At 29.9% G+C, this 72,089-nt stretch overlaps 6 protein-coding genes and 1 pseudogene across 9 annotated transcripts; 4 read left to right on the top strand and 3 right to left on the bottom strand.

Annotated features, from left to right (window-relative positions):
- Positions 1-2,624: 2,624 nt before the first annotated feature.
- LOC106753507 lies at positions 2,625-5,749 on the bottom strand (annotated as a pseudogene).
- Positions 5,750-12,629: 6,880 nt separating this feature from the next.
- Positions 12,630-26,561, top strand: LOC106770986 (serine/threonine-protein kinase BLUS1). 2 transcript variants are annotated; one of them, XM_014656862.2, is made up of 22 exons: positions 12,630-12,973; positions 16,297-16,377; positions 18,691-19,289; positions 19,630-19,884; positions 20,155-20,279; positions 20,367-20,411; positions 20,534-20,615; positions 20,717-20,785; positions 20,875-21,045; positions 21,129-21,194; positions 21,333-21,401; positions 21,512-21,658; positions 21,771-21,844; positions 22,413-22,610; positions 23,062-23,153; positions 23,302-23,378; positions 23,864-23,986; positions 24,076-24,118; positions 24,196-24,242; positions 25,196-25,254; positions 25,338-25,389; positions 25,976-26,561. In XM_014656862.2, the coding sequence occupies exons 3-22, from the start codon at positions 19,122-19,124 to the stop codon at positions 26,018-26,020; spliced, it is 2,007 nt and encodes a 668-aa protein (XP_014512348.1). In that variant the 5' UTR covers positions 12,630-12,973; positions 16,297-16,377; positions 18,691-19,121; the 3' UTR covers positions 26,021-26,561. The 2 variants fall into 2 exon arrangements, with proteins under 2 accessions (XP_014512348.1, XP_014512340.1); XM_014656854.2 differs by lacking the exon at positions 16,297-16,377.
- A 15,733-nt stretch (positions 26,562-42,294) lies between these two features.
- On the top strand, positions 42,295-47,024 carry LOC106764407 (cinnamoyl-CoA reductase-like SNL6). The gene is made up of 5 exons (XM_014648697.2): positions 42,295-42,767; positions 44,965-45,131; positions 45,740-45,934; positions 46,062-46,215; positions 46,568-47,024. The coding sequence occupies exons 1-5, from the start codon at positions 42,518-42,520 to the stop codon at positions 46,870-46,872; spliced, it is 1,071 nt and encodes a 356-aa protein (XP_014504183.1). The 5' UTR covers positions 42,295-42,517; the 3' UTR covers positions 46,873-47,024.
- A 1,880-nt stretch (positions 47,025-48,904) lies between these two features.
- On the bottom strand, positions 48,905-50,720 carry LOC106763695 (eukaryotic translation initiation factor 3 subunit G). The gene is made up of 2 exons (XM_014647862.2): positions 50,276-50,720; positions 48,905-49,624 (listed from the first exon to the last, which is right to left on the bottom strand). The coding sequence occupies exons 1-2, from the start codon at positions 50,613-50,615 to the stop codon at positions 49,089-49,091; spliced, it is 876 nt and encodes a 291-aa protein (XP_014503348.1). The 5' UTR covers positions 50,616-50,720; the 3' UTR covers positions 48,905-49,088.
- Positions 50,721-52,420: 1,700 nt separating this feature from the next.
- Positions 52,421-59,131, top strand: LOC106768981. The gene is made up of 2 exons (XM_014654409.2): positions 52,421-52,678; positions 57,922-59,131. The coding sequence occupies exon 2, from the start codon at positions 57,945-57,947 to the stop codon at positions 58,440-58,442; it is 498 nt and encodes a 165-aa protein (XP_014509895.1). The 5' UTR covers positions 52,421-52,678; positions 57,922-57,944; the 3' UTR covers positions 58,443-59,131.
- Positions 59,132-62,455: 3,324 nt separating this feature from the next.
- On the top strand, positions 62,456-64,962 carry LOC106764605 (universal stress protein A-like protein). The gene is made up of 4 exons (XM_014648889.2): positions 62,456-62,702; positions 63,749-63,870; positions 64,383-64,501; positions 64,619-64,962. The coding sequence occupies exons 1-4, from the start codon at positions 62,525-62,527 to the stop codon at positions 64,725-64,727; spliced, it is 528 nt and encodes a 175-aa protein (XP_014504375.1). The 5' UTR covers positions 62,456-62,524; the 3' UTR covers positions 64,728-64,962.
- A 248-nt stretch (positions 64,963-65,210) lies between these two features.
- LOC106774123 lies at positions 65,211-70,045 on the bottom strand. Of its 3 annotated transcripts, XM_022781396.1 has the most exons (3): positions 69,847-69,886; positions 69,608-69,697; positions 65,211-69,293 (listed from the first exon to the last, which is right to left on the bottom strand). In XM_022781396.1, the coding sequence occupies exon 3, from the start codon at positions 69,250-69,252 to the stop codon at positions 65,458-65,460; it is 3,795 nt and encodes a 1,264-aa protein (XP_022637117.1). In that variant the 5' UTR covers positions 69,253-69,293; positions 69,608-69,697; positions 69,847-69,886; the 3' UTR covers positions 65,211-65,457. The 3 variants fall into 3 exon arrangements, with proteins under 3 accessions (XP_022637117.1, XP_014516470.2, XP_022637120.1); XM_014660984.2 differs by having other exon boundaries at positions 69,608-70,045; XM_022781399.1 differs by lacking the exons at positions 69,608-69,697; positions 69,847-69,886 and adding an exon at positions 69,374-69,423.
- Between the last annotated feature and the right edge of the window lie 2,044 nt (positions 70,046-72,089).

The following is a 72,089-nucleotide window of genomic DNA, read 5'->3' as shown; positions in this document are numbered from 1 at the left end:
CATAATTTCTTTTTAAGTTTAAATTTTGAAATATAAAGCATTTTTTCAGAAATTTAATTCCGAAATGTTTTATAAACCCGAAAGAAACATTGACTCTCATCCATTTTATTTAGACGGGAATAGTTTTTTAGTTTTAAAAATTAAAAAAGAAGAAAACTATCGTAGTTAAAAAATAAAAAATAAAATATAAATAGATGGTGAGACTTTGAAAAACTTCACTTTGACTTATTTACTGGGCCTATTGGCCTTTTTGAAGAAAGAAAACTTTAGGATCAGAATAAAAAAACAAAATATTTTTCTTAGACTTTTTTCTTTCTCAACTTCGTGATTTCTTCTTACACCAATAATAATAAAAACAAGTTTTTAAAATTATGATATTTTCTAAAAATGTATTCGATAAAGAAAAAAAAAGAAAAAATAATTATTTCCAAAAAATAGAAAATAACTAGAAACAAAATATATTTGTTTATTCTCAGCTTCATATATGAACATTTTTTTTATATTATTTTATTTGAAAGGATTATTCAATGATGATTTTCATGGTTTGAAATAAAAACTTTTACATTGATATTTATAATTGTCATGTTTACAGTGAATCCTTTCATTAAAGAACTTTTGAGCCAATTACTTTTTAAAATGCAAAGATATTGGCTTCAATATGATTTTTTTTTAATTTAAAATATTAAATTTGGTTTCATAAAAATGTAGGATCATGTATGTATTTACGTACGTATGAATGTAAACATGTATGTGTGTATGTAGGATTATAGAAAATTTTTTTAATTTTTTTTTTAATTAGGTGCTTTTGTGAATGCTAGTAGCTTAGTTGTTTGTGATGAATTGAATATGCTAGTTTAGTTTATCTTATAGATTTAGCATTGTAGTATAGAATAGGTTTGGCTTTATTGTTGCTGGTTTTGATTGAATGTGAGAGTAAGGTTGGTTTTAGCTTAGGTAGATCATACTAGTTTTAGTTTTAGATTCTATTTGTTTTAGGTAGTTAAAATTTCTAATTTCCTGTTCTTTTATTTTACTTTATTTTTTTTCTTTCAAACAGATTTTAATTCAGTTTTTAATTTTTTTCTTTTTTTCATTTTTTTTAAATGTTCCCACCTTGTTTCATAGTAATAGTTAGTAAATAATACAGGACCTTAACTCTACATTCTTAAAACTTAATTTTGTCGAGTCTATGGATTGATATCTTGGTCAACCTTATACTACATTAGTGAGAACCAATTTTGTTCTGCTTTAGGCGGCTAAAAAACAGTTTAACATATATGTATTTACGTACGTACGTATGTAAATATGTATGTGTGTATGTATGTACGTACGTTTGTATGTATGTAGGTATATATGTACGTATGTATACACGCATGTAAGTATGTATGTAGGTAAATATGTACGTATGTATACACGTACGTACGTATATATGTATGTACACAGATACGTATATATGTACGTATGTATGTGTGTATGTGTGTATAAATGTATGTATGTATGTACGTATGTATGTCTGTATATATGTATATGTGTGTGTGTATGTGTGTATGCATGTATGTATGTGTGTATGTATGTTTGTATGTATGTATGTATGTAATGTATGTATGAGTTAATTATATCGTTATAAATCATGAGTTAATTATATAAAAATAGAATGCGAGAAGAATTAGCACCTGTTAGCAGATGAACATCTAATTTAGAAGAAGGAAGAGGAAGATAAACAAGAATTGATGCACGTCTAATTTTGAACTTTTGCTTCACCTTAGTATCCAACTCTCAGATTTTCAATTAGAACAATCTTTCTCCAATCTTTGCCTTCTGGCTTCTGGCAACTCTGCTTAAGCAATGGACAACTCCAAATTTCAAGAGAAGAGATGGATTTGTGCAGACTCTCCTCAGTTAAGCATTGAAGGTTAAGGAAACTACGAAGCGTGAGAGATGAGAGGTTATAGAGAAACTTGTAGTCTAGCTTTTTGAGATTTCGGCAATTACTGATTGTCAAAGAAGTAAGAGAAGGTGGCTACAAAACTTCATCAGGAAAAGACTCCACGTCAAGATATTCAACATATAAGCTTTGAAGACATGTGTTGAAATCCAAGGTCTCTCGGAGGGAGGCGATAAGTTTTAAACTTGAAAGAGACATATATTTTACCTTTGATGGCAAACCTCTATCCAGGAACTTCTCCACTTTTGAATAACCAATTATATGCAGTTCAGTCAGAGATGGAAATGCTGCAGATATCCTTCATTGGGAAATGATTCAAATTGAGGACATTCACCGATTGACATTACCTTGAGGTGATTATGAGCGTGCTCTTATGAAATTCTTTGTAGGTTTTGGCATCCTTTCAAGCGAAGAAAACATAGCATTGGAAAGAAATTTAGTTGGAAGATAGTAAGAGAGTCAAAATTAATTCTCATTTCTTCAAAGAAATCATAATGGTCATGGGAATATTCACAAGGGCATGAACGAGCTCTCAAGAGTCCAAGTGTTGATGTGTCTTCGCGGTGTTTGCTAATGATGAGTTTACGACATGAGTCAATAATGATGACAAACCTTTCAGCTTGGGGCATCGAACAATAACAAGACGTCAAAGAAATGGAAAAGGAAAAGTTTTACAATATCATTCCTTCATGTCGTAGAATTTCAATATTTCCAAGGACTTGGATGAAGAAGAGTTGCTCCCATAAAATTCAGCATCGATGTTCACTATTCCACCGAGTTGTGTAATCTCGAGGGTCTTCAAAGATGACAATAGTCCAAGGACAAGCAAACATGGGCAATATTTATGATTCATTAACTGTAAGAATTTGATAACAAATTATCGAATACCCAACTTGAGAATTGTGTACCACAATAGCTACTGATTGAAAGATGCTCCAACTAATTAAAAGGTTGTAGATTCTCGAACACTTTCTTCTCTTTCTTTGGATCAACGGGATGTGATTCCAGTTCCATATTAACTTTAGCTCCACAAGGTGTTTATTTTTCAAATTTTCTTCTAATGCATCCAAAGGATTCACAATATTTTGTAGCTCATTAATTGATAACCTTCCATGAAGATTGAGTCCTCCTAGTTGCTTACTACTGATGACCTTAGTATCTCTACTAACATAAAACATACTCAGTACATGAAGATTCTTCAACTCTCCAAAATGTATTGGCATCTTTGTCACTTGTGTATCTTCAAATTCCAAGCAACCCAATTTTGTGAGTTTATGCAAACTTGAAGGCAATTCCTTCAAATATTGACAACAATTCAACTTCAATGTCAACAAGTTATACAACAAACCTACCAACTCAGGTAGTTTTTGTATACTAGTACGAGAAAGGTCCAATGAATGGAAATGTTTAAGATCACCAACAAAATTAGGGACCGCTTTGAGGTTCATATATCTCCATTTAAAGATAAAACACGTAAAAAATTTAACTTGGAGAACAATTCATGTATAATCTCGAATTGACAAGGAAAACCGGGATATATAGTGTTATTTGTAATGTAAACAAATGAACGTAGTCTTTTAGCATCAGTTAAACTCCTAAAACGATAAAAAAAATCTTACATTATGAAAGAAAATGTAAGATGCAAATGAAAAATGACAGGTTGTTTTGGTATACAATTTCTTTTATCAAAATTCAACCTGAAATAGAAGTCTTCACAGACATATTTTGTCAAATCATTCAGAAGGTCATGTATGACGAATTTTCTTATGAAGCTTGATTGAAGAAAGAAAGACCTCGTTAATAAATCATCGAAATATTGTTCACCTATTTCTTCTAAATTCTTATTCTATTCAGAATGATGGAGAAAACCTTCAGCCATCCACAACAAAATTAATTCCTTCTTGTCAAACTCAAAATCTTTTGGAAAGATCTTCTTTTAAATTAATTTTACTCCAAGAATTTTTTTTCATTTATATTACTTTTAACTAAAAGAAAAAATGTGTAATTTTTCAAGGGTTAAATATGTTTTTAGTCCCTTAAGTATCACACGATTTTGGCTTTAGTCCCTATTCAAAAGTTTTGTTCCTTTCAGTCCTTTTAGTTTTGAAACTATTATAAATAGTTCTTAAAATTGGACGCGTTAAATTTTGTTTGATGTGGAAAATGGCGAGCCATGTCACTTTTTTTTTCTGAAACGGGTCAATCCAATCAATATATCACGGTTACCCAAAGGTTGTCGTTACTGTTGAGAACCTACTCCACGGCGCCTACCGCTTGGGAAAAGTCTCGCCGATGATTGAACCTCCCTCTCCAAAGCTCTCTACTTGCGGCTTTTGCACGGCTGGAGGTCTAATTTCTCGAGAGTCTCTGTTGATTATAGAAGAGTCTCCTTCACACGTTACCGAAGCCTCCCACGCCAACGACTAAGAGTTTATTGAAGTTGTTGGCTGTTGCTCTAATTTCTGCAATTGAGAAGTGGCAGTAGAGGTGGGTGGGTAGCGATGATGAGCCACTGCCCAAAGAAGATCCATATTTTTTTATTGGAACCCTTGTTGACAGAGACGTTTTTTCTACGTTTGATGAGGAACAAAACGATGATAAGGAAGAGGAAAACTACATTGGAAACTGCACCAGCAACTTCAGCAATTAGGGGTCTCTTGGTGCCGCTATTTTTCTTCTTTGATATTAGGGGTTTGTGGAAGAGGGTCTGGGTTCGGTTCAGTGAGACTGCCTATTGTGTCGTTGATTTTAAAAACTTCAATTGCATTGAGTTGTGCATCCTGAATGGAGCTTTTTCTAGTAGGATGCATTTCCAGTGAGGCATGACCGAGAGTGAGTGGAGGCATAACCGAGATCGAGTGGTCGGTGAAGCGGTAGGTGTATTGAGTCTTGGTAACCGAGCAGAGGCATGACCGAGACTGAGCGGTACATGACTGAGACTAGGCGGTGGTAGTTAGGATTTTTGAGTTCTGATAGTATCTTCTCTTCTTTTCCCTGCTCGATCATCCCAATAACATTTCTTATCTCACATTCATATACATCATTCATTTTGTCAGGACGAGTCCAGTCACATTTTGTTCCCAACCCCACAGTTTTTGTTTTAAGCTTCTTGAAATTGTTATGATATTCTGATTGAATCTTGAGTTTAGAATTTTGTTCAGGTTTTGAATTGCGTATCCTTTTTAAATGCATCCATGATTGAAACTCCATAGAATCTATCTCGACTTTTGTTATTTGTAGCCAGTGGCATTGAATGAATTCTTACATAACTTAATATGCTTACAAAAATCTTGAAGATTTCAAAAATTGGATTTCTTTGACTTCCCTGGGACACTAGTAGTACTGATTCATCAAGTGTATCCGACAAAGGAAAAACAAACAACAATATAGTATGGAGGTCTGAATAAAAAGAGAAACATAAACCAAGGTAGGAGCTGCATCTGGGTGGCGACAATTTAAATAGATGAATAACTTTGAAAGGACTAGATCAGGTCAGTGTTATAACTTTGAAACATCCTTTGCTTTTGTTTTCTTTTTCTACTCGCTACTTGGGAACCTTTTTGTCTTTCTACTTGCGTCTTCTCTTCTTCTTCCAATAGCATATGCAGAGAAGGTGTCGCCGACGGAGGAGAGGAAGAACAGAGGAGCGGAGGAGTGGAGGAGTGGAGGAACGAAGGAGCGGAGCTGGGGGTGGAGATGAAGGAGGTGAAGGTGGAGGTGACGATGGAGTCGCAGGAGGATAAAAAGAAAAAGAAAAGCAACGTGGCAGAGAGTAAAGAGGGAAGCTGGCATCAGACGTGTCATCGTCGCTTGTCATATCAAACAAAAGTTAACGTCGTCAAATTTTAAGGACTATTTGTAATAGTTTCAAAACTAAGAGGACGGAAAGGAACAAAACTTTCAAATAAGGACTAAACCCAAAATCGTGTAATACTTAAGGGACTAAAAACATATTTAACCCATTTTTCAATTTTATCTATATAATTACTTTTTTATTTGTCACATTTATCAAATCTTTAACAAATTTTTCTTTTAAACAACACCACAATTCTCTTTTTATCCTCTCAAATCTTTTTATTTATTCTCATAAATCTATTTTTCAATAATCATTTATTTTTAAAACTTGAGACTTAAATATATCTAAGTTTTAGACAAAAATAAATTTGAATTTACATTTAAATTTAACCACTAATATATATATATATATATATATATATATATATATATATATATATATATATATATAATAAAGATATTTTGATATATCTATAAATAAAATCATTTTAAATTCAACTTGATAATTATTAAGTTAATATTTTATCATGATGTTATTACTTGATGTTTATTTTTCCCAGTGTTAAATTATTATTTTTATTGAAAAGTAGGGTTTGTATCATTTAGCTTTAAGGTCATGAGGCTATTGACCCATTTGCTCATTAGATGGGTAAATAAGACATTTTGTCTGTCTTTAAATTTGTCACTCTTTGATTTTTATGGTTGTTTTGTTTGGTATTGATTGATTTTAAATTAGCTTCTCATTAAATATAAATTTTAAATTTTGATTAATTAGAAATTAATTTATTGGTCACTAACATAATATTTTTATACTAATTTACCGTAACTTTTTTGGACTACAGAGGTTTCACTAATCAGAATAGATTACAAGTCAGATATACAAACTATTCTTAGTTAAATCTTTTCAATCCACCTTGTATTAAGAACTCATAAATAGAAAGAAAAAACTCTCACAAAGTGTATAATTTAAGAAACCTTTATACTGTGAACGATTTACAAGATATTTCTCACAACAAAAAAAACACTTGTAATTACTATGGACAGTAGTTAGAGTGTTTGTCATTGACATATTCAACTTTATCTCTATATAACTTTTTGAATTTGCTTGCTACATCTATATTAACTAATTAACACTTGATTATGTATAATATGCATGTAGAGCTTCAAGTTGTATCTTGAACTTTATAATTATAAATTATTAACAAGGAATGTTTATGATCTAATCTTCAAAGAGTTTTCATATATGGTTTTATTTAAGAAACCATTCAAATAATATAGGTAGATATTACAATTTAAGTGCACTTAAACATAACACATAATATTGCTTGTTTGTTGAAATATCTAATATTACGATTAAAACCTAATTTAAACATATATAATATATTCTTTAAGTTTTATTTTAACTTTATTAAGAAAGCATTGACTATTATGGCTTGATTAGCATTTTATTAAGCAACTAAAATTCGTTGGACAAGATCCCTTGGACCGTATACTAAAACATTATAAAAGGTCATCAGACTGTTTGGTCAGTAACAACTTAAATCTTATATTCATGATTTTCTTTAATTGTTACAAAAATATTCATGTCAGATAAATGCATATTGTTAAAAGTATTTTTAAGGATAGTACATATCTTTAAAAAGTACATGATAAATGTTAAATTTTCTTAACACTAAATTAACTTTCATTGACAAAATCTAACTTTGTGAACTAGATATTTAAATAAATAACTACAAGATTCTATATTATTGGTAAAAAAATATGCACAAAGAACTAAAATAGAATAACTTTTTTTTTATAATTAAAGCAAAAAAAGTATATTTTTCTGGACAAAATGTATTTAATAATGGTTGAAATAACTTAAACTTTCTGAAAATGTATTTATCTCAAACATTATTATAAACATTTATTCGAAGTATATTTTAACACCACCAACACTCTTCCTCCTCTCAAAAGTGAAAATAATTTCTTAGATAATGACATTATAAATCCTACCTCTATATAGGAAGCATCTTCGAAAATGACAAATGATATCATCTAGGAAAAGTCAGAATCTAGAAAGCCATAACCTTAGTGTGATATCATTGTTACTAAGCTTTCTATAATAAAGGTTGAATTTAAGGAAGAATATATTTGAAATTGGAAAGACACTTAGATAGTGAAATATTTCCACCAAAAATTAATTTTTTGATAAAAAATTATATTATTTTAACAAAAATTCAAACATGATAATTAATCTTAGTAGAACTATATTATATAAGAATTTGAGTAAAATTAATACCACAATTATAATTATCTAAAAGACTAGTGAAATATTTTCTTAATAACTTTTTTACAACTACAAATGCTCCTAACTATTTTGTATGATATTGGAAAAGGTGGACAGAATTAGGATTGCTTCTAATTTAAATCTTATAAATGAAAAAGCATAATTAAAAAGGAAAAATTTATAAAATAAAATGAGTGTTTTTTTTATAAAGAGTATTCATTCTATAGATAAAAAAAATTCGTAAATAAACTATAATTATTATCTAAAAAAGTAAAAAAAAAATAAAAATAGAGAAACATGTCCTCTTGGTTTTTATATATAAAAATGACTATTAACAAAGGAAAAAGTCTCTTTAAAAACATTTTTTTGATAATTTTTTGGATAATGCATACGTGATAGTTTGTGATTGGTCCGTTTCAAATATTTTTTTAAAATAAATTTAAATAAACCAATAAAATAGTGACACGTGTTTTATTGTAAAAAAATTGTTAAAAAAGAATTATTAAAATATTTTGTCCATTAACAAAAGAGGATGTGTTGAAGATGTGATGTGATTGTACTTAAGGATTTTTTTATTAGTTTTTGGGAGTTGTACTCTTGACTAAACAAAAAGCCTAAAAACACAGTGCAGGTGAGACAGAGACATATGAATGAGTAGACATGTTTTGTTTGGCCATCACCTATGTTTCAACATGCTTACTTGAATAATAGAGATCCAATAATAATGATGCCATAAATACATCAACTTCACACTCAATACCATATTTTATGCCACAAATTGCTTAGCTAAATAATGATAGGATAAGAACAAAAAAATTAACATTATTAATCATTTTGTGTGAAACTCTTATATATATACATATATATATATATATATATATGTATATATGTATATATATAATTGTAATGTAGAAATAGAAGTAGTAAAATATACAATTTTATAAATATTTTATTAAAATTGAAAAAAAATATTATATTTTTTTAATTTTTATAAAATATATTAATTATATTTAAAAAAGAAAGAAAGAAAGGAGAGGATATACATGTTTACAATATTTTATTTGAATATAACGTTTTTTCTTTTTGGGTATATTCTTTACGAGCTTATTTGTTCCTTTCCCTTTTAGAGTTATTACTATTAATATAACCTAAACTGTATCTTTGTTTCGTTGTAATTTCTTTTATAGATTTTAATATCTAATATTTTTTCAAATCAATAATATATATATTTATTTATTGTAATATTTTATTTTTAGTAGCTTATAACTTATAAAAATAAGATATTATAAGATTAATAAAATAAAATAAATTGTTTCAAAATATATATAGAACTAATATAATTATCTCTAAAAGTAAATAACAGCAAAAATAAAATACATACAAAACAACTAAGAATGACTTAGAGTTTTAGAAAACTCCTGTACAAAGTTACTACTATAGATAGAACTAATTTGTATCATCACATCTTTTCACTATGGGTGTATCAACACCTATTTCTCATTTGTTCATATAGTGAAGTAATAATAGAAAAAGAAACAAACAAACACAAGAAAACACAAAAGATATGATATGGTAAACTAATATGCAAAAGAGTTATCCTAAGACAATTAAATCATATCATATATAAGCTAAATATGCATTGAATAAAATAAATCATATAGATACATATAAGTAGTTGACATTGACCTCAATTATCCGGATAAATGTCCTTGACGTTGAAACTTGTCGGAGGTATGCATTTATGGTGGCTTATAAGTTCTGCAAAACCTAGCCTCAAGGGATTATCACCCGATCACACACAAGATTAAACCCCTTCACGCCTAAGACTAAACACTGTCAATAGACTATAACCTTATGCTATTTTTCATGACATAACACATATTCTACTCAAAGTGAATGTTTATTAGAGCGTCAAGATACCTTTTTATGGAATCTCATACGTTGAGACACACACTAAAGTTATCACCACAGAGAATTTCTCATTGAAATTCCTTCAATATCATTACTATACATGTCCACAACCATATGGTTGCTTTAATCAAACACAATAATAATCATAAACATACGTAAAGTCTATTACAAATCTATCTCAAACGACCAAAAAATAAAACAAATCGAACATACAAAAATGATGCTCAAAGACGACATTCACTGTCAAATATTTCACAAAAAGGTAGCGTTCAACGTCAGTCATGACACTGAACGTCATTCTTATCGCAAAAAGTCACGCTCAACGACACACTTCTACCAATCAATGTCCTGAAACTAAATTGTTCCAGACCTGCAGTGCAAGATGACGCTCAACGGTATCTTGCTACCGCTTAACCCTAAGCGGTTCAAAACTGGCGCTCAGTAACTTGAAGCTAAAATACTCTCAAACTTGTCAAATGAATTGTCGTTCAATGCTAGCCTACCACCGCTTAAAACTGTAATAGAAAACAACATATGAAAATTTTGCAATTTGGAAAAATGGGACATGTTGCATTGATCAATTTGGTATTTCCTTTTGGTTAAAAACAATTCTCAATATTAGGACATTTACCCGTTGACTCAATTAGTCATATTCTAATTCCTTCAATCAACACAAAATCAACTAAAACACTCAAACATGACAATCATTCAAAACATACTAAATTCATAAAAAGTAATCAATTTTTTTCCTAATTACATAAGAGGAACCACACACAAATCATCAAATTTATAAAACTCAAGCACATAAAAAACAATTAACTTCCCTTATCTTGACAAAATTGCTCAACAAACTCCAAAGAGTTAAGACACCTTCTAACTCACATATTATTCATTTTCTATATCTATAAATAACATCAAAATGATATAATCATGCTAACAAAGACATTGATAGGTAGAAATTCAAGAAACACAACACAAAAAAACATGCAAGCATACAAGCAGAAAAAACCCGCATGTAACCAGATGAAACAAAGAAAAAGAGAAAAAAAAAGTTGAAAAACTAACTTGCATAAGAAAGAAACTAATAAGTAGAAATTGAAGAGCTTATAACAATAATCAACCATACAATTTCAATTATTTTATTAGAAAAAAAATCTTATAAAAAAGTAAAATAATTTTAAAAAATTAATTTTTTGAAAAAAATTATTTTAAAATAATTATAATAAAACTATTTATATTAAAATATTTTAATATTAAAATAATCAAGTCTTATATTTTTAAATTAGTATAGTCATTTTCATTATGTAAAAGAATTAATCTTATGATAATAGTTGTATTCTCCTACAAATTTTATTTTGTAATCTTTTTAAAATTCTCTTACAAATATCAATAATTCTTTTAATTCAATAATTATAATATATATATATATATATATATATATATTTTATTTTGTATTATTATAAGAAAAGAATGAACACATGTGCATGGATGTAGACATTTGTAATCTTTTTAAAATTGTCTTACAAATTTTATTTTGTAATTTTTTTTAAACATAACTAATTATTTTATTATAAAGAACTTCAAATGATAAAATTATAGCACTAATTATTTTTATAAATATCAATAACTTTTTTTATTTCAATAATTATAATAACATATTTTTTATTTTGTATTATTATATGAAAAAAATGAACACATATGCATGCATGACATTTGTATTTTCACTTATATATATTATTTTAATTCAATAAATCATACTTATCATATATTAATTTATGACGCCATTAATAAATAAATTCATTAATTAACATATACAAATAATATATACATTAAAACGTTATAATTATTTTAATAAAACTATTTATAACGTGTATAAAAATATCTTAAACTACACTGCAAGACAAAAAATTCCACCTATTTAAACTTTATATTTAAGATAAAAATTTAATACCACCATTGTTTTAATCTCTTAATTTAAATCTCAAATTTAATACTACTGTTACTTTAAACTTTGTATTTAAAACTCATTTAATTTCATTAATTAAAGTAAAACAACTTTATGCCCAGTGGATATTATTTTTTTTTATTAATAGCGTTTCAAAAGACACGAACATTTGCCGATAAAATCAAATGCCGATAAAATCAAAAGAACCCGATAAATTCACCTACTTCAATTGAAAATCTCCTAGTGGACCTTACTTCAGCATTTATTAGTTTTTTTTTCTCAATTTTTTTTTTCATATAAATTAAAATCAAATTATCTTTCTGTTTTTTTTATAAAGTTCAAATTATAATAATCATTTTCAGACTGAAGAATTTCAAATTAAAACGAACGAAAATAAATAATAAAAAATAAATTATAGGAAAATTTTAAGAAACATCTAATCTGTTTCATTTTTAAAAAATACTCAAAAATATAATTAATATTTTAAATTTAATAAGAAGGTTTATGTTTAATGAAAATATAATTAATTTAGAAAAATAAAATAAAATATGTAGCTTCTTCATATACCTTTTAATTGTTTAATTAATTACTCTTTTAATTTACTATTAATGCAGAAAACACATTGATGCTGAAAAAAAATGAATGAAGAATTAATTGTATATAATGGTAGTAATTAGCATTAGTTAATTTATTCAGTGTAATTAATATAATGAAGTGTGAGTGAGGAAGAGTAACAGTATAAAAGAGGAGAAGCACTGTGACTAACAATTATTCCTATGGTTTTTCATTTTCATGAATTTGTTTAAATTGTGTCCCTAAAATAAGAGAGACCCGTCAGTACTGAGATCGAATCGAGGTTGAAGTGTGTGTTGTGTTGTGGCACAAACACCGAAGCAAAGTTCAGAAAAACACAGTGAGAGAGAGAGAGTTCTGATGTGAAATTGGAGAAAAGTGAAAATAAAGCAATCAATCCATGGCGATTGCTTCGGTTGATCAGAGGAGCAATTGAATTTTGCGGAATAGGTGTATTCGATTTCTCATTTGTTGTTGTTATCTTTCTGACTTGGTCAGATTCAAGTAAACGCTCTTTCTTCTTTGGAAACCCTAGGTTCGTCAATTCCCAACTCTCATTTCAATTCACGGATTTTTCTCTCTGCTTAATCTGTCGTTTACCTATCTTGAATGCTCCTTTTTTTTTTTTTTATCACTGACTAACGGAGAATTATCTTCTGTTCCCTTTTCGTGGTGGCCGTAGTGTTTGTTCTTGCTTTTATCGGTGAATTGTGTTGATCAAAATGTCTATGGGTTGTTTGCGTCAGTTGAATTTCATAGTAATAAATGTTGGAAATCTTTGAAAGATGTGTTTGTGTGTGTGTGTTGTGTTTTTTTTTTCTCTTTTTTTTTTTTTTTTCATGACTGGGGATTGGATTTGGAGCTTTATTAGACACCGTCTAAAATGTTGGATTTTGCGTCAGTTGACTTCACTGGGTTGTGTATCTGAGTTAATGCACTGTGTATCTGAGTTAATGCACTGTGTATCGGAGTTAATGCACGTCTGAGATTTGGGAATGGTGAAATAGATTTTGCATGGAAATGAAGTTCGTGGGCAGATAATAATGGTAGGTCTTGTTGAAGTAAATGATGACAAACAAAGAAAGAAGGTAGATTATTCCGTTGCTCAAAGTTTATCGTAGTAGTCGTGGCTTGGAGTGAGGAAGAGGGTATACTTTGGTGTGTTCATGGATCTGTCTAATTTTTTATGGGATCTAAAAAATTATGCTCTTCAAAGCTGTAGTGCTATCGGCCAAGCATACTGAAATGTTGTTTGTATAGGTAGGAAGTCTGTAGCCTTACCTTATGACCTGATATCATTTGTTCCCTGTGGGAGGAGGATTTTGAGTGGGAGGGTGGGGGGATTTGTTGTTGAGTTTTATATGCTGGTCGGAAACCTATTGCAGCACCAGATGATATACAAGAAATGAATTCCTTATCTAGTGTTTTAAGTTCAACAGATTCTATTAGGAAAAGGCCTTACAGTTGGAATTGTCCATGATACGAGCAATGCTGTGTGTTTGCAATTGGGATTGTAATTAAGCAACTAGCAAAATTGATGTGTGGTTGCTGGTGAAGGTTTATTTCTATTGACTCTGACTTTACAAAGATGGATTGAACAACATACATTTATTTGTTGTCATGGAGGAATGGATGAATATGGCTGGTTTATTTTAGTTTTCCTTCATTTTGTATGCTGGGTATTACGTGATTCTTAAAATCTATTTTTCTGGATCAATAATGGGAAGCTTTCTTAGCTCAGAGGTCTAGGAGCTCTCAAATCTTTACTTTTAAGGAAATTGTTTTTTGTCTCTCCTTGATAAAGGAGAACTAAACTTTTTGAAGTTCTTTATATATTGTGGAGAAGGATGTCTACACCTTGTGCCCTGAACCATTGGTTTCCCCCCCAAAAAGAAAATTGTAAGGGGAGGGGTTTAGTAGAAATTTATATGCTGCTAGGAAGTCCATTCCAGTCCTAAAGAATGCACAAGAAATTTGCATCTATATTTTCGGATTGAACAGATTCTGTTAGGAAAAGGTTTTATGATAAATCTTGTGTTGTAGATTGGAACTGCCAATGACCTATTGACAGTATTTTATCTTGGCAATTAAAGATGTAATTAACCAACTTGAAAAGCTGACGTGTTGTTGAACTGCTGAAAGTCTGATAGTCTGATTCTGACTTGATGAAGGATAGGTTGAACAAATTATATTTATACATTGAAAATGAGTGATGGGCAGACAAATTATTTTGGATTTTCTTCTTGTATGCTGTGGAGATTAAATGAATCTTTGAATCCATTTTACTGGCTCAATCATGGGAAATTGCATAGGCTAGGACTACGAGCACTCAAATTTTAAGGAAATTGGTTTTCTCCCCTATAATGAAAAGGTGAAATAACTAAGATAAAAGCGAAACAAAGAGGGATCGAAGGATAATGTAAGAGCAAAGTAAAAAGTAGTAAGTAACAAAGAAAAACAAATCATTACCGGTGGAAAGCTTTCCAACCCTCGGCATATCTACTGGAGAAGCCTGTTGAGAGGCTGTGTGATTTACTCCAAGCAGGAACCATTTAATGCCTGGTCCTGTTCCAAATCATTTGTCCTCCCATGTTAACCGCCTTAAAATTTAGGGAATTGTTCACCAACCAAATGCACCAAATTTAGTTTTCATATTACCAAACAGATTTAGGCCTAGCTTCTCCTTTTGTTTACCACAATCGTGAAAACTAATTATCAAGTATTGGTCCAGGGACTTAGCCTATAATAATAGAAGGCAAATCAAGGAATTCCATACAGAAATAGCGGCTGAGCAGTGGAAGTACAAATGTGGAATGGATCCTAAGTAGGCATCATAACTTGCATATGGGAGGAAAGAGCTGTATGTGGCCTAAAAACTTGCAACATGTTAATTGAAATAATTCTATTCCCGTAGCAAACCAAGTAAAAGATGTGATGTTAGGTGGAGCTTTGAGTTTCTGGAAAGGATTATTGAAAACTACAGTAAAATTGATCTAGGTCTCCTTGATTCCATATATTATCCTCTAAGTTCTAGCCCATATGAAAGAATTGATCCGTGGACTCTTCTAGGGAGTTATCATGGTTTCTTGCATATAATTTTTTTAACTTCTAACTCATGTTTGAATAGAATTGTTAGGGAGAAAGACAATAGAGATGTGTAACCATATATCAAGTGCCAATCTTCTACCTAACAGTCATCCCAAAACTGGAATCTATTACGCACCCTCAAGGAAAACATAGTTTACGAGAAATATATTTGTATGATTAGTCTTTTAACCTTTGTGGAGCATAAAAGCAGCTTATTAAAACTGCATGTAAAACTAGTTTCTTAAATGCTCATTCTTTTAACTGTTTCTTCACTTAAATAAGTTGCTCTTTAAACATTTATATTTTCAAAATTCTTTTTGCTCCAAATTCTCCTTTTGAGGAAAAGAGAAGCCCAAATTTGGAGAAGCTTGGATTGCGGTGTATTCACCCATTTTTTTTTCATCTAAGCCATACCTACTATATTTGTTGCTTTGATTTGCTTAGGTTTTCTTAATATATAATATGCATGGAATCCATGCCTAATTATTGAGGATAAATGATATTTCTATCTCAGAAATTTTTTTATATGAACACACACACCTCAATCTCCCCATGTTGTTGTCCTTAAATTCCTTGTTAATTTTCTTTCTGCTTTCAAATTTGGTGACGCGTTTATTAATGAGTTTCTAGGAAAGTTACCACTTAATTACTCAAATGAACCATATCAAGCTTTGGATGACTAACTTGGAGTTCCATGATTATGGTGGTTTGAGCACATACAAAGAAGTCCATTGGAAGCATAAATAATCTTCTTCCATTTACTGATTTTAGGTGGATAGATATTTGAGAATAGAGGAATAAATTCTGCACGGGAATTAAGTTTGTGCATTGATAATAGCAGCCCTTGATCAGGTAAGTTATGACAAACATAGAAAGATGCATTTTTTGTAGCTCGTTTCATTGCAATAATAATTGCTTGTGGAGAGGAAGAGGGTATAGTTACAAGTGTTATTAGATCTATCATGGTTAATTGTATCTAAAATACTTAGCTTTTCCAAGCTTGAGTGCTAACAGCAAAGCATTGCTGAAGTGTTGGTTAAATTGTGAAGTGTGTGCTGTGTACCTTATGCATTGATATTATTTGTTACCCCGTGAGAGGACTTTGAGAAGAAAGGGGGATTTGTTGTAGAATTTTATATGCTGCTTGCTAATTCATTGCAGTACTAAAGGATGTACACGAAATTTGTATCTAATGTTTTCGATAAGAAAATTCCATTAGGAAAAGCCCTTTATGATAAATCTTGTGTTGTATGCTGGAATTGGCCATGGCGTAGGCAGTATTTTGTGTTGGCAGTTGGAGATGTACTTTAGCAGCTAACAAGACTAGTGTGGTTGAACTGCTGAAGGTTTAAATTCTAAGGACTCTGACATTACAAAGGATGCATCATGCATTAATCAAATTACATTTATTTGTTGTCAGAGAGGATGAATGTAGAGCTGGATGATTTTAACTTTGCTTCTTCTTGTATGTTGAGGAGATTACCTGAATCTTAGAATCTATTTTTCTGGCACAATCTTGGGAAATTTCCTTGGCTTGGAGGTCAATGAGCTTTCAAGATTTAAGGATTTAATTTTCCTTTTTAATAAAAAAGAGAAATTTACTAACACTGAAAGAAGGTGGATTTTCTCTGGCTCAGTGATTATTTTAGTTATCAGGTCTTGCAGAGATGAATAATGTCTTATTAGATCTTTGGAAGCATAAAGGATTCAGATGATTTAGCATTTCAAGGCTTGAGTGCTAAGCTTAATGAAATACTGTTTGTATTGGGAAGAAGGATTTCGTACCTTGAATCATCTGCTTCCCTATGAGCAGTGGATTTTGAGAGGGAGGGAGGGAGGGGTTGTGTTGAATTTTATATGCTGCTAGGAACTTCATTGCAGCACTAAAGAATGTACAAGAAATCCTTATCATATATTTTGGATTGAAACATATTCCATTGGCACTAGTAACAAACTTTGATAAATCTTGTGTTTTAGGTTGGAATTTCCAATGGCATATTGGTGCTATTTTATGTTGGCAAATGGTGTGTATTTAAGCATCCAACGTAACTGACATGTGATTGAACTGACAAAGGTTTGTTTCTAGTGATTGCTACTGACTTTACAAGAGATGAATTAGACAAGTTACATTTATTTGTTGGTAATGAGTGATGGATAAGGAACTGGATTATTTTGGGTTTTTGTTGTGTATGTATGTGTGTTGAGGTGGTTAAATGAATCTGAGTCTATTTTACTACCTCAATCATGGAAGTTGCCTTGGCTAGGACTGGGAGCTTTGAAGTTTAAGGATAATTTTTTTTTTTTTTAATTGAAGCATAAGGAATCTTCCATAATGTAATAGAAAAGAACAAAGCAAATAGTCGAAAAATAAAGAATATTGATAGTGCCATGCATATCTAAACCAGTAATATTCTCCCAAAAGTAGACATTTGATTTGAGCCATTGCCCATATCTAGGAATGAAGAGTTTTAATCGTAGCAAAACCATGTGAAATAAAATTGTAGTCTGTTTGGTAATTTTATAATTGTTTAAGCTTAAAAATTACTTATTAAGTTAAAGTTTCATGGATAATGTGTGCTTTGAATTTTGTGATTTGAAATAGAGGAGTTGAAGTCAAGAGTTTCCTAAGTTAGAGCTTTTAAAGCTCATTCTTTTTTGTTTTCTTCATTAAAAATATATTATCTTTTAAAAATTCTTTTTGGATCAAAATCTCCTTTTATGGAAAATTGAAGCCCTAAATAAGCGAGGAAGAAACATTACTTTTATTTTAACAGTTGAAATTAATTTCCTGATTTTCATAATTGTTTTTCTCTTAGTGGTCTAAGTTTTATTCTTGTCAGACTCATTCTTCTTATGAAAAGTTAAATTTAAGAACAAGTTAAGTAGGCCTGTGCATTATCTAGTAGCTCTTGACTGAGGATGCATGTTAGAGATATATTATAAACCCATTCATGTGTCTTCACCTAGTAGCTTAAGCTTTAGATTGCTAGTTCATGATACTTGCATTGCATATGTATGCATGGATATATGATGGATATCATCTCTGTGATATTATTGCATGTATGGATCTCACTTCTAATTCTGTTCTGTAATATTTTTTAATTTGTGTGGATAGTTGTTTATTTTTCTTGTGTAGTGAATTTTTTGTTGTGACCATTGCTGCAGATATTGGAGATTGACGTGATTCCCTATTCACGTGCCTATCTGCATGCGGTGCTAAATGGATTCCTCTGGTTCTTATCTCGTGCTGTTTTAGTTGTGTAATATGTTATAGTGCCTGTTTAATTTGTTACTCCTTGCTGAATAAAAAGTAGGCGGATATCTCAAAATTCAAGATTAGCAATACTAATTAAAATTGAATGAGAGCGCTTATCAGTTACAACATTATCATTGTTGAAAGGAGCATTTTGGTTGTGGATTAAAGAGGATCCTTGTAAAGTTGTTGGATGCACTTTCTAGTTTGTTTTGAGACAAGGGCAAATGCTACCAACCTGGAAGTATTATAACATTGATTTCACCACTTCAGTATGTGATCAAATTTTTTTGGGTGGCGCATTTAATAATAAACATATTGATGTTATGTTATAAGAAGAAAAATGGAGCATGTTTTGGAAAAGAGATTCCCTCTTAATGCAGAAGATTACAAGTTATATGAAGAAGTTGGTGAAGGCGTTAGTGCCTCTGTATACAGGGCTCTCTGTGTTCCTCTCAACGAGATAGTTGCAATCAAGGTTCTGGATCTAGAGAAGTGCAATAATGATTTGGTATGTAGACATTTAGTTTCATATTTCACGTTACATCCCTTTTAGTTAAATTGTGCTGTTACTTCATACTTGGATTCGGGGGCTTATGAAATTATGAAAGAATGATCTCAACCATCACTATTCATTACACTGTTTGGTGCTAATTTATGTATTTGTCTCCTCCCTTGATCACTCTTTAAGTCTGTTGAACTATGTGGGTTGCATTATTTGCTTTAATACAAGGATAATTTTATCAATTCAATCTCTAATTCATTGTTTGATTATTTGTCTATTCATCTATGTGACTATATTCCATCTGTCATTGGATACATTCTTATTGATACTTCTGCAAATTGTGCAGGATGGAATTCGAAGAGAGGTACAGACGATGAGCTTGATTGATCATCCAAATGTTTTACAGGCACATTGCTCTTTTACTACTGGACACAATCTATGGGTTGTAATGCCATACATGGCAGGGGGTTCTTGCCTCCATATAATGAAATCTGCCTATCCAGAAGGTTTTGAAGAGCCAGTTATTGCTACTTTATTGCATGAAGTTCTCAAAGCTCTTGTTTATCTTCATGCCCATGGTCACATACATAGAGATGTTAAGGTGTGATGCATTAGCTATCTGCCCACTCATTTTTTAAAACCTATGCACCCTTGTGATATTGAAAATTGAGAATCTTACAGCTAGATTTCTTAATTTTAAACTAAATGGCATTAATGCATTGAATCTGAGATTTTGGTTTGCTTATGTTATGGTGCTTGTAAAGTTGTTTCTGAACTCAACAACTATGTCTTATTTTTATCTTTCCCTTTTCTTCATGTTTGTTGGTTTTCTGTTCTTTTTCTCCTCTTTTAAATTTTTGTAACTGTGCAGGCGGGGAATATTCTGCTTGATTCTAATGGTGCAGTCAAACTAGCTGACTTTGGAGTGTCAGCATGTATGTTTGATACTGGAGACAGGCAACGTTCAAGGAACACTTTTGTTGGAACACCTTGCTGGTATTAACCCTCCTTTATTGTAGTTCTTTGTCTGGCTACTATCATGTGAATGATTATTGAAGCTATGAATTGTCTTTATTTTCACAGGATGGCTCCAGAAGTCATGCAGCAATTACATGGATATGATTTTAAGTAAGTGTTTTCTATTCTTTTCTTCCCTTGTATGCATAATTAATACTTTTGTTATTGTCATTGTTTTGGTCCCTGATATCTTACGCTCTGCTGGGTTCTCTATTTTTTTTTTCTGTAAACAGAGCAGATATATGGTCATTTGGTATAACAGCACTTGAACTTGCTCATGGTCATGCCCCATTTTCCAAGTATCCACCTATGAAAGTAATTTTCTTGTCTTCAAATATTTGCAATTGCCTTCAGTTGCATGTCTCTGTTTCTGTGAGCTCATGGTTGAATTTTTTCACTTATTTTTATGGATGCAGGTTTTGCTTATGACATTACAAAATGCCCCTCCAGGTCTTGATTATGAAAGAGACAAGAGATTTTCAAAGGTTTGTGTTGTTTACTAAAGCACTTTGTAGTTTGTAGCATCTATTACTTGTATTCTTTTATATCTAAACTTTTCACCGTCTCTTTTCAGGCTTTCAAGGAGTTGGTTGCCACCTGCTTAGTAAAAGACCCAAAAAAGCGTCCTAGTTCAGAAAAGCTATTGAAGCACCACTTCTTTAGACATGCACGTGCTAGCAAATATCTTGCTCGCACCATTCTAGATGGGCTTGCTCCTTTAGGAGATCGTTTTAGATCACTGAAGGTTTGCTGTTCGTTTGCAAATTCCTCTGTTTTATGTATAAATTATTTGGGTTTTTGTTATCATTTCTCTTGCTTGTGTACCAGGCTAAAGAGGCAGATTTATTGGTGCAGAACAAGGCTCTTTATGAGGATAAGGATCAGTTATCTCAGGTAGGTTTATTTTTAGTTGTGTGTGTAAATGATTGCTTGTGGCACTGTCTATGCAAGGTGATGTTTTATGAGTACAGTTTCTCATTATGTCACTTTACTGTATCATTGTGTCTGGGTTGTGTTGTATTGTACGTACAGAAAGAATATATTCGAGGAATTAGTGCCTGGAATTTTAACCTGGAAGATTTAAAAAGTCAAGCTGCTCTTGTAAGTATTGTTACCTTCCTACTTTGTCTTATTTATTTATTTTAATTAGGTTGGAAGCTTAAGCATTGTTGGACATTGTTATCATTTTGAAAATTTTCTTTTGTCAACAGATTCAAGATGATGACATACCTAATGTAGATGAGCCACAAAAGGATAAGAAGGAAAAAGTCAGATCAGATGACTTCAGGGATTCTGCAGAGACGTTATCATCTGTACCAGCTAATCATTCCGATGATGCACCCACTCAGAACAAGGAGGTACTGTTATTGTCCAAAAGTGATCTAATGTTTATTTTACCTTGTACTTTATGAACTATAAAACTTTTGTTTAAGTATACTGGACAGGATTTACACCGTATCCCTATTTCAGGATGGATTTAATAATCTTCAGGATTTGGAGGGTTCGCTTGCTTCATTTCCTAGTAAACCTCTTCAAGCACTTAAGTATGTTTATCTTCTCCGCTCTTTCCCTTTCATCTTCTTTCTTTTTTTGAATTTTCAAGTGTTAGCAATGTGTTTGAGATTTGGGTTATGATATCATATATGTTTTCACTTATGTGGGAACTTGTATTGCATGCGGAAACACTGCTGGTTGTATGTTAGAAATTGGGTTGTTCGTTTTATTTTTTGTAATTATTTATGGTAAATTACTTATAATGTACAAACTGAGCCCTGTGCTATCATTTTATCTCAAATCAATTCACTAAATCTTACTATATTCTGTATGTAGAAGTTTAAGCAATAATATTCTTTTAGATTCAGTTCTCCATTTATTAATAGAAATATAGAATGATATACTTGTTTATATTACTTTTTTATTGTCTAATTAAGAATTAAAGAGAAATTTTGGATGTGGCAAATGGGATGTATAATTGAATTGTTCGAATCAGTATTCTTTTGGTGACAATTTAAATTCTTCCTAGCATTTTCTACAATTATGTTATAGTTTAGCAAATAACAGTGCATTTTCCATTATAGAACATTTGATCTTATTTAAATGTAAATTATGCAGAGGATGTTTTGATATGTGTGAGGATGACGTTAATAACAACAGTCCAAGAGATCTGGATCATGATTATGGAAATGAAAGTTCTGGGCCAAGTTCTTCATTACAACAAAACACCAACAATCAACAAAAAAAGTTTCTGAGTGGTTCCTTGTTACCTGATAATTTCCTTTTTCCCAAAAAGGTTGTTACTGACGGGGACAGGTAATTTTTCATTTTTACATCAATTGTTTGCAGCTTCATTATTTTTCTTCCCCATCTTCTTCTGGACCTGTTAATAGAACTTCTCATTCTCAATCACTTTCTTGGAAATGAAGAATTTTTTTCAAAAGAATTTGACCAAACTGAATTGTTCAAAATTTGTAGCTACTACACATGTTGTACAATGTCTGTGACAATTTGTTTTGTGCTTATCTTTATCACTTTTATATTTTGGACTTTGTTTAACGTACTGTGCAGTTGCACTGGTTACAGTAGGAAATGAAACATGATTACGAATAATTTCTGAAAATTTGGTATATGCTGAAAGCTTGGTTTTATTGATATGAGATGAGAGAATTGTGATTTTATTTTTCTAGTAGACATTATTGTTACTTTACTACTGCAGCATATTTGGTTTGCAATGTGCTATCATATGTTCTGTTTTTCTTTAAAGGGATTACCTACAACCAAAGTATTCTTCGGAGAGGAATCACAGTGGGCCATTGCAATATCGTCAGAAGAGAGATACCAACAACCTTCCATTGGGTAGGTGTATCTTGTTAGTCTGCTTGGTATTTTAATAATCTTTATAGTTTTCTTTCTCCTGTGCCAGCTAGATATTTACTTTATCTAAAAATAAATGCATTAAGAAATTACTTGTATATATTTTTCTTTGCTTTTTTATTGTGCACAGTTGATGACACATCAGATGGAGCGTTTGTCCAGCGTAGGGGGCGGTTTAAGGTCACATCGGCTGATCTCAGTCCAATGGTCTGTATCAAATGGCAGATATTTTTACCTATTACTTTTATCCATGATGAATATTTCTTTGTAGAGATTAGTAAGGCAGTTTTCATGGCACTTCATTATTGGGTGAAAGTAATGTGGAACCCACTAAATCATGTGGGTGGTAACGTCTTATTTATATTAACTTGTGGGACCAACATGAAATCCACCTTATATTGAAGAGTTTGTGGAAGGAGTGTGTATTGTCATTTTTTTGTGTATGGTGAATCTTCAAATAGTACCATCATATATGAGTTACAGATCTTGTTAATTTCTGGATTGATCTGCTAGAGTCATTATATGCAGACTATACTGTTTATCAAAGATTGCACCTTTGCTAACTTCAGGTTATAAAAATTGTGGTGGAATTTGTCTGCTTGAATGATTGATTTCATTAATTACTAAGATGGAACTTGGTGATGTTTTACGCAATGGCTTTGTAATCATTGCCTTTTCTTTTACTCATTTAGGGTCCTTCAAACAATGCTTCTGGCCCAGTTGTTAGTCCTACCAGCCCACCAAATCAAAATTTCGTGGCTGGCGCTATTCTTCCATCGCTTCAGTGCATCTTGCAACAGAACGGTTTGCAAAGGGTACTTTTTTGTTGAATTTCTTAGTTTTCTATCTCTTTTACTCTTGACAAGTATATATCATAACCTTATTTTCCAATGGGTTTTGCTAGGAAGAGATTATAAAATTAATAAAGTATGCAGAGCAATCTTCTGGTAATGCTTCTTTGTGTTGCCCCTTAAAATTTCTGGCAATTCAGTTTGTTTACTTTAACTTTTTTAACTTGTTACAGGTAAGAATGCAGAATCCGTAGAGGCAGGGGCAGTTGATAGTTTGCAGGTAAATTACTCTGGTACAAATTTTTCTCGTCATACTTTTTCTTTAATTATGAGAAGCATTATCCAAGGGGAATATGGAGAAAGTTTAGAAACTCGGGAGACTAAAATATCCCAGAAGGAAACTTTCTCTGCACTTCGTGGCAACATCCAACCCAAAACTATCTAAATTATTAGCGTGCTTAACGTTGTCAAATTGGAGAGTCTATGCAAATTATCAGTTTATATTATTGACTTGACTGGTTGAATCTTGTAAGAGTTTACTTTAAAAAACTATTAATGATGTATTTGCATAACACTACCATTGTTAAAATTATAAGTCAGATCAATAAATTGCACAATCTTTTGTGCCAAACAGCTTCGTGTGTGGTGAATCATGACGTGGTTCATTCATGAGCTGTATTTTAGTAGGATCTTGAGCTTTCATGAACAACATTGTCAGGGAGAGACAGTGGGTGAAAAACTATTCTTTCCAAAATTCTTTCTCCCCCATGTGACCCTCCTCGCATCTGACTCTGCTTCATCTCTGGGGTTAACCTTTGTTTGCAACTGTCTGAGCATTTTTTCACAGCAGCGGTCTTGGCCTGTAACTGGAAAATGAGAATGAAACTAGGGTTTTTGTTGTCATTTGGGTTAGAGTGGCTGTTGGGCCTAAACACAATGGGAAGTTTTTTCTTTCTATTATACTATTATAAAACTATAAAGATCTCTACAATATATAAGCATATTCATAAAGTGAATATCTGCTGTTTCATTTTAGGTAGGAATCTTACAATCCTTCTTTCTATCCCTGAGTAATGAGTTTTGATTTCCTCCCTATCCTAGGTAGAATCTTGAGTTTAACAACCTTGTATAACATAATACTTATAACACAACAATGGTTCAATATTTCTACTTTATAATCAATCTAGTCACAAGCCACTCTTATAAATGGTTTCATATTTGTACAACTTGCAGGTACCTGCAACAACCAGGGAGAAGGAGCTGCATTTTCAGGTGGTTCAACTCCAACAGAGGTACATGATACAACTGAATTTTTTATTCTTTAATTTATAAAACTTAAATTCAATGTACATCTTAGTTTCAACTCCTATGTCAGCATTGGAAGCCTTGTTGAGGAATTACAAAGACAAAAGATGAAAAATGTTCAGGTATCTTTTAATCTTGGTCCATCCCACTCTTACTATTTCATCTCAAACAATTTGTTGCCATGTTTTAGTTTCAATCTGTAACACCACATATTTTTGTTTTTTCTTCAATATACTTCTATTCAAATTCCTTACCCATTGCCTTTGCAAGGTAAATTCTAAATTTACAATCTATCCACGTAAAAACCATTCTTCAATTTGAACAATTGGTTGCCTCTGTTTAGGGGCATATTGAAATTATACTGTGCATTGACATGAGATTAGGATGGGTGAAAAATTGTAATTCATAAGGTAAATGTTAGAAAGTGAAAAATATTAGTTTTATTCATATTGGAATTCCATTATTGGACCTAAAATTGTAATTATGATAAGTACCCAAGCATTTCTGTAACCTAGCTATCAAAACCTAATAAACACATAAGTACTAATTTATTACCAAAGCTGCTTGTTTCCTACCAAGATGTTCCTTAGTCTCTCAAGGATCAACCATAGATTAGCTTATCACACATTTGCTTTCTGAAAATTTGGTACTTTGAATTCAGCAGTCATGTCATGGTCTAAGATGTCTCACCTTCTGTCTGGTTTGCAGTTAGAGAAACAATTGAGCAGTATGATTAACAAAATGGAGAAGTGAAGAAGTCTATGGACGTTATGATGGTTTAACTGATATTTAGACAACACCTGACGTTCATTGATAACATTCAAAGATGATTTACGACGTACTTGAGGGATGGAGGAACGTCTCAATTGTATTACCATGTGTGGTGTGAACTTTTGTTTGCGGCAGACACTAATTTTGAGATGGTATTCCTTGAGTCGCCTGTAAAATGTAATTTATTGAGATTGGGATAATGATATTATGTAATTTAAACTTCTCATTTTCTCTTTTTCTACTTTAAATTTACTCATCAGAGTTCACATGAATGCATATAACTACATAGCTCAGTGATGTAGCAATCTGTCTTGTGTTTTCAATAAGTTCATATCACCTGACAACAACCAAACATACACAGAATGCTGGCTGAAATTGCTAGTGTTCAAGTGTAAAATTCCAATGGTTGATGTAAATTCAAATTTTTATTTATATTCCTGACAATAAATTCTCCCGGTGGATTGTATTTTTTCATATAAACTGCAGCTGAAACTTATGTGTATAAAGAGATATTTGTTACTTATTTTTTGTGAATTTTGAAATTGTGACCTAGATATTTTTTTCTTCACTGAATGTTTCATTTGCAGCGTGGCTTAATTGTGATAGTATTTTTCTCGGTAAGAGAAAAATGGAATGGATAATAACAACAAATGATTATCTTCATTCCAAGAGGTATAATATAAAATTTTGATTTTTTTTTTAATTTTATTGTTTTGTATAATTTTTAAAACTTTTTGTTACATTTATTTTATTGGGATTGTCCTCATTTATTAATGCTTTATTTAGTTGTTGATGTTTTTAGGATACATATAATTTATTATTCTTAAACTCTAATTAGTGATGACAAATGAACCGAGAATTTATCTTGGTTGATTTTTCGCATTGACTAAGTAGGAGTAATATTTGATTTTTTTTTTCTTATAGGGTAGAGAGATATGGATGTCTATATATATAGTTGCATCGTTCTTATTTCAATACTCAGTTTTGATTTTTGTTTAAGTTATTAAAGTACTTATAATCAAGAGGTAACTTAATATATGTATATATATTATTCTATTCTTTCTCTTATCTAATTGTTTGGTTATATTAATATTTATCAAATCTATTCATATTTTCAAGGTATATCTCTTATCACAAACTTGAATAAACATTTTTTTTTCTTGTTTTTAGTTAGTTCAAAACTCGGTCAATAAACTTAAAGAACTCAGCAAAATTACTAATCCATTTCAGAGTTTAGCTAAGTGGCCAATAAACTTAAAAGACTTTTGTCGAATGGAAAATCTATATTAAAACTTGTTTGAATAGTCGATCTACTTAAAAGAATTTTACAAAATTATCATTCTATTCAAAGCTTGACCAGATCTTAAAGGTCGAATGAACAATCTAATTTAGAGTTTGGTCGAGTGGTTAATCAAACAAGAGCTTGACTGAATGGTCAATCTACTTCAAAACTCAATCGAATGGTCAAACTATTTAAAGAGTTTGGTTGAATGACCAATCTATTTCAGAGGTTGACTAATTGGTCCATCTACTTCAAAACTCGATTGAATGACCAATCAACTTAAAGAGCTCAGTTGAATGACCAATCTACTTAAAGAGCTCGGTCGAATGGACCATCAACTTAAAGAGCTTCGTAAAATGACCAATCTAGTTCAGAGCTCGATCGAGTGACCAATCTACTTAAAAAGCTCAACTGAATGGTCCATTTACTTCAGAGTTTGGTCAAGTGGGCAATCAACATCAACTTAAAGAGCTTTACTGAATAGTTCATCAACTTAAAGAGCTTGATAAAATGACTAATGCACTTAAGAACTCAGTCGAATGGCCAATAAACTTAAAGAGATTGACTTAATGACAAATGTCCACAAACTCCTAACTAACCCTTCTTGAAGACTTCTCAAACAAACACAGAGTAATAATTGTCATTATTAGCTGAAAAGAGCGAACTATTCAATCTATAGAGAGAAACACGAAAATAAGGTGAAAAATATAGGGAGACCCACCTCTGTTAGTACCAAATCAATGTCTCCCCTTTGCACCATATCCATAGTTGGATTAAGCCGAATCTAACAGCCCTGGTTGCTCAACTCTACAAGTCTTGTCAGACACAAATTACGAAGCATTACATGCCCTTTTTCCAATGGTCATCTCATAATCCTTTTTGAAAATAATTCAATCAGTTTCATAGATGATCGAGAAATTCATCAAACTGGACGACCGTACTCCTGAGCAATCCCCGACCAGATGGAACGATTTGTGTTGTCATTTAATTCACAAACCCCTTCTCTAAGTATCCTAGACTCAAGCTTGAGAGGCCTATATACCGTATGAATGCCCAGTTAATATCAAACCGAACGATCAACTCCTTTAAGTACATAAACAAACTCTTAATAGAACTGGACGGACGAATCATCAAAATCGATTGGTTGACAATCACACAATTAACACTAATGTTGATCAAGTTTAAAGGTAAAGTATGTTTGTCTGTGTACTATATGACCCTCCAGCCAACATCAGACCATATAGTCAACTCCTTTAAGTACATAAACAAACTATCACTAGAACCGGATGGTCGAATCGTCATAACCGATCGGTTGACAATCACACAATTAATACTAATGCTAATCAAGCTTAAAGGTAAAATATGCTTACTAACTATTGAACTGCAATTAGGCCATCACTAATCAAAAGCACACCCCACAATTTAAAAATACAGGTTTCAGGTAAGAAGGTAAGTGATTATATTTATTATATTGCTAGTATTTGCTTTACTAATCAAATGATCATATACTCACTTAGTTATTAAAGTACCTTTTGCAGGTAAACCCCCACGGCACAATTAAGGCGAACATATGCGTGGAGACTTGGAGTGGATGATATTTTAAAACCTTGACATAATTCAATATGTTGGATAGTTAACCTCGACCTTACACTTGAAATACACACTAATCTTAATACGCACCATTTCAGAAAATTTGATACCTTGGTTACCTTTATATATCATATTAAGGGGATTTCTCGACGGATTCGATACCTTAGTTGTCCCTATAAAATTTATACACTATAACATACAAATTTATTAGGGTTAATCACCATTCATCCGAGGTATTATTCTTTTTGGAGTGTGAAACTCCGTCATGGTTTTGTCCTTAAAATGCACTTCGGTGAGTGGAAGAAATATTTAAAATGTTTCACCTTTAATCCTAAACGATGTGACACTATTAGGTATGGTAGAAATATAAGCTATCGAGTCGAGGTCTAAGGTGAATGATTGGTCATCTTGATTGAGAATAAGTATGATGATGGTTTTGAGAATATATTTGAGGAGTTGGATTTCGAGGATGATAATGATAATGATAAAGGAGACAGTTTTTTTTTCCAAAGCAGCTATGGAGAATTCTGGACTGCGGAACCTTTTCCTATTCAACATGGTTTGGATGAACCAAATATGCAGCCTTGGTAATTATTAATTTTGTTTTTATGTTTTTATTACACAATTTTTATTTTTTTTGTAATGGATGTATATGATTATTAAATTTTAGAGTGTCTGTATATAAAATGTTAAAATTCATATTAATGTATGGTATAAAATCTTTATTACGAAAAATTATCATGAATTTTCATTATGCAGAGTAAACCATGGAAACTAAAAGGTGGATTATGTGAAATGATTTGAAATGTAATTATGTGAAAAACAAATTACACTTGCTAAAATATTTCTTGTCGAATGTATTAGTTTAGAAGTGAAAACTTCAGTAATGATATTTGTAGAAGAGAGATGTAAATAACATTTTTGGACGCATTTTTAATGGTTTAATATTTGTTAATTAAAACTAATTATGTATCGGATGATTTATTATATAATGAGTGATTTACTATATTTAGTGAGATTCTGGAGTTTTATTATTAAAAAATTAATAGAATATAGCAATACAATACCCATTGAAATACTTTAATATGAATTTATGATCACATGTTAACAATAATAATAAAAAAGAAGAAGAAGAAGAAAACTAACTAATAAGTCCCTTCTATTTTTGGGTGCAAAGGTCAAATGTGTGGAATAGATGAGTTTGAAAGTTGATTAGTTAAGACAAGAGGAGTGTGTTTCACATAATTCTTCTAGAACACTTATTATACAATAAATAATAATAAAAATAATAAAATTAATAAATTTAAATTAATTTGTGCATAAAAGTATGTTTAAATATGAATAAAACGAGTTTATGTGTAAGTTAAAATTAATTTATGCACGTATTAAAATAAGAATTTAAAAAGGTTATATAAAGGACCTTTTATAAATTAGCTTATAGATAAGTTGATTTTCGCGTATGAAGAAATTTTTGTTTTATTATGAGAAGCTTTTCCAAATGTATTCTAATTTATAGAAATTCTCTTTAAGTTATTTTTAAGAAAAAAGAAAAAAGTATAGATAACTTTATCTCTTTAAGGAAAACTCTTTATAGGATTTTGTGTTTATTTTAAAGCAATATATTTTTTTTCAATAATATTACTAAATATAATCCCTAACTATAATTAAGAGTAACTAATCACAATCATTTAAATTGAAAAAGAATATAAGAGTAGTAGAAGATGTTATAAAAAGAATTAGAATTATTTATTAGTATTTGGTGAAATAGTAGAGTCTTTTCCCTTCTTAATTCTATGAATAATTATTTTATTGCTAGTTAAGAGTATATTTCCATTCTCTCATAATAATAAGTTTCGTATAAAATAACTTCTAAAATGAAAATTAATTTTATTTTTTATTTATTTATTCCTTTTTTTATTTATACTTCTTTTTAATATTGATGAGGAACGATACAAACTCTAAATGAATTAATACTAATAAAGTTAATTTTTGAAATTAAGAGATCGTGAGAAAAAAAAATCATAATAACTATTCTCACTTCTCAACTAAAACATAACCATCACCTTTAATATATATATATATATATATATATATATATATATATATATATATATATATATATAATTAAATTAAATTATCACTTTAAAAAATGATTTCACATATTCATATTTGCACATAAAACAAGTTATTCTATTATTCATTTTTCTTGAGTTGAACTCTAGCTATGAGATGTGGTTCTAAAGTATATTTAAAAAAAAAAATCAATTAATTAAAATATTAAAAAGTACACAAATTTAATAATTAAAGTAAAATTATATATTTTTCAAAATTGAGGAAATAAAATCATACAAAAATAGAAGACCAAACTCAAATATATTAAAGGAATATCAAAATTGTAATTAAGTGAAATAATAACAACCATAAAAGGAAAACAAAGATAGTAACATTTGTACAACTTAATAGTAAAATAACCCTAAAAAGAAAACAAAGATAGTAACATGAATAATTTTTAGCAAGAAATTAGCACAAAAGTCTCAACTTTCAATGTCACCTTTGCATTATCAAATAATATTCATTGCATCTTTTATACTTGGGTTTTTTTTTATTGTCTTTTAGTCTACCTTAGAATTTTCTTTGCCTTATCATCATCAACAAAACTTTTCTCTTTCCAATTCATTGCATTCAATCCCACTTGCCAAGTCATTAATTTTCACCTTCTTTAGTTACCTTGGATGAAATAATAGCATTTCTTTTGTCATTATCTACAATGTCAATGATAAACTATTTGGTGTTAGTAGAAAAAAATCACACACGCGCATTAATAATATTCTCATTGAACATGCATTTTTATGCTTAATTTTGTAATATGTTGAATTAGTTATGTTTTGATTTATTAAATAATTCGAAGAACTAAAAAAATATTCTTTTTATAACTATTTTTAGTGTTTAATGTGACATCCAACACCGACGAGGACGAGGACGGAGAGTGATCGCCGGTACAAGAGACACAAACAAAGAGTGACTATTGGCAAGCTTCCAGTGAAAATGACACATGGAAGAATCGAACATATACTGGAATGAAAGAGATCTAGAGACTGTATAGGTATGAGACTATATAGTTAAATGATAGCTTAAAGGAATTGATTTGGCTACTCATATGATCAAATACATTTGGTTTTTGGTAGTCTATCCCATAAGAACTCCATAGTTAAATATGCTTAACCTAGAGTATTTTAGGAATGAATGACCTTCTAATATCACATAGTTTTGCACCGAAAGACTAATTCTTTTAATTAAAAAAGCAAAAGTAATTTCTTTTTTAAAATTTTATTAATTAAAAATATAATTACATGATTCTTTAGTGTATAAATTGATGCTCAATCAGTATCACAAAATCAATTTTTTATGGTCCCAATTCATTTATGTATTACTTAACTGAAATAGATTCTAATATCATCTCAAAGTTTATATTTAACGTTAAAAACTCTAACTTATAAAATTTCAATTATACTTTTATTATATATTATAATTTATATTTTAATCTTAGTGTAAAATTTTGTACAACATTATTTTTAAATAATAAAATTCATTAAAATTCAATTCAGAAATCAATTTCTCTTTCTAAATATTAACATTTATTCTTCAACTAGAATTATAAGTTAAATTATATATATATATATATATATATATTCAATGATTTCTATACAAGTAAAAAATAATTTAGATACACATTTTTTAATTGTTTAATACATATTTTAAAATAAAATTGTAACGAAATTCTTAATTCTAAGAAAACAATAATTTATGCAAATAAAAGACAAAAGCCACAGTAATATATTTGTTTATTACACTTACTTTTTACAAAGTAGATCTAAAAAAGTTGATTTTTTACTCAAAATGTCGAAACACATGGCCCCACACTTTTGGAGATTCTTTCCATGAATCCACAACCAAAGTAAAAACCACTCTACCAAACACTCCTTTGAGGAAAATCTCAACTAAAATTCATGTTCATATCTTCAAACTCAAATTCATTTTAAATGATTAAATTATAAATATTAATAAGGGTAAATATTAGAAATGTTAATTTTAACTAGGTGTATCTTTCAATATTACTAATAATTGAGTATAAAAATACTATTTTTTTCTCAAATATTATTGGGATAAAATGCAATTGATTTAGTTTTTACTTATACAATTTTTATTTTATTTTAATACATATATTGAAACATCTCATTTTAATAATATAAAATTATTAAAATAAAACACAATATATGATAACTTACAAGAAACTTGAGATTACTAGAATAAAAGATTTTATTATTGAAGAACAAAACTCTCTGTCATGTTGTTTCTCTCTCAACAAATTGTTGGTTCAATTGAAAAGACGTCTCCTCCCTAAATTTACACCGATTAAGTTGATCATTACGAAAGAAAAAACAATGCACAAACAAACACAAAATTAAGGGTAAGCTAGATACAAAACAATACATCATAAGTTTAAAGCATTTCATATAAGAGTCATATGTAATTTAATCCAATCCAAAGATGCAAAGACCTAAATTGATTGTCCGGACAGAATGAATGCTAAGTTATGATGGGTTGTGCACTTGTGATGACCTCTACTGCTTTGCAAAGTCATTACCAACGAGTTTCACCCTTCCACACTCACAAGGCTAGTCTGTTCCACACCTTGGATCATACTAGAAGCACCCAAGACTAAGACCTCCTCCTACTCTCACCACATGTGTTAATCTTCTCTACTTGAGAATGAAATACCATTAAAGTGTTAAGATAACCCCAAAAACTGAGCTCCCTACATTCATACTAATGATACTTGAAACCACACCACGAAGTTCCACCTTGCAACTAACTTTCATAACTTTAAAATCATTGATATAACTTCCCTTTACATTGAATCCATATACATACTCTTGTTTCCAATTCATATTATAAATCAATTCATACTTCATAATAAGTATTATAAACCAATCATTCAACACTCACATACATTGAACACACCTTAAGAAAATATATAAAAACTTAGTTGAAAATCTGATATTTTCGTTCAGCCACCAAATTTGCTCGTTTAGCTAAAAGTGTCTGCCAACCCACTCACTCAGCCACCATTACTTGTTCAGCAAATACAGACACAGTGGGTTCTGCTCGCTCAGCGACTACACTCGCTTAACTAGAAGTGTTCTACTCGCTCAACTAGAATGCATAGTTTTGCAGCATCAAATATGCAGAATCTGCACCCCTAAACCCCTCATAACTTATCCTATGCATCTTTCCCAACTTCTAACACTCCTAGATTGAATTCTAAACTAGAATTAACATAACCAAACATATCTAAACCAACCTAAACTCATTTAAAGAGATTGATTACAAGATTCCAATCCAAAATTAATCAAAACCTCGCTTTAGAGACCCAAATTGGATTGCACAAACTATAGCTCATCTTTTAACAACTTAGAGACCCAACAAGTTACAAATGACTTATCAACACCCTCTAAAATGACCATTTATACATAGAACCTAAAATTCAAAATCTCACTAATTTAAACCTCGAAAGTACATTTAAACAACTTTGTACATACTCCAAAATGACTACCACTAAATTCTAACATACATATCAGCTAATTATCATCCCAAACAAGTTACAGATGATCAAATAACAGTCCTGAAACAATTTTTTTTCACCCTAACACTTATTTCTCAAAGTCACCTATCAAAACCTCCTTTTTTAACTTCACCACCCAAGTATTTGATCCCTCTTCCCTCCAAGCATTTTGAACTAAATTTAACATCAAAACAACTTCATATTACATCATTCAAGGTGACAAAGACATACAATTTCATCATGTGAAATATAAATCATACAATACAATAACATACACATCTAATTGAACTAACATAACATAATTACTCAAATTAATACTCAATTAAATTAATAAGCAAACAACCACTAAACTTGCAAAACAATTATAGTTAATGCTAAAATATCTAGCTTTCCTTACCTTGAGGAGAACTATTACAGCTCTAAGAATCTTCGACAGTTACTTTCACCACAAGGAACTCTAGAAAAGTCTACAACTTATTAATTGATGATCGGAATCAAACCTTAAAACCTCAATTGGCCAATAATCAAGGAAGAAGCACATTTGATACATGCAAGACAGATTTATCTACATGATCAAAGACCGAAAATAAGAAGGAAAAATGTGAAGAAACTTATTGCTCTAAACAAAGAACTGATGGGGTAGAAATGTAAACCTTGTTGTCGTGATCGATTAAAGACCTCTTAGACGTCAAAAGGATACCTCAGCTTAGAAAGAAGGTAGAAAACTCTAGAAAAGTGATTTCTAGAAAGATAGTACGTTTTAAAATAACGAAACTTGTTTATAACAAAATTATTTATAAATAAACAATTTAATATTAAAATAATCTAGTTTACTATTTTTAAACTATCACCACTTCTAAAACACCATTTTCTGGATTTTATATATAATCTTAAATAATATTAGTTACATAAAAAGATAATATAAAATATTTTAAGATTTAGTTATGTTTTAATTTTCTTTGATTGAGTTTTCATTAAAAACATTTATTCTATTAATTTTTTAATTATTTTTATTAAAATATTTTATTGTTTGATTTTGTAGATTCGAAATATTATGTTGACCAAAAATCAAATGCAAAAGAAAAAAACTGATCGAGACAAAGAATTAACTTAGAAAAACTAATTGAATAATTTTGTAGAGTTTATTGTCAAAAAGGATTCTACATTCTCTCATCTTTAAAAAGTAAAGCTGTTAGTGAAATTATCTTAGAAAAGAAGAAGTTTTTAAGAAAAAATTTCTTAAAAAAAAGTATTTTAAAATAATAAAATTTATTTATAAAAATTCAATTCATACTTTATATTTTTAATATTAAAATAATCTGATTTTATTATTCTAATCATGTTCATTATAAAATTTAATTTTCTATACTCCCATACATTTCAATATAATCATTATTATTAGCTCTATCAAACTTCTTAAATATTATTAAAACATCATATTTTTAATCAGATATTTTGTTATATACCTGTAAATTCTGATCCAAACAAGTTATAAAAAGAGAACACGATTGCGACTGTTTACAAGATTGACCGATAAAGCATTCAACTGTGCCAATTAGTAAATAAATAAATGGTCAAAGTCGTGTTTGGTACGCTGTTGCGTCAGGTAATGTTGCAACGCCATATTCATTTATATTAAACCATACAGACTAAGATGTTCAAAAAATGAAAGAATTACAATATACTTAAATAATATAAATTTATACCTTAAATTTATTCTAAATCCATAAAATTTAAATATACTTAAATAATATAAATATTAGTTTATAAAAATATTATTTAACATATGTCTTCACGAAAACATTAATAGATATTTTTTGGAAAAATATTCTTTTGTTTTAGATAGATTCATACGTGATCTATAAAGATGTATGCATGCTCATGTATATTTGATGAACGTAGTATAGAATAAAATTAGAATAATTTTGTTATTACAATGAATTACACACTCAATTATTTTATTATATTATCATACTAAAATTTAGATAGTTTATCTTTCATGATTGATATGATTCTCTAATGAAACTCTTTCATTATCTTTTTAACAAAATTAATTTTTTTTTTCTATGAAATTACAATAATATATATATATATATATATATATATATATATATATTTATTTATTTTGGATAGTTTCACTCCGAAGATTAGTTTCATAAACCTTATATATTATTTTGGTATTTTAATTAATTCATGTATTTACGATTAAAAATCATTTTATCATGAATTATGATAAATATAATATTTTGACTTCAATTTAAAGAAGATGTAAAAGTTAATCTTTGAATTAGAAAAGTAATTTTTTTGTTAATTTAAAGCAAAAAAAAAAGACTATATATATTTAAATTAGTTTAATAACAATTTTTATTTTTATATTTGTAGCCTAATTCAATATTTTTTTATTTTCGTATATTTAAAAAAAAAAAAGTCAAATGATTCTTCGTATTAACAATAACATTATTCCTCGTATTTTGTTCTTTAGATGAAAAATATAAAGTGAGTGGTAGTATTAGCTAACTCATCACTGTCTAAACTAACATAGATATTACAAACAGTACCATGTTAGATATTTTAAAAAATATAAAGTTAACACTAAATAAAAATAAATAAATAAAAGTGTTGAATACCTATTACAAATAAATTAAAAAGAAAAACTATTAAATCATTGAAATTTAAACACATTCAATATTTTTATTTATTTTATACAGTGGTCGATGGTGGTAGCTATAAACACTGCACGTGATTTCATCACTTTCCATTCTCATCCTTCGATCAAAGCTAAGCTTACGAAAATTATTAAGTCCATGATAATGAAAGAAAAAGACACATATAACAATTTTAAACAACTTTTATACATTTCTTCCTCTTCTTTTCTTTACAAAAAAACAAAAAGGATGTTTCACCTATACATTTAATAATAATAATAATAATAATAATAATAATAATAATAATAATATATTAGTTGACTAAAATGAGTTACTCAGTAATCTAAATAATCATATTTAACAAAAATTAAAAGTTGAAATTACGTTAATATTTTGTTATAGTTTTTAAAACTGGGAAATTTCATCTTAATAATTCTCCTCTCATCAAATTATTTTCAAAAACGAAAAACTATATATATGGATTATCTATAACTAACCATATATAACCCTATTCATAAGTGTAATTTTTAATTGATAAACTTTTATATTACAGTATAGAAATAGAATAATCATAGAAAAATGATTTTTTGTATTTTTTAAAAAGGAAAAAAGTAAAAATTAAAAATAAAATAGCGTAAAATGAATGTAAGATTTTATTTATGTTAAAATATCATTTCTTAATTCATAAATTTGATGGTGATGCTGATTTGGACATATTTGATTTGTAATTAGAACCTATTTTCTTACATTATCTGCATTACTTTCTCTTGCTTTTTTTTTTTTTTATTTCGTGTTTAGTAGAATCTGTTTATTTGTGTTTTAATTTTTTGTTTTTAATTGCAAAGTTGCTATGTATTGCTTTCAATCTGTTTCATGTTTCGAAAGATAACACGAAAAAATAAATTCTGTATAAATATCTGAAACAGACAAACATACGTAAAATTTTATATTTAAAAGATGAGAACAAAAAAATTACACAAGTAAACGCTCATTTATTTACACTTTATTTTACTTTTGATTATTAGTTTTATATTAAAGGAACAAAACAAAGAGAGGTATAGAATATAATTAAAGTTATCTATGTTTTCTTTAATTTTGAAATAAATCAATAATTAGTAATATAAATTGTTACGGTATAGTAATATGATTTCTCTTCACATAATTTGATAACGTTTTCTATAAAATAAATTATTCATGTATAGAATAGATTGAAAATCCACATTAATATAGTCAACTTATACATTTTTCTATATTTCCTATCACTAAATAACCTAAAATATTATACTACTTTTTCTTTTTCTTTCACTTTCTTTATTTTTTCCCAAAGGAAAAGATGATATTTTAAAAGAACTAAATGTGTATTGACTAAAAAAGAACTTTGATTTTGATGATTCTCACTTTTTGATAGGGTTTGTTAAACCAGTTTTCTACTTTCATGGCGCATACAAAGAACTCCTCTCTTTAGGTTTTCTACTTTCTACTTTCATAGTGTTTGGTATATAATAATTATTGAAAAAAGTGGAAGATGATGTGTTATAATCTTTACCTAAAGAAAGAGTCATACAAAAATTTATAAACTTTGTATCTCTCTCCGAAAAATTAAAAAAAAATTGAGTGATCATCCGAAATTCAAAGCATATAACTTTTTAATAAAATTGTGATAAGAAAAAAGTTAATTTAATCATTCAATATAATTGTGATATATAATTCAATCAAATTGTTATAAATAAGATGTGAAAATCTAAAAACTGACATTTTAAAATTGACAATGGTTTAAAATAATGATATTTGATTATTTTAATGTCAAAAGTATTTGATATAAATAGTTTTCTTTTTTAAATAATTTCATTATTTTAAAATATATAATCTCTCTAAAAATAATTTTTTAAAGTTTTTTTACTTTCTTTATCTTTCTTGATCTGTGTTTATCTAATTAAATATTTGAGACCGTAGAAGTGATCCGGATAGAAAGCTATTCAATTTTGACCAATAAATTTCTCTATTCACATAAGTGCATTTTCAACCATTTTCTTGGTCTATTATGATTTTTGTTGCATGTAAGTCTTTTTCTACTTGCATACAAATTTTTTAATTTTCTATATGATTATCTGTTGATTAGTAATCCTAACAATATGTTCTTATCGTCTTTGTGATGTGTAGATAAAATATCTTCTGGAGTTAGATATGTTTTTGCTTGTCTAGAGTTGTTTAAGTTGTCTTAACAAGTAATGGAAGATAAATTTGCAATCTTTATATGCTGTTGTATGTTTTAATTATTAGTTACAATTTGAGTGTGATTTAAGCTTGAGCTATGAATTATTATTGATTGTGGTATGTATTATTCGACTCGTTGAATTTGTCATGTATTGTGTTTTGGTTGGTTAGAGGTACCCATGTGAGATCTTTAATTTTGTAATATGACTCTACTTGAGTTAAGGACACAAATTTATGAAAATAAAACGTTTATGAAGTGAGAATTAACTTGAGTGTTAGATTACCAATTAAAGCTCAAAGGGGGGATTTAATTTTTGATATGGCTTTGGACATCGATGATAGAGGGAGCTGCAAAGATAATGGATTCTATGAGTTGACTCTCGTTGGGTGAAATCAAAGTCAAAGAGCTCACTGACTTAGTGTTGTTGGGCACTAATCAGGATCGATGGGCACCACTTGTGCAAGGGTTCTCTATTTAGTTTATCGTTGGGCGCCACTTCCTGTTGTTGGGTGACATTTCTAGGATTTAAATCTTGGGACCCCTAGTGGTGGTTTCGCTGGGTGAGTCGTAAGCTGGCTGGGCGGGAAGTGGTGTTGGGCGCCATTGTGGTTGGCATTAGGTGAGAGCCTTTTAGAGTCAGGAATGGTGGCAATTGGCAAGTTTTGTGGCGCTCGACGGTATCAAAAACTCATTTTTTCATGTTTAGAATTTCACAAGAACTTGTTTGATAGGTACAATTTATTTACGATGAAATTATTGATGATTATAAACATGTATGATGATTATAGTGGTTTGTTGATGTATATATGTGTATAGATGTTTGTGTATTGATCATGGTATGAATGTATGAAATATGTTGTTATGAAGATGAATGGATTTTGTATCAGATAATGGTTATACGGATGAAGTAAAGTGTGGTTGTTTTGGAGAAAGGAATTCTAGGAGGAAGTTCCAGTTGTTGTGTAGTATATGCATAGATGTGAAAGTCTGAAGTTAGACTTTATTCTCATTCTCTATTGACCATTCAACTCATAGAGAAGAATTATTGAGGGATTGAGAGTGTCAGGGGGTCTTAGTCTAAAGAACAGTATAACTCTCATGACAGTATAGGATTATCCTTGAGAGTGGTAAGGCGAAACCTATCTTCTATGGTGTAATAGAGGTTAAAACTTCCTGAGATTTGACATCAATGTTTGTATCTGAATAATTGATTTTAGAAGAGTATTTGATTTTATATTTTATATATGTATGAAATTTTGAGTGTACTTTATTATGATACATGTTTTATGAATATATGAGATTCTTTTTGTATATAATCTTATCTTCTTGTGTTTATTTGTTATAAGTTTGTATTCTTTTTTTTTTGCAATGATTATGTTGGATGATTACTATAATATATATATATATATATATATATATATATATATATATATATATATATATGTGTGTGTGTGTGTGGGGTAAACGATTTTCTAAGTATTAGTAATTAAATGTTTTATTTTAACAATAGTATGCTATCAAATTGAGATGTTAGTTGACATCTTACATCAAGTAGAGATTTATAATACTTTAAGAAATATAAATCATACTTTATAAATTGATTTTGTAAAATAAAATTAAAATTTTCCACTTATTAATATTAAATAATATAAAATCTATTTTAATGATATTTATTGTTTATTAAATATATTATGTGATTTCAAACCACACTTAACATATAATTAAAAATATTTAAACAGATTTAATTTCAATAAAATATAAACAACTAAAGTAGTGTATAATAAATACATCAACAAAAGTAATATTTTAGGTAAAACTATTAAAGCTATATTAATTAATAGACGTTATAACAAATTTTAGACTTAAAGAATTAAAGGAACGGTGACCCACACTTTGTGTTTTCACAAAATGTTAGGATACTTTGTTACGTAAATCAATCCAAAATGTTTTACAAACATAAAACACAATTTTGTATTTGTTTTCTGTTTGTATAAATAGGGTAAAAGATTTTCCATTGCTAATTTTAGACAAAAGCTAATTTTTATAACCAACTCTTTGCTCAACTATTTTAAATTTACCTATTAAATTTATTAGAAAAAAAAAGCTTTTATTATTCTATATATGAATCCATTACAAATTTCAACAGAGTAACCACGAGTTAAAAATTACAAAAAAAAAAAAATGCAATTTTATACCTATTTTTCATAAAATTATAGCATTTTGATCTTATTTAATTTATTTTTATAATTTTTCTCGTAACATCATTCGATCAAGTATTTCACGGATAGTTGTAAAAATTTAAAATAAAAAATACATAAAAATCGAAAATAATAATAGTTTTTAGAGAAAAAAAAATAGTTAAATAGTAAACACAAAATACAATATAATGTTATAAACAAGCTCATTTCTAATACAACAAATCATATTCCGAACTTTTATTTATTTTACTATAACCATATATTTTCAAATTTTACTATAATACAAAGATTTTATAAATCAAAATATTGATAAGCCGAGACATTTTCAAGATTTAAAAACATTTTTACTTTTAATATTTTTCTATGTCACATCAATATATTTTAATAGGAATTTTTTTTTTCCATAAAACTTAAGTGTTAAATGCCCTAATATGCTTTTAGTTGAAAAATATTTAAATAGAAAGTCTTTTTTGTGCACTAACATAAAGAAGCAAAGTAATAAAGTCCAACACAAAACAAGGTCTAACGTGTAAACTTCCTAGTTTGTTCCTTTTAGTTTCTTAGTTTGTTCTTCCTTTGAATCTAGCAACTTTTTACAACTTTTACTATTAATTATTAATTATTATTATTATTATTATTAATTATTATTATTATTATTATTTCATAGTATATACCCACCTTGCTGGACTTTGACGATAAAGTAGCACAACCAAGCCTCTCACTTGACCCTTTGGACTAAATCCTCTATAAATTTCCACCATTTTCATTTCCATCTACCACAAAAACCCTAAAATCATCTTCAACTTCATCAAATTCCTTTCACTTTTTTCAATAATCCTTTCCCTAGATTTCATATTAATCTTTACCACCTTATACTATATCTTATATTATTATTATTATTATTATTATACTTTGGTCTAAATATAATGGGTGTCATGTGCACATGGGAGAGTGAGAAGACGGAGATGGAGGCCTTTTGCCGGAAATTGGTGGTGGCCGCCGGAAAAGACGACGAAGGGGGAAGAAACCACCACCTTGTTTCTTCTTACTATGAAGATGGTGATGAAAAAGGGACATTGTTGTGTGTTACAAGTGGTGTTTCTTATGTTGGACTTGCCTTGGTCAACCATCTCTTGCAATTAGGTTACTCTCTTCGGATCACAGTTCAAAACCCAGGTAAACTTTTCATTAACTTTCGTTTCCTTTTCCATAAACACTTTGATTCAACCTTAAAAACTTCAAAAATCGAATGAAAAACTCAGAAAATTTGCTTCTTTTTCGTTCATGAATAAGCTAAGAAAAAAGCTTATGTGTTCTTTCTTGAACTGGGTTTTGTTTATTGGGTAAGATTCATTTGATTATGGTTTTATGGTTTTTTCGTTGAATTTAAGGTTTGAAGCTGAAATTTTTAACTGGGTAGTTGTGATGGAAACAGGGGAAGAGATTCAGAAAAGATGATCTTTATAAAAAATTTCAACATCTAATTCGCATTTTCCAAACTTTTGGTACCAAAACGTTTTATTTATTCGTTAATTATTCTCTAATAGTGCATTAATTAGTCTAACTAGATAGTTTATGAATTTTTCTGTGTGAAAATGAAAAACCTTTTTATTTAAAAAATGATTTATTAGAAAAATCAGTTGATTCTTCTGCCATGAGAGAGTTCCGTCAAGGTTAACTCAACTCGTGAGATGCATTTTGATTAATTATTCGTTTGCAAAAATTTAGGTTATTTGATGTTTTATTAAACTTAATATGAATTTGAGTTATTCAAACTTGTTGCGTGGAAGATGATTGTGTTGTGTGATGAAAAAGTGTGCATAGTTGGCAATTTCATGTCCACAAAAGAACAAATATTCAAATTGTTCTATCAAGGTGAAATAGTTTATTATTATTATTATTATTATTATTATTATTATTATTATTATTATTATTATTATTAAAATTTGCATGTTAAAAGTTGTTTAAAAAATTGAATTTTCAATGTTTTCTTTATTAAATATTTGGGTAATAAAATCATATTAGTTAGTATATTAATATTTGAATGAACAAATTCAATATTTAATTATAAACAAAGTTATCGAAAGTAGTTACTAGATAATGTTATTATATAGATTGAAAATTTTCAATTTTTTTATATGTTTCATGAGATGACCAAATTGATTACTCTAGTGTGAAAATTTTGAATGAGGAATAAGTCACATATGCCAAAGATCACATTCAATATATAATATTATTATTATTCAACTTATACTTTCCTTATATTTTCTTTTAATAAAGAAAATTTACCAATTTTATTTCAAGTTTTTTCTAACATTTGTATTGGCTTATTTTAATTATATATGTATAAATTCAATGTTTTCATATTAGTATTTTGTTTATTGTGGTGTAGTAAAGTGTATCGTGTATGCTGACAAACCAAAGAGTGCTGCAAGAAGTTATCGAATAAAACAAAAACACGTTCTTTTTGCTCCATTAATTTATGGGGAAAATTATATTAATATAATTGGAGTTTAATTAAAAAATTATTCTTCTAATAAATAATTTTCTGTGCTATGTATAATCTGCATTAATTAATATGATAATATAATCCCATAACAAACTATACTAATGGATATAATTGATACGCGTCATATCCAAATTAATCTAGACGGTCCACAATAATTAGATGTCTCTTCATATGATATGATGTGATATATTTTTTGACAGCAATAATATGATTTCATACATTAAAAGATTCAGATGACTATTTGTTTTTTTTGGAGCAATTATTGACTTCTACTTCTTGTATTTTTAATTCTTATAATTTCATTTTTTTTTTATATTTTAAATTTCATGAATTTCAATGATGGAGATATATATATATATATATATATATATATATATATATATATATATATATATATATATATATATATATATATATATATATATATATATATAAACTAAAATGTTTAAAATCATATATATTGAGCCATTTAATCATAGATGTTGTGTAAGGGTGAAGGGTGAAAATTATTTTTTCATTTTAAAATTAAAATGCATGAAAATTCTTTTTTATGTGATTATTAATATTTTTGTAGAGTTAATTAAGATTTAAATATTTTATTAATTTAAGTATTTTTAAATAAATTTCTAGACTTTTATTTTTATCTGTTATTTGGTTTTTTATAAATAAAAAACACAGTAAGTAAAACAACTAAGAATTACTATAGAGAAACACCAACGCCAATGGCAATGAACATCACAATAAATGCAGCAACAATAATGGTACAGAAATTGAGTGAGGAAGAAAGAATTCATATTTATTCTATTGTTGAGTGAATGTTGTAGAAGATGGTAGTAGTTAAGAATGGTTGGTTGATCTGTGCAGAGGAGATGGAGAAAGTGAAGGAAATTGAGAAAACTGCAGAAGGAAAGTTGGAAGCAATAATGGCAAAGCTAACTGACATTGATGGGTTGGAGAAAGCATTTCAGGGCTGTCGTGGAGTTTTTCACACCTCTGCATTCACAGATCCTGCAGGTCTTTCTGGATACACAGTAAGAACACTTTTTTTCTGCAGTAATGTTTCTAGATTACAATTCATTAGGGTTTTCAATTTATTACTTTAGGTTAATTAAATTTGTATTCTGTAAACTGGTTTTTTTACTGTGTGATTTTAGTGTCTTTCCAGTTTAGAAAATTCTGCAATTTGATTGATTAAATTATCTCTATTTTTTTATCTACCCTTCTAAATGTGACACCTCACCTACCTAATTGGAATGTCCAAAAACCTGTCTCTTTGAGAAATAATTGCTCTTTGGGAAAAACCCTTTTAGTTAGGTGACATCAACAACACCAATAAATGAATAAACAACTTATTGCAGGATAAAGTGTTACAAAAGAGTTCATGAGCATGTGCATGACTGAACAAATTACTGTGTTTTGAAATTTTCATTTCACAAAACTTTGTTAGTTTGACAGATAAAAGAAATGCTTATACTTTTTCATCCCTGGTTTGGCTTGAATACTGATTTGAAATGACACTAAGCAAGATTTAGAGAAGTTTCTGAAATCACAATGAAACACCATTAAGGAACTATTATTAACAATATCTGAAAGAAAAATTACTGTATAATATCTGAGTAATTGTTTGTCTGATTTATAGAAATCCATGGCGGAGATTGAAGTAAGGGTTGCTGAGAATGTGATGGAAGCATGTGCAAGAACACCTTCAATAAAGAGATGTGTGTTCACTTCCTCACTAGCAGCTTGTGTGTGGCAAGACACTGCACAATCAGACCTCACCCCAGTTATTAATCATGGCTCTTGGAGCAGTGAATCACTCTGCATAGAAAAGAAGGTAACTTTGCACAATGGTTGCACCTCATTGGTGTTATTTTCTTAGGTTTTTTTACCATCTAACATGTTTATGTTGGTAAAAAATTATCATTCATAACCCTGCTTTGTGTTTTGAATTTGTATGGCAGCTCTGGTATGCTCTGGGGAAGATGAGAGCAGAGAAGGCTGCTTGGAGAATAGCCAATGAGAGGGGTTTGAAACTCACTACCATTTGCCCAGCTCTGATTACAGGTCCTCAATTTTTTCACAGGAATCCAACAGCAACAATTGCTTACCTTAAAGGTGCTACTATTGACCAAAACAACTGGTCCAATTTCTTGTTCCATTGGCTATCAAGTTTCTGAGTTTAATCAGTATTTTGCTAACTCATATCTCATTTTTCATGTAACTGCTATTTTTAGTATATATACTACCTTGAGTTCTTAGGATTTATGTTATATATCTGAGAAAAATCTTCAACTATTTGACGCTATGTTTATTTACTTTTTATTCTCTTTTTTTTTTTTTAAATACAAAACTTTACATTATTAGGATTATTTTATTTTTATATTTTGTCAAATGAATGTAAAAATGTGTCATGGTACAGTTATTTTTTAGTATAATAGAATCTAAAACCTTAAAATTGCTGATGTAGGTGGTCAAGAAATGTATTCTCTAGGTCTGCTAGCAACAGTGGATGTGACCAAATTGGCAGAAGCTCATGCAAGTGTGTTGAAGGCAATGAACAGCAATGCTTCTGGTAGATACATTTGCTTTGATAAAGTAATAGATTCACAAACTGGGGCAGAGAATTTGGCGAAGGAGATTGGAATGCCTAAGGAGAAAATATGTGGAGAAACATCAAACAGTTCTGTACAAAGATTTGAACTATCTAATGAGAAGTTATGCAGACTCATGTCAAGGCCACTCAGGTGCTACAGTGAATATCAGATGAAATAATGTTACTATGTTTGCTGGAAAAGCTGGTTGGTTGGTTGGTTTATTTATGGTTTGCCTTAGGCATATATATATAATTAGATGAGAAAAATAGATGAGGCATGTTATATAGTATATTCAGTAATTAGTAATGTTTGTATTCATTTATGGTTAAATTGTAATATATAATTCTATTCATCTGTATACCAAATCATGCAATTTTTCTGACTTCTGAACTTGATTACTACTGCATTTTTAATAATAATCATATTTAAATCAGTTAATAATGCTTTAATGAATAATTAAATCTGAAGTAACTGAAATATTCTTCATACAGGAAACTAAAATCAGCATGGTGAGGTAGATTTGAAGTGTAAACTAAAAAATTTAGCATGTTAGAAATGAAAGATTACAACAATTGAATTGTTAGCAGTTTCAAAGGTAAGGTAGGTTTTATGTTTTCTGAACAATGTGACAGTTGGTGGTAGGTTCTATGTTGCACCAGAAAAGGAAAATGATGGATTATGAAGAACAAAATTTGGTATACATGTTAAAGTTTATTGCAATACACCTCACAAAGTCAATGTATATGTCATTTGCTTCACTGCAATAAATGGTGAATTTAGTGCCTTAAACTGTGATTTGTTAATGCTTTAGTTTTAAAAAAAATGAAATTAAAAATAAAAAAAATAAATGGTTGATTTAGATGAAACAAATTACAATTTTATAAATTCTTTTGAGAAATTGTTGTTCAATCTTTGAATAAAGAGACAATAAATCATAATTACAAAAAAAAATATATAAAATTGTTATATATTTTTTTAACTATTATTTTAGGGTGTCCAACAGCCAGAAATTATAGTTCAGAAAACTATTTGCTTTTGACTTTTGAGTGAGCTTAGTTCATTTAAAAAAAAAAAAAAAGATTAATAGAAAATGACATAAGAAATAAGATTGGAAAAGAAACACAAAAGATATGATAACTCAACATAACTACTAACAACTTGTGTCTTCATTCCAACTAACATGTTGAATCATGTCTTAAAAAGAAAACATTCTAAGTCTTGAATTATTTTATTGATGTAGTCAAATGTTCCTTTAGACTAGCCTCGACATATTAATAAATTGTATATTTCAATTTCAAATTCTAAACTTTGATTCTCTTTCTGGTGGTGATTTAACTTGTGATTGTTATATAAATGTGTATTAGAAATTAGGACATACTTTTTAAAAAATGACTTGAAAACAAAATTAATATGCTAAGTTTTTCAAAAACGAAATTAATTTTAAAATATTGATATAATAATTTAGAATATTGAAGATGGATTTAATTAGTTCAAAGAACTATTTAATGAAAAAAAAAAATCTTAGTTTGATTAAAATAACCTTTAAATTAATACAACTAATTCCATAATAATTTAAAGGTAAGAAGCGAGGTTGCGAAAAATGGAATTTTCTAAAGTTTATTTTTTTAAAAATTTCATATTATATATAATTAATTGATTAGTCAACCAATACAATACGTAAAATGGATTAAGATGTTAGAAATAAGGTTTTTGATATGATATATTGACTTAATATAAATTTTCTAGTCATTATATATTAAAGCATATATTAAAATTATAAGTACTATTAAAAATTGATCACCAATAATGACTACCAAAATTATTTTAATGAATATTTTAAATTGATATTGAATTTGATCAAATGTATTAAATATGTTAAAACCACCAGTTGAATAGCTTAAATACACTTTTTTTAATGGAAATCCTTAATATATATCTATTACAATTAATGTTAAGACAGCAATACAAATATTCATGAACTTTTGTTTGAAGAGTAGGTTCCAAAGAATACAATAAAACTATCAAGGGAGATCAAAATTAGGAGAAAAATCACATAATAATTCATAATAATTTTCTAAAGTTTTTACATTTTCAATATCTCGATTATTTCTAACTAGTATACTTTAAAGTATTCATACTTTAGTGAGTAATAATCTCAAAACCTGATTTTATCAAATAGTAAAAAATGGAGTGGATGGACTCACCCTAAGTGAAGATAGATTAATATATTTAGGATACTTTATAAATGTATACCCTTCTACACTTATAAATAACCAAATTAAAATCTCAAATCTATACTTTTGAATGGTAAATCAAAAGGAATCAAGTACATTAACTTACAAAAATAGATGGACCTTCTTCAAAACACAAAAATGAAAAAAAGCACAAAAACATCTAGCTCGCCCTTGGGGTTGCCCATTCAACTCTGAGTATGAGATTGTCGTATCCATACCCATTGAGTTTGGTGATAGCCCGTTGAGCATCTTCCCTGTTCACAAAGTTGACAAAGCCAAAACCTCTGCTCATGCTGGTCTTTTGATCAATGGCAACATAAACTCTGCTTACAGGACCAAAAGGACGGAACAGCTCCATCAAATCAGGCTCTCTTGTGTCTTCTGAGAGATTGGTTACCCTCACAGAGTTCTCATCGTTCCTCCGCCGCATATCAGATCCACCACTCCTCTCAGCACCTGCCCTCATACCAGGAGGCACGTAGGCTCCCTTGGTTGCACCACCTGTTGCTGCTGTAGCATCTAATGCTGCAGGCTTATCCACGAATCCCTCAGATGGTGGGGCTAGATCCTTGTATGGACACCTTGAAGTCCAGTGATCACCCTTCTTCCCACATGTCCTACACACCATGAGAACAGCACCTTTCTGGAACTGAGCTAAGGGGTCTCCACCAGTCTTCGGCTCCTCTGTTTTCGAGCCTGATAACAATCACATAAACACAGTAATTAAATACTGATGATATGATAGATCAATCCTATTATCCTCCTCTATAACAATCCTATAATTACTCAGAAGAAATCTAGATACCTATGCTTAACACACTGATCTCAAGTTCACCTTTTCACTCTCATGCACAACCAGAGATTTTTAAAAACCCAGTAATTTAAAGCCCTTCTATTTCTTCTCTCACGTTGTTTTTTCTTGAGTTAAAACTGTTTCCCTAAATTTCTTTACAGTTTCAGCAATCAATTTCTCATGCAAAATCTACAGGGTCATAAATTTGTTCAAGACAAATGTTTTGAAATAGAGAAACAGAATCAACTGATAGAGATATTATCCTTTCTTGTTTAGTTTTTTCATGATGTTCAATTTCTCCCACACGCAACCTCTATAAAATAGTGTGCAAATGCCAGTTTCGGAAAATCAAATTGGAAGTTCAAAAAACTGCTACAAATCATGACGCGTTTCCAGAATTGCGAACAGAAAGAAATGACTAGATGTAATTGCAGTTTATGCATTTTCTCCAATAACTTTTTATCACAGACATTTCCATAATGCAATTGCGAAAGAAAACAGAGAAATTGTGATATAAACGGTAAAGAAAGGCGGATTCCACAGAGAGGTGTTACCGAGAGGCTTGGGGCGTTCGAGGAGGATCTCTTCGGTGGAGACCATGGTGAGGCGGCTGCCGACGTCTTCGTGGACGGCATCGCCGAACTTAGGCCAGGAGCGACGCTCGACGGCACGTTTGCTGAGACGCGCGTTGGCGAGCTTACGGGTGCGCGTGGTGGTGGTGATCTTGACCTTGTTTCCGTCGTCGTCGAACTTGTACTCAATTATTTTCTTGATGCCGTTCTCGTCAGGGCCTATGACCTGTCGCGGCGGGAGGAGGAAGTCCAGATCCTCGCCGTCATCCTCCTCCAGCTCGCCCCACCGCAGCTTCGTCGGTTCCGCGTGATGTGCAGCCATCGCCGCAATCCTTCTTTCTTCTCTACGATTATTTTCTCTGTCGCTGCACACTGCAACTCAGAAACGCCCACACATAGAGAAACACAGAAGCACCGATTGTAAAATCAAAAAATTAGGGCTCTTCTCTTCTCTTTCTCAATCATTGGGTTTGGGCTCTCAAATAAAGCCCATGTCAAATTGCTTTGTTCTGATTTGTGCTTTTGCTTTCTAAACCTCCATAATTACTAAATGCACCTCGTAACTTAAAAACTGTTTCTGCAGCTGTGGTGGGAAGTGGCTATTCATAAAACAAGGTGTATATCAATCTTTGTCAGTGAAATAAGTTTAAAAACATTATGTAAGGGATTAATAATTTAAATTTGGATGTCTACCAAGTCTTTTATTTTTCATAATACAAAATATTATTCTTTTCTCAATTTTTTAATAATTAAAAATATATATATTCTTCAGTATTTGCTGACATAATTAATCTGTTTAAACAATACAATTTATATAAAATACCAATTTTGGTAATAACCTCTCTTAAAGGGATATAAATTTATTTTACCGGATCAGATGCGAGATATATATATATATATATATATATATATATATATATATATATATATATATATATATATATTATGACTTTTGAGTTAAAAGAAATTTTAATATAAATTGGTTGTGATTTGTAGATAATATGTTATGACTTCTTAATGAAGAAGAAATTTAGAAATAATAAGTGTACAATTTTTAGTACTAGTTTATAAACTAATTCTTTAAAGTTCGTGTTTATGATTTTCTTTTGTGATGATTATATGTGTGATTATTTAAGACATGAATGAAATTATGAAAAAATTTGAATTTTAAATATTTAATCATATGAATTTTGACAGTTGCATAATTATGTTTTAAATTTCTAGATGAAAAATTAGTTTCATTAATATATGATTTATGAAAATTAATATATATTCTTTCATTGTTCAAGCTTATTTCATTTTTAAATCAATTTCGGAGTTATTTTTTCTTTTTCTTCCTCAATGTATTTATTTTATAATGATTATGTATATGCACGGGAGTAAATGATACAAGAGGTGAAAATCTCAACGAATTTCCAAGTTTATTCCTTGTATTATATCTATAACCTTTGTAATATATGTAATTTTTGTACGATGTTTGGGACGAAGATAATTATGTTTTGAATAATCTCCATGAAAACATTATGCAAAAAAAAAAATATTGTAATATAAATTTCATACTTATGATTGTGTATATTGTGCTTCTTTTAAATAAATGAAAAGATATAAATTAATAGAAAAAAAAGAAGTAAAGTTTTGCAACTTAACTTATTCTAAAAGAAAACCTCATTCAAACCAAACTGAAAAATTCAAATAAAAAAATCTGTCATAAACCAAATATTTAAAGGGACTGACAAGAGAAGAAATTCATTTATCACAGCACAGTGAACAAAATTTGAATCTTCCTTAAAAGAAATGTCTGAGTTTAATGCCTCAAATAGAGTTGTCTTAAAAAGAGAATACATGGAAAACCAAAAAAAGAAGCAAAACAAAAGCAGACAATGTGGGGGCACGTGCATTCTGCCTCTCACGTGCCTCAGTATTGGTCAGATAAATGGTAAGAAAATCAAACTATATGATATGATCAGACTCACTGAAAATTTATACATATATAATTCCCTCTCATTGGAACTCTTCATCACACCCTCTTGAGACAGTTTTTCTACACTGTTATAAGTTACACTGTTCATCTGAGCTTTGATGATTATAAAATAGGTTTACCCTTTAATTAAACAAAGTGTTTCAGACTACCATAAAAATAAATTATAAACTACCATTAGAGAGAGAAAGGAGATTCCTCTCTGAGATAATAAACATGGTTTCTTTCTACATCAAATCGATGGTTTTTCTTATATATCACTCACCAGATCAAGCCTCAAAGAGATTCATCATTTTATCAGCAGAAGATTTACAAAACCAGTTTTCGAGCTTAACTTGGAGATCCTACACCTGAATGTTGAAGTCTACAATTTCATTCTCAACCATATATATAACTCTTTCTCTGAGGTAACTACAATCAGCTCTTCTTTTTCTTAATCATTTCAACTTTTTTAGTTCAGTTTCACTGTTCTTCAGCTCTGCATTTTTTCTATCTGCTGCTTTAGTTTGAGCTTCAAAATGTGTTCAGTTCAAAACATGCATGCAAACCTTGCTTATGATGTTTTCAGTTGAAATCTGCTCAATGAAACTTTGAAAGTGGATCTCCATGGATACACACACACATATATATATATATAGACACACATAGTTTTCCCTACAATACCTTGTATTTGCATTTTGGATCTTCATTCTTCAGTATGCTTTGCATGTGAAACTTTTAATTTCTCATTGTTCATCAATCTTGAATCTTGGTAATGAGTCTTTGATTAGAATGTCAAGGAGTTTCTGTTTTCTGGTTTTTGTTTAGGTTTGGGAGAGAGTGGTTGCAACATGTCTTTTATTTAATACTGCAGTAATACTATATATATATATATATATATATATATATATATATATATATATATATATATATATATATATATATATATATATATATATAATATGTTATATTGAGAAAATAATGTGATGTGAGTGTAAATTTTACACTGTAAACTAAGTATAGATTAAAGTGTATAATAAGTTTGTTGATTTTTTTTTATATATTTACCTTTTAAAAGTCATAGATTTGTTATTTATGAACTGTTTGGAAAATCTATTTTATAATCTGGTTTAGGATATGTTATGTTATATTATTTAATTTAAAATGTTGAGATTAATTAAATTAAATAGGGTTGTTAACAAAGATTTGACGTAGGATTTTTCTATTAATATAATTATATATATTTAATTTTTTTTATGTGAAAGATGATGTGCTATTTAAAAATGTAATAAATAATGTTGTGATGAAAAAACATATTTATTATATAAAAGTCATCCACTTGTGTAAACAATAATAGCTTCTCTGAAAGAGAAAATTATTGGTTATAGAAGCAGTGGCTAGAATGTCACACTCAACCTACTGTTACTGTCAAATTATTACTTGATAGTGTGTAGAATTGGGGCCAACGATGCAGATTTTTTACATAACAATTTAAATATATTTTTTATTTTCAAACTTTAAATTTTATTAATTTTGATTTAATAAACTTTTAAAATTATTAAAGACTGTCATCATTCTTGTTAGTCAGATAAAAATATAGCATACATTCTTGTTTTAAAATGATAGAGATACAGTTTAATTATGTTTTAAAATTTACTTTTAAAATTTAATACCCTAAACAACTTGAACTCTTCAATTCACTTATGTCAAGTTTGAAATATATTTTTCCACTATTGTTCACATAATCTATTCAATTAATCATTTTATTGATTTTGTTATTCAAAACTCTACATGAATATATTTAAGTACAAAATTTACACCCATCAACAAATTCTAAATAGCAATTATTAGCTCTAAAACATCCAAAAAGAAATCATTCATAACTTATACTCACCAAAGGCTATAAAAAATAATTATTCTCACTAATTAAAAAATAATAATTAGAGTAAAAAAAATCTCAAGTTACTCCGAGCTTCAATAATTTATAAAATTCATAATTTTTATTATTCTAAAATGACATAATAGAAAATCCATAATTTGTATTCTTATTCTAAAATGACAACCAATATTCCACAATTATTTTCATTAAAACGGAAAGGAGAAAGTAATTGTTTATTTTCATTGATAGATTATTTTGAGTAAATAACTTCTTAGAAGCATGATGCTTGCTAATATCCTTAGGAAATTCGTGAGTTTACACTTATTTTCAAGAATTTAAGCATTATATTTTGATATATAATCGTTATGTGATGCCATCAACATTGATCATGTTATAAACTTAAAGATGATATGCATTAAATAAATAAATAAATAAATCATGTTGTGAATAATTAGTAACCTTTTTCAATACATTTCACGAGATCAATTAAATTATCAATTAATTTTTAACACGTCTTCAAAAATTATCAACACCCTCCTACATATAGACCCATTCATAGCAATAAGTTAAATGAATTCAATCTTTTAAGTAAAATCTTATATATTTAAATAAAAAATTTACCCTAATTACTCAAAAAATCCACAACATTCTACATGCACTGAATCAAAACAAGTAAGCAAAAGAAACTTTTTTTTTCTTATTTCAAATATTTACTTTATTTTTTTACATTTTTCTAAATATACTATTAGTTTAGATCAAGATCATTTTGCTCTTCCTATATATTTATCATATTGTTCTAGATCAAGAATCCACGTGAATGAGAATCTTTGTGCCAGTTATAGTGTTTTTGTCTTCTGAGAAACATAGTCTTAAATCATATACAAATCTCTTTCTTTCTTCTTCTTTTGTTAAATACATTTTCTTCACTTCTAACATGATTTTTTTTTTAATATTTTTTTCAATTACTTTATTTCAAATTGCAATTTTTTGTATGACATATATGTCACACATGTTGACTAGGGTTTCTTATTTTCCCTTCTCATCACAATCTCAAAGCAAAAAGAAACTGAGTGACCTTTCAAGAATTAGGCAATTGATGGGATTTTACCTTTTTCTCTGCCATTTCCATTCACATTAAGTTGCAATTGGGCATGAAAAAAATTCAATTTTTTTACTTCTTTCTCTGTCTATATAATATGAATCATTCAAGATGCTTTATAATAATAATAAAAAATAATAATAATAAGGCATAAAACAAGAGTCTGCACAGTGCATATAGACAAGAGTAGCAGTTTCAAACTCAAACCAAAATAGGAATGAGAGATAAATTAATTGTTCTGTTTCATCACAATCACATAAAGTATAACTTTTTTATTTTAGGTAAAAACATGTTATCACCACACTGATTTTCCTACTTTACCCTTTTCATCTCTTTCATTTCATACATTCTTAAATAATTTTAGGTATTTAAAAAAAATAAAATTGATTAACCCTCTAGTTTGAAATGAGTTTTTTTCTTTTTAATTTATGTTTAAAGAAATTGCATCAATATTTGTATTTACAACAGGTAAAAATAATTATTTATTGAGAAAATATATTATTTTAATAAAATTATTTCAACAATATATATATTATTGTGTTTATCTGTGTAGAAATCACATTGTTAAAGAATTGATTCCATTTTTTTTTCTTCTGTACCTGCAATGGCTATAACAAGTGCACAACAGAGGTGAAATTCCCTATTTTTCACCTAGAGCAAAAAGTTTCACTCACCAGCAAAAGCTAAAGTGCTCATCATGCACTTTTATTTTGTTTTTATAAAAAGTATATATTGCACATTTTTTACAATAAATATTTTTCATAAAATCTTTTTTTTTTTTTGGAATATCATGAAATTGAATTTTTCAATGCTTGAATTTTGTGTGTAAAAAAAAAATGTACTGGCTTTATTCCTTTGATTGAGCTAACTTTGGAAGTAGCAATTTTTACTCCATTGGATTGACCACATTCATTGAGGCACTTGAGTAGTGCTATAATATTCTGAATGGGAAAATGTGCACTGAATCTAGTGCTTTAAAATATGTGTAATTAACAAAAAAGCATTGTATTTTTAATAAAAGGTTTATTGTATTAATTACATTCTAAAAAGTTAATTGTATTTTCATCTCTAAAATATTTTCTTTAATTGGAATCTTATTTTCAATAACTATTTTTTATTAGTATTGATACCAAACCCTAATGAAGAGTTTAAATAAAAAGAAAAAATTATTAAACTTTTAGCTTGAAAATGGTAAACATGGATAAAGCAGTTCCATTTTGATCTGAATATAAGAACATTATTCAAAGGGACTGTGCAACACAACTTCACACAAACACAAGTACCAAGTCACTGTATCCTTAAACCAAGAACACTACTCAACTATTTCAACCCTCTGCATGTTTCACTAAATATAGCACAAATGCACCAACCTCTCCCTCTCATTTATGATTTCTATGGATGGATTCATATAAATCTTATAATTCAAATCTAACTTTTCTTTTATTTCTCAGTAAGTTAGTGGTGCATGTTAGTGATATGAGATTAAATTTAATGTATTTTTATAAGCACTTCTATATGAAGAAAATAATGAAATACTTTTTTTCTTATAGACTTTAAAAGACTAAATCCTTTAGGAAAATTAGCATGAGAAGGTTTGTACGAAGTAACTTATTACAAATTTTGAAAAAAAAAGTTATTTTGTTTTAATTCTTCTTGTTTTTCTTTTCTTGAAATGGTAATGAAAAAATGTTCTAAACATGGCCATATTAATAATCTGTAAGAGTTATGTTTGGCAGCTATGCATATTTTTTTTATTTTCTTTTTACTATTAGTTAAATTTTAATAAAAGCTTTTTTAAATCACAAGCCAAGCCTTTTAAATATGAGCACGTTTTAATTGTTTTCTAATAATCCATTGAAATATAAACAATAGAATGAATAAAACTGTGTATACTGATAGCATTATCATTTTGTATTTTATTTGATTAAATATATCTTTAGTTTCTAAATTATAATGAGATTTGATTTTGATTTCTATTTAAAACTTTAATCATGTTAGATATTTGTATTTTAAAAATGCATGGAGTATTTTTCATCTAAAAGCATTGGTTTTTGACATACAAATGACAAATCACCTTGTATATAATTTATAAATTTTTCTTTTGTCAACGTTTTAAAAGATTATCGTGAGACATCATTTATCACTAAAATTTATCATTAATATATTTGGATGAGAAAGATTATGTCTATAATTTTTTTTAAGTACAGACGAAAATCAAAATTATGTTAAAGATTAAAAACATAGTTAATCTCTTTCTTTCAATTAGAGCATATTATTTATGTGTACCAATTTTGTATTATAAAAAATAAAAAATAAATGTTAGTATACATGTCAAGTAGGCATTATAAAAAGTCAACAAATGGTATATGTGAGTGGATCACAGTGACAATGTATTCTATTTTAAATCACCAAATTAAATGAAAGCACAGTGTTCATTAACAAATTCTACCAAGAATTTTACACTTTTTTGGAAATCTAAACAAACAATAAAATAATACAATAAATGCATGAAGATCACATGTACGTATTTCATACGTACATACACATACACATATAAATATATGTACACAGCCTATGAATAATGAGAGAAGAAAGATTGCGATGGTAATGTATTGAGAATAATACTATGGAACTGTTGAGTGAGTGAGTGAGTGAGTGGAACAATAAAAGGGGTTTCTTGCATTGCATTGCAGGGTAGAATAACAGCACATTGAGAATGAAGAAGAAGAAGAATCATGGTGAGAAAAAGAAGAAGAATGATGGTATGGAGAAGAAGCCACGTGGGAGATTCGTGAAGGAGGAGGAGGAAGAAGGTGGTGGGGAAATGATCAGGTGTTCGGGTAAGCATTGTGGGTCATGCTGTGGCGGGTATATAGCTGATTGTGTTGCAGTGTGTTGCTGTCCGTGTGCTGTGCTGCATTGCTGTGTTCTTGCTCTTGTCAAAGGGCCTTTTCTTGTGGGGAGAAAGTGTTTGAGATTGGGAAAGAAGAAGAACAAGAACAAGAAGAAAAACAAGAAAAAGGGGTATGAATATGATGATGATCATGAAGATGATGACGATGATGAAGAAAAAGTGAAGGAGAATGTTTCTGGTTCTGATATTGTTGATAGTGTCACTGTCAATGCTGGTTTTGATGCAGAGAAAGTTTGGAGGGAGCTTTATCAGATTGGCCATTTGGATTTTGGGAGGGTTTCTTCCTCACATGATGATTAGTTATTCATTACCATTCACTCAATCATGGAAAAGATTGCTCTTGTTCGTCATCTGGTAAATTTCATCAGTTTTAGGATTAAACAAAATTTTCATCTTTATATATATCTATATCTATATCTATATATATAGATATAGATCAAAGTTTTCTTTTTAGTCTCTCAAAGTGTTCTTTTTTCCACAAAAAGTGTATCTCTTTGTAGTTCATCATTTATGAAATAAGGATTGCATGCTATGTGTTCATGTGATGAAGGAAATGGAAAAGTTGGGAAAAGATGATCTTGTTTTGAAGAACTAAAAGGGTATTATTGTGTTATCTCATAAGGGTCTAAAAGGTTGTTTTTGCCCTAATTTTTGGGAGGTTGAAAAATGTTGTTATGGTAGATTTCTTGCACACTGAATGAATTATTAGGGATTGTGTTGAAGACAGGTGCTTTTAACTTTGATCCGTGACCTTTGTCTATACATTGTTGTCTTGGTTTTGTGCATGGGATCTTTAGAGCAAAGGGCGATGTAACATTTTGTAAGTAGTACAATTAGGTCTTTTTGAGACACATTTTGTTTTACAGTCTAATTGAGATTGTGTTTGGGATGAGATCCAATGAAATTTGGAGTTAGACCTGTCAAGTCAACTGTTACAGGTTCCATGTGTTAGGTGTAGTTTAACCTTCTCTATTCACTCATTGCATACTTTTTTGAGATATTCTTTTTCTAATGTAATGCTTTATCTATAAATGGTAGTAGCATTTGCATGGTAATATACCCTTTTTAGTGCATGCTTTGATAAGGTTTGTAAAATTTAACTTTGTGTTAAGGATTTTTTAAAAATTTAAGTGTGAGAGTACTTCTTATAAATAAAGAGAAAGATCTATAAATTTATTATTAAGAGGTTAAATACATTTTACAAAATTTAAGAGAGTATTCTAAAAGTAAAGAAAAAGACTCATAAATTTATTTTAAAAATGATGACAATTATTTATGTAAATTTAGATTCATATGATTTATTGTTGTGTTTCATTAAATCCTTTGCCTATCAAAATATAAGTTTGTAATCTAGTAAATTTACAAAAGCAACCCAAATCTTGATTCTTTGTAGACAAAAATTCATGTGTAAATGTGTTCTTCAAAATAACCAAACTTTTCAAGAAAAGTTAGAGTTTTTCAACATCCCAAATGAAATATATGCCAGATATCAAGTTTAGAATCTAGTAAATTTACAAAAGCAACCCAAATTTTGATTCTTTGTAGACAAAAATTCAATGTCTAAATGTGTTCTTCAAAATAACCAAACTTTTCAAGAAAAGTTGAGTTTTTCGACATCCCAAATGAAATATATGCCAAATATAAGTTTAGAATCTAGTAAATTTACAAAAACAACCCAAATTTTGATTCTTTATAGACAAAAATTCAATGTGTAAATGTTTTCTTCAAAATAACCATACTTGTCAAGAAAAGTTAGAGTTTTTCAACATCCCAAATGAAATATATGCCAAATATCAAGTTTAGAATCTAGTAAATTTACAAAAGCAACCCAAATTTTGATTCTTTGTAGACAAAAATTCAATGTGTAAATGTGTTCTTCAAAATAACCAAACTTTTCAAGAAAAGTTAGAGTTTTTCAACATCCCAAATGAAATATATGCCAAATCTCATTTTTCCTTGATGAAGTTTAGCTGGAATTGTTAGAGGGTGTGTGATTATGCCAAGTTTCTTGTGAATGATCTGTGAAAGTTAACGTTATAGAAATTGAAATAATGGTAAAGAGGGAAATAATGACAAGAAATGAAGAAATGAGAAGAGTAAAGTGAGATACATTTATATTTCCTTTTGAGAAAGATAATTTTGAAGGAGAAATGATTCTGTAGCTGTCTCTTACTGAGAAGGTGATACAGTAATGCATTAAATTATTGGGGGCAACATAGTAAAAAGGGGAAGAAAATAAGGTAATGTACTGGCATGTTTTATGAAGAGGGCATGTCTAGAACTCAAAATGGAAAATAGGATGTCCCAGATTTTGAGTCAAGGAGGCACCTTGTCAAAGACAAGTGATGTACAAGTCAGAACAATGTTTGGTCCTTAACAACACAACCCTAAACCTATGTTCTCATTTTGGCCCCATGCCACATCCTTCTCCACCATCCTCCACACTCTTCAATAATGGGAAGACAACAAGAAATGCTCTTCCTAGTAATGTGTAAAAACTAATATTTCTTTCATATGTAGTCATATATCGATCAAGAGTTAATCGATTAAATCTCATTTTATTTAGGAAAAAGTTCTTTTAACAACTCTTTTTCTATAATTTTTTTACAATATGTGGTAGTATGTGATTAGTTTATTTCAAATATTTTTAAAAAAATAAATTTAAACAAACTAATAAGATAATGACACGTGTTCGGTTGTAAAAAATTGTTAAAAAAAATTATTAAAATATTATGATAGATAAAATTGTTATGATACTCATATCTTTAAAATAAATATCTTAAATATATAGTGATTGATCTAACGATACTATTTGACCAATTTCGAATAAGAATTTTCAACACCATCTCTTTAACTTTCTCAAATTTTATCAAATTCTTCTAAATAAACTTTAATGATTTTTTCTTTTTCTAAAATATAAAACACTTCACTATTTTAGTATCAAACAAAGTTTGGTTTAGTACAAAAACAACTTTTTGTAACAAAAATAATGACACCAAAATTTAATAAGTAAACTTTAAACTCAATTCTGGAATATATAAGTTTCTAAGATAAAATTTACCTCTACTTTTATATTATAAATTTATTTTATCTTTAATCAAATCTCAACACCAAATTAAAAAAAAAAAAAAAAAAAAAAACCCTCCTAAAGTAATAATATCAACATAGTACAATTTGAAATATAAATACTTCATTGGATTCCTTTCAGCACAGATTTTGGAGTACAATAATCTTTCCCACATTTTCTCATAGAAACGTTAACTTTTTTAATTCTTAAAAATACTTAATTTTTAGTAATAAAAGTAAAAAACAAGAGGTATACAGTTGTATCAAATCTATCAATAAAATAATCAATTTTTGTAATTTTTAATTTATATAGTATGATAATTAACTTAATAAAATTCTATAATTAAAGAAATCAATTATCAAAATTTTCATTTTTATAGGAAACTGTTTTTGTAATTAATAAATAGAATAGGGAAACAAAGTATTAATACGCGATGCATTTGTTAGATGTGTTTATAAAAAAAATTAAGTAAAAAGAATGTAAGTTTTAACTATTAATACAACAAGTATAAATACTTCACATTTTTCACATGACTAGAAATTATTTTGGATATAATTTTCAAAATAACTATCATAAACTCATAGTTTTATTGTATATAATACTATGACTACATGATATCCTAAACAAGGTTACTTTAATTAAATTCTTAAAATAATTAATTTCACTTTTATATCAGTCGCAAAGTATTATATTATTATAATACAACATGCATTCATTAAACTATGTTACGTGGATATGATAACGATAGTTAACGTAAACGTGTTAAACTTATTCTTTTGTCAAAGAAAACATTTTAAATATTTCCGTTGAATATGTTATTTTTCTTTCAAATAGTAGCAACTATTTTCGTGGGGTTATTTTTATCCTGTTTTAATTTTTAAATAAAAAGTGGAAATAATTTATAAAGAATAATTATTAATAATTTAGGTTTTAAAAATTAAAAGAGGTATTTTAGGAAAAAACATGTAAAATTTACCTTTAAGTTTTGTCCTTTTAACTCTTTGCATGTGATTTTGTGAAAGTTGTCGTTTTGCTCTGTTCTCGATGTTTCGGGCCCCGGCCCAGGAATAAAGAAAGGACAGCACGACTCGTGGCCCAGGGCTCAGGGCCCACTATCATTCGTACACGAAAACGACTCACCGTTTTTGAAGTAGGGGTCCACGCGTAGTTTAGCAAACTCAGGTGGAAATTGACTACCCTACGCAGGGGTGGTTAATCACGCTGGCGCTCAGTGGTCGTTCAATATAAGCGCGAGGTCAAAGTAGAAGGAGAGAGCGAAGCGAGTTGAAGTGAGTTGAAGCGAGTTGACTCAGAGATGGGAGACGAGGTGACTCGAGTAATGGTGGCGGTGAACGAGTCGAGCATCAAGGGTTACCCTCACCCTTCGATCAGCAGCAGAGGTGCTTTCGAATGGACCATCAACAAGATTGTTCGTAGCAACGTTTCTGCTTTCAACCTTTTCTTTCTTCACGTTCAAGTTCCTGATGAAGATGGTTCTCTCTCTAACTCTCTATTTTTTAATTGTTCTTTGCTGATTGTGTGAAGATTGTTATGTTAGTGGTGGTTCGATTTAAGTGATTGCTAGAATTTCTGTTAGAGTGGGTCCAATATTGGTGAAATTGAACCTTTGCTAATTTGATTTTGAGTGAGATTGATTTTTAAGTGTGAGATTATCTTTAATTTTAAGTTATTAGTGAAACTCAATACAAAAAGTTCTTGTTTGAATGTGAAACCTAATTAAAGTGTTTTTAACTCAAAATCAATTCTTCAACTTAGGACCGACCATGTGAGCATTTACATAAAATCATTTAGTTGTAGATTTAGTGTATGTTTCGATTAAAATTTGTGAACTTAAGTTTGGGTGAAACTTGAGTTTGCAAAAGGTAACTCAAGTTTTCGTTCTACGAAACTAAATTTCCAACAAAAAAAATTATGTGTGATCGAATTTTTTAGGGTAATCGAACATGTTATGAAACTTAGCCATTGTCAAAGACTTTGGAATCCCCGAACCAGTTACTTGAAAAAAAAAAAATGTTATGAAATTTAATTTACTCTCCGAATTGAGTTGTGAAATTAGTTAATTCAGTAGATGTTTAGTTTTGTAGATAGATGTTACATCACACCACCATGTAGCCAAAGGGTTGTTTTAGTTTGATCAGTGATTTCAATGTGGAGTCTTGAGTATGTGAGGGTTGGATGTAGGGATGTTAATTATTCAGGAAAAGAAAACATAATGACTCTACCTGACCTGAGTGATTATTTCTTGGGCGGGATAGATTAAAAGGAAAAATGTTCATTCATCAAATGTTGATTTCTAGCTCTAACCTTTTTATGCGTAAAAGGAAAAAGATCGTGCCCTTATTTTACTTGAGTTTGAGAACGTTATGATGATAATTGGTGGTGTTTTGTGATTTGTTTGATCATTTTTCTTTGAATTTGCGGCTAACGAAGTGAGCATTTATGTTTTCTTGTACTGGGAGAAGTGAAAGGAGCGTGTAATGTGATGGTGTTGCTCTTCTTATTCTCTTTTTTTTGCTAGGTTTTGATGAAACAGACAGTATTTACGCATCACCTGAAGATTTTAGGAACATGAAGCAGAGAGATAGAATTAGAGGGATTCATCTGCTGGAATACTTTGTCAACAGGTGTCACGAAATTGGGGTAATGGTTTTCTATTGAACCCCCGCATGCTCTAGTCCTTGTCTCCTTTCCTAGATTACATGCTAAGTGAAATAGGTTTCAAATTATCACTGTAAAACATGTTAGGCGGGCATCCAATCATGAACATATGATGACCTAAAAATTGATCAAATCTGATTAGAGATTACGTAAATTTATTTTGTTCAGTGACGTTGTGCATGATAAAGAATAAACTATCAATTTTGCCTTTGAATTATTACTATTTTTCTTCAGTAATTGCTATGGTATTGAATTTTTTTTAAGTAATCTCTAAGAATTGAATGTCATTCATCACTTTAGTCCCTTAATTGTATTTTAGGGTTCAACAAACAATATTTATCATGATTTTTAGTACTTTTAGGATTACTTGAGTTGTTTATTTTACTTTATGGATAATTTGAGGAAGATATTACAACTTAAGGGATGAAATTGATTATTTACTAGATCTATTTATAATACTCTTCTCCGCAAGCTAAATGTTGATCTATTCATAGGTGGTCTGCCAAGCATGGATAATGATGGGTGATCCCAAAGAAGTAATATGTCATGAAGTGAAACGACTAAGACCAGATTTTCTGGTTGTGGGCAGCCGAGGTCTTGGTCCTTTTCAAAAGTATGCCCCGATCGCTTATTTGTTAGAAATACTGAGATTTGAAGTGCATTAAAGTTCCTAGAATTTAATTTACTTTGAGATGTGTTGTTGAGGAATTATGTTTAACGTTTTCTGCAGGGTTTTTGTTGGCACTGTGAGTGAATTTTGTTGGAAGCATGCTGAATGCCCTGTGATTACTATCAAACGCAAACCTGATGAAACTCCCCAGGACCCTGTTGATGACTGATATTTTGATACACCAGACATTGAAGATAGATTACCTATGTGTATTTGGTTATAAGAAAAAAAAAAATTGAATAACATTCAAGATTAAGTAGTGGGAACAACAGCATCAAATCCTACTTTTGGTGCTTCTTTGCCCTTGTTCCTCTTATCTTCTGTGTTCATAAGTGTTTGTAACTCTGTAAGTTGGATGCTGTTATATTGCTCTTAAATGTGATGCAGGCATTATTTTACCAAAAGCCATAATCTTTTTCTTCAATGGATTGAGTAAAAAAGTAAACATCGCACCTCACGTGTCTCGACTTTTTATTACAAACCATTTGTTAAAATATGATACAGATAGATTGAGATGTTCAGGTTTCAAATAAAGCTTGACAATCTAATGAAAATTTTGCATCAGAACATTCCAAGCTTTCTGTCAATTACCAACACACTTCATAAAAAGTGTCGAACCATAGATATATTTAAAACGAAAATAATCAGATCGGAATAGAATAACCTTTTTATAAGAAAAAGCTATTTGATTATTACTACCATGAGAATGAAAAGTCTAAAGATGTCGATGTCCATAAAATTAATACCAAATGTCATGACCCGCATCAAACTATACCAACTAACTTTATGTCAAATAAAGCTAGGCCAAGGTCAACCCAAAAAGGGGCCTCAGACAACGACAAAACCAAAAAGAAGGGCATATTGTCACAAAACCTACCCTAATCATTGCTAAATAATGACTAAAACAGAGAAGCTTCAACCATTTGGTTGACATCCTCCAGTAGAGCCTTCACCTCACTCTGTAGTTTAGCCATCAAATCGGGAGATTTGTCATCTGATGCTTCCAGAATCAAAGTCAGACCTTGAAGCTTCTTCTGGATAAAGATCAATCTGGATGCTTCACCACCCTGTGACAGTGAAACTGATGGTGGTGTAGCTGCTAGCAAAGGCGTGTGCTTTGATCTTTCACCATCTTGTCCATACTCGAGCTGAAAAGTGACATCAGAAGATCCAAAAGGGTTATTGCTTTTAGAATGGTTGAAGGCATTTTCAGCTTCAAAACTTCTCAGGAAGGAAACTCTAGCTGTGTAGTCATTGTAGAGCATATCTGTTTCTGCTTCATTCAGAGCTCCAAACTTACTATACACTGAGATAAGGTCAGATCTTGAAGGCGTAGATGTTCCTGGGCAAAATGAAACAACAAGAACTGCACCTTCAGCATTTTCATCAGCCCCCTTCTTACCTGAAGCAGTTTCCTTTCTTTTCTTCTTTGGCCCAGATTTTTGTTTCACTGATGGTAACATTCCATCTTCTTCAGATTCTGGCTTCTTTCTTTTCCTTCCAGGCTCATTCTTCTCGTACACATCAAGTAAAGATCCTTCAGAATATAATGAACTTCTAAAGGCAAAAGTGAAGTCAACAAATTGGTCAAGAGAAGTGCCTTCCCTACGAATTTGAGGACTAATGGCTGCATTACGGACTTGGAACAGAACTTCCTCCACAGGAGCCTGAATTTTCTTTGGATCAATAACTATTTTCCCATCATCTTCTTCAGTTAGGTAATTTGAGCTATCAAAAAACCTCCCCATATAAACTGGAGGATATTGCAGAACAGCAGCCACTGCACTTGTCTGTGATGCTTTAACTTTTCTGGATACTGTAAAGGATTCTGCTTCCACACTTTCCTCCCTTTGCCCCCTGATTGGAGTAGTGAAAGGAGGGGACAAGTACTTACTTTTCTTCCTTTCTCTAGACAAACTACCCTTCCTGCTTCGTTCTTCGCTCTTCCCTTCATCTAAAACTTCTTTCTTCTCCTTTGACCGCAGCCATGAGCCAATGCTACCACTGTCTTCCTTGGCAGAATGTTCAGCACTTGACACGTCTTCATCAGTGTCTACAAGCAGCAACTCTTTTTTCTTCTGAACAGGTTTAGATGCCATACCATCCTCACCGCCTTTTCTCTTCTTTCCACCATTTGAGCCAATTGCTTCCACCTCCCTACTTGCTGTATGAACATCTTTGTCCTCCCTCATAATTTCAGCAATGCTTTTCTGCTTTCTTACATGGTTCGATATGCTCCCTGAAAGCCCTGGAGAATGACCCAGCTCATCAAATGGTCCTTGGGTCGGGGCTTCCACAGTACTTTTACTGTTCTCCACAACAACTGTTTCATCCATTAGACTATCTCCAACTCCAGGCACCAGCTGGGTATCCATAAAACCAGGTAATTTATGCCCTTTTGACAGATAATATGCAGAAAGTCGAGCCTTTAAGATCTCAAGCTCCATAATACTACTACCACTATCAATAATTCGGGCAATTCGATTCACATGAGAAAGTAATTCTGCTGGCTCAAACTGACTATATAAAAGTCTATCTATGCCAGTTTCTGGCACAACAACTCCTTCCTTGATTCCAGAATTTTTCACAAAGAGGACAGTAGATTCAGATTCAGAACCTATATTCTTGTCAGCGACTAAACGACTCAGCTTCATAGACAGAAGCCTTCCGACCTCACTTGCAGCTTCTTGCACAGCATTGGCAAAATCTATGCAGCTACTCTGTTTAACCATATCATCAAAGTTATCCTCAAAACGCTTTAACAGTGATGGATGACACCATGCAAAGGTTCCATGCCCAAAGTAGGTAACCAGAAGTCTGTTCTTTTGTTTCAGCTTCAATGCGTCATCAGATGCATCAGATGGGTCATAAATTCGGCCAGGCCACCAAAGTTTACTATCAGCTTGACCCCAAACAAAATCACCAACAGCAAAACCATACTCTTCATCACTCAAGTCCTCCATGTCTACATCCATGTTCTCACTTGTCTCTGCAATTGGAACCTCTATAGTCACAATGTTCTCAGAACAATATTTGTCTTTTTCTACCTCTTCATTGCCTCCCCCGTCTTTTGATTCCTCAACACCAACCATTTTTGAACCATCCACACTCAAAACAGCCGCATCTTCTGCTCTATTCTCAGAAGTAATAGTCACAATGTTCCCACCACATTCTGCTTTCTTTCCTTTGCCTTCACACTCCTCCACTGTTTTGTCATATGCACCAAGACCTACCACACTATCCCCACTAAAATCAGCAGCTTTTCCAACTTCACTCTGAGAAGCAAGAGTCACAACATTCCCATCACAGTCTTCACCTAATGTATCTTCCCCACCAACATTTGTCAAATTATCCACCCTTAAAGCAGCAGTTTCTGCAACTTTACTCTCAGAAGCAACAGCAACAATGTCTCCATCACAATCTTTGTCTTTGCCTTCCTCTTCACGTGTATTCTCTTCTCTTCTGTCTTGTCTTCCAATTCCTGCAAAACTATCAACACTCAAATCAGCATCTTCTGATACTCTACTCCCAGAAGTAATGGTCACAACATTTCCATCACGGTCTTGGTCTCCACCTTCCTCTTCACTGACATCCTTTTCTCTTTTGTCTTCCCTGCCAAGTCCTCCAAAAATATCCACACCAGAAACAGCAGCTTCTGCTAGCCTACTATCAGAAGTCACAGTCACAACATTCCCATCACAGTCTCCATCTCCATCTCCACTTTCCCCTTCACCCATATCTTCTCTTCCATCTTCCTTGCCAACTCCTACCGACCTATCCACAATCAAAACAGCAGCTTCTGCTGGCCCACTATCAGAAGTAGTAATCACATCATTCCCATCACAATCTTCATCTTTACCTTCCTCTTCTCTTCTTCCTTGCCCATCAAACCCAACCACAACGTTCCCATCATCGTCTTTATCTTTCTCTTGGCTCATATCCTCTTCTCTTCTGTCACAACCATCAACTCCTAACAAACTATTCACACTCATGACAGCAGCTGCCCCCCCTCTACCCTTAGTATCAATACCCCCAATGTTCACATCACAGTCTTCACCTTCCTTCCTATCTACTGTGCGTTCAGCTCCAGCCCCTACCACACTATCCCCACTCAAAACAGCTACTTCTACTACTCTACTCTCCGAAGCAAGAGTGACATTATCGACATCACAATCTTCATATTTTCCTTCCTCACCACTCCTGCCTCCATCACTTCCATGTTCTCCACCATCCCCAACCGATCCATCCAAACTCAAAACAGCAGTATCTTCCATCTCAGAAGCAAACATATAATCCATCTTCTCAGATGCATAATCATAGTCCAGCTTCTCAGTTCCATCACTAGAAAACACAGTGCTCATATCACTTTCTTGCATTCCCAACCAAGAGGACATCCCATTCACCTCAGAATCAGCCAAAACTTGACAATCGTTTCCACTCACAACCGAAACCTTGGCCTCCAATACATTACTATTATTGACAACATTAACAACCCCTTCATCACCCAAACATTGGTTTTCAATGCTAGAAAACCCATCCCCATTCACAGCAACCCCACCGCACCCCTCCTCACTTCTCAAACCCCCAACACCTTCCCCAACCTCCTTCGCCTGCTCTGAACCTCGAACCACGCCCCCACTTTCTTGCACAGGAGATGAACCCAGTGCCATGCTGTCGCTATCATCTGTGCCCATTTGAAAAAGATCAAATTTTTCCCGACAAAAATCAACCTACTCTGAAAAAAAGAACACCAAAAGACATGTTAATAAAAAAAAAAACCGCAATCATCACACGTCCACATTTCTACACACTCACATTTCTAGGGCTTTAGGTTACAAGAAATGAAAGAAAGAATGTAAATAACTCAAAATGGGGATTTAGAACTTAGAAGCAAGAACAACACCCACTAAAGAAAAACAACAATAAATTATTACCAAACAACAAAAGGAACAGACAAAGAAAAAAAAAAACAGTAAAACCTTTTAGTGTAGTAATTTTTTTTTAATGCGATCAAAAGAAGGGATAATAAATATAAAGAGAAGAGAATACCTGAAGAATGAAAAAGAGTAGTTTAGTTAGTGTAGCATGCTTTTTACTTGTGCCCTCAACCAGAAAGAATCCTTAATACCCCGTATTGACCTGAGAAAGAAGAATGAAATTGTGGGGTATTATTATAAATTTGAAAAAATACATATATTGAAAAAATATTGAAACTTTATCCTTCAAGAAATAAAAATAATCAAGAAATTAAAAAAAAAAAAAAGTACTAGTACTGCAATGAAAGCTACATTATTAAGCAGAGTGAGAGAGGTATAGTAGAGAGGGAAATTTTCTAGTTATGGAATGTGTTTGAAAATATCGAGGATTCTCGAGATGGTGACAGATTAAGTTCATTGGAATTTTTTTTATTTACTTCTTGGTACTGTTGATTTTCATTATTGCTGCACAAGACTCAACGAAATATTACAGATGGTGGAATGAGTGAGGGATGAGATTGTCTTTGTCACAGAACCAGAATGATATTTTAACCTTTCATGGTGTGCTGTGTTGCGTTCAGACAGAGAGAGAAAGAGAAAGAGAAAGAGAGAGAAACTCGCGAGAGTACATAACAAAAACACTACACGCTTTATTTTCACGCCATGTTTGTCCTCACACAGAGGGAATGTGAAAAAAATGGTTGTTTTGCTGTAAAATGATTTTAAATTTATGAATATGAATTAAAATTATATTTTAAATAATTATCGTTTTCCTTGGAAAATTATTTATTTTGATTGCCTGATATAAAAAAGTATTCAAATAAATCACTAACAATACGTTATATAAAAGTTGATAATTAAAATAACTGTATTCATTATTCATTATATATCAGTTGTAGATTATATGTATAATGAATGTAAGTTTTTTTTTTCATTCTTAATTAATATCATTTAAAGATAAATTGATCAAAAACATTAGTATGGGTATTGTTTGTTTTTTATTTTGTTATCTATCAAAAATAAAATATTTTTATTTTTGAATTTTTTTATATATATAAATAGTCATGAATATTTATAAGTATTTTTAGTTTTTTTAAAATAAAACATAAACTCATATTGTATAATTTAAATAAAAGTATTGAATCAAATAATAATGAAAATAAATTTGATCTTTTTAAAAATATTTAAACTAGTTGAATCACATAATATGAGTTTTAGAAAAGATAATCTTAAAGAACTATAATTTCATAGGCTAAAAATTACTTGAATAAAAATTATTAATGATAATTTGTGAGTACCATGATACTCATACGTTTTACAGTTTCAAATAAGCTTTAACATACAAGACATGAATTCATTTTTAAAAAGTTGTATGATCATTTAATAAGCAGAAAAGTAAAGTTCATAATTTTAAGGAAAATTATGACAAAGCATATTAAAACATTCTTTACAATGTATGTTAAATTTAGTAACAATAGTGCATAGTATAAAAATGACTTAAATCCTTAATTGGTCACTATGTTAAGAAGAAATTTTCAGTTTAGTACTCGCTTTTAAAAGTGTATACATTGGGTTTCCATGTTTTTGCAATTTGTGTCAATTTAGTCCTTTGAACCATTAATTTGGCTTGAAAATTGCAAGTGGACAAGTCATTTTAAGTTCCAGCATGTTTATTAACTGTTTGAACGTTTGGACACCTTCCAATTGTTGTTACAAACTTGTTTGAAGTGTCATTAATTCACTAAATCGTCACAAATTGCAAAACATAAGAATCCAATGTATACACTTTTAAAAGCGGGTACTAAACTGAAAATTCCCTCCTAATATGGAGACCAATTAAGGATTTAAACCTATAAAAATATGTTAGTATAGGATGTTAATAGAATATCAAACACCTAACAAATATTTGATATATAATAAACAATAATTTTATTATAACTTTTAATAATTTTATTCAATATTTGCTTACAACTTTAACAAATTTTATTTAACAAAAAAAATATACAAAAATAAAAAGAGAAATGAAAGGAACTAAAGGGACATGAGAAAACGAGAGCAACTCAAGGGAGAGAAAAACACAAAGGATAACGAAAGAATTAATCTAGATATTAACTTAATACCATACTTTCACTCTTTATATTTTTTCTTTATTTCTTTATATTTTTTTTTTATTATTTATTTCATCTTTAGTCAACCATGTTTATCTAAATATGATTTTTTTCTCTCTTTGTTTCTCAATTAACAATTTTTATTTTCGTTTTGAAAATAAAATAAAAGATAAAAACACGTGAAATTGAATTTACAATACAAGATTATCATTGATTTAATAATTGAACAAACTTTATTTTCTACTTTAGTCCCTCGTAAATTTTTATTTCATATTTTGATTTCATCCATCATCTAATTACAAATAAGAATTAACAAGTGTATTATCGTTTTACTCAAAGCTTATAAACTTTTGAATTTTGTTTTTAATCCTTAACTTTTTTTTCTTTTCATTTCAGTTCCAATGAAATATTTATTTATATTTCACAATTTACAGTTTTTTCTTTTCG

The sequence above is a fragment of the Vigna radiata genome, chromosome 1 (genome assembly GCF_000741045.1).
Source record: "Vigna radiata var. radiata cultivar VC1973A chromosome 1, Vradiata_ver6, whole genome shotgun sequence".
In the NCBI taxonomy this organism is placed as follows: Eukaryota; Viridiplantae; Streptophyta; class Magnoliopsida; order Fabales; family Fabaceae; genus Vigna; species Vigna radiata.
This window is presented reverse-complemented; position numbering and strand designations above follow the sequence as displayed.

Coding starts and splice junctions, on each gene's coding strand:
- LOC106770986 (XM_014656854.2), top strand. CDS start 19,122: ATGGAGCATGTTTTGGAAAAGAGATTCCCTCTTAATGCAGAAGATTAC. Junction 19,885..20,154: donor ACATACATAGAGATGTTAAG/GTGTGATGCATT, acceptor GTAACTGTGCAG/GCGGGGAATATTCTGCTTGA. Junction 22,611..23,061: donor GTTGTTACTGACGGGGACAG/GTAATTTTTCAT, acceptor TTTTCTTTAAAG/GGATTACCTACAACCAAAGT.
- LOC106764407 (XM_014648697.2), top strand. CDS start 42,518: ATGGGTGTCATGTGCACATGGGAGAGTGAGAAGACGGAGATGGAGGCC. Junction 42,768..44,964: donor GATCACAGTTCAAAACCCAG/GTAAACTTTTCA, acceptor TGATCTGTGCAG/AGGAGATGGAGAAAGTGAAG. Junction 45,935..46,061: donor CACTCTGCATAGAAAAGAAG/GTAACTTTGCAC, acceptor TTTGTATGGCAG/CTCTGGTATGCTCTGGGGAA.
- LOC106763695 (XM_014647862.2), bottom strand. CDS start 50,615: ATGGCTGCACATCACGCGGAACCGACGAAGCTGCGGTGGGGCGAGCTG. Junction 49,625..50,275: donor CGAACGCCCCAAGCCTCTCG/GTAACACCTCTC, acceptor GATTGTTATCAG/GCTCGAAAACAGAGGAGCCG.
- LOC106768981 (XM_014654409.2), top strand. CDS start 57,945: ATGAAGAAGAAGAAGAATCATGGTGAGAAAAAGAAGAAGAATGATGGT.
- LOC106764605 (XM_014648889.2), top strand. CDS start 62,525: ATGGGAGACGAGGTGACTCGAGTAATGGTGGCGGTGAACGAGTCGAGC. Junction 62,703..63,748: donor TCAAGTTCCTGATGAAGATG/GTTCTCTCTCTA, acceptor TTTTTTTGCTAG/GTTTTGATGAAACAGACAGT. Junction 64,502..64,618: donor GGTCTTGGTCCTTTTCAAAA/GTATGCCCCGAT, acceptor CGTTTTCTGCAG/GGTTTTTGTTGGCACTGTGA.
- LOC106774123 (XM_014660984.2), bottom strand. CDS start 69,252: ATGGGCACAGATGATAGCGACAGCATGGCACTGGGTTCATCTCCTGTG.